The sequence below is a fragment of the Micropterus salmoides genome, unplaced genomic scaffold (genome assembly GCF_014851395.1).
Source record: "Micropterus salmoides isolate LMB-PRFRI ecotype aquatic unplaced genomic scaffold, ASM1485139v1 Ms_hic_scaffold_8, whole genome shotgun sequence".
Taxonomy (NCBI): Eukaryota; Metazoa; Chordata; class Actinopteri; order Centrarchiformes; family Centrarchidae; genus Micropterus; species Micropterus salmoides.
In genome coordinates, this window is record NW_024044570.1 from 27,929,699 (window position 1) to 28,001,787 (window position 72,089).

Genomic DNA, 72,089 nt, shown 5'->3' on the forward strand with positions numbered 1-72,089 from the left:
ACATGATCAGTCTTTTTCATGACAGACTCTCCACTCAAAAGACAGAAATTCCTTTCATTGGAGAGGTGTTCTCTGGAGGCAAAGACGCATTGTAGTTGTTAATGCAGGATGGCAACTCTGCATGTCTCAGGGGGCTTTATACCACATGCTTCTATTCTGTGATGGTCAAGATTAATTCCAGTCTGATTCATGCTGTAATAGTTGGCAGCTGTCCAGAGATGGCTCAGCGGTCAGGGCAGCTCCTCAGCCACACGTGATGGTTACACGAGCACAGTAAGTATGATTATATACAAGCCAAATGGGAACATGTGTGGTATATGTTTCATAATGAAGCCCAGTTTGTGCATCTGGACGGAATATGTGCACTTCGTGAACTAACAGAGGTATATGCAAATGTGCTGATAGTGTTTGGTGTCTGTCTGTGTACTCAAAATATTTACAAGATGTAATATGGAAATACAGAATCTATTTATTGTATCTAAGTGTATACACCTGTGATTGATTGCCTCTGTTATTCATCACATTTCTGAATTTTGTGCAGATACAGAGGGATGTTCAGAAATGTTTAGAAATCCAAAAATGCTTTATAAAAATCCTCAGCTGTAACATAAATGTAGACCCTTGCCTACCCTACATTTTAGGCACTGACATAGAAAATGTTTTGTCATAGGAGACAGTTTGTTTAGGGTGAAACAGCAGCAAACAAGAATAAGAGTCTACAGTCATGCAAGCAGCTTTGCGAGGCTGTACTCGTTGGGCTAAATGCTAATCAGCAACATGCTCATGACAATGCTAACATGTTTACCAGGTAATATTTACCATGTTCACCATATTAGTTTAGTGTGTTAGTATGTTAACATTAGATCATTAACACAAAACCAAAATGTGCAGTTGAAGCTGATGGGAATGTCATTAGTTTTGCAGGTATTTGATCATAAACCAAACTATAGGACAACGCAAAATGTTGACCTGATGATGGTGCTAGGTGAAATGGCAGGTGATCACTGGAGTTGTTATAATTCATCCTCTGGGGATTGTGACAATATGTGTACAAACTTTCATGTTAACACATCTAAAAGCCGTTGAAAACTAAAAAACAAAAATGTCAGCCTCATGGTGGCACTAGTAAAAAAATCAGGGCCTCAACAAAACCAGTGGGTTTTATCCTCTGGGGACCAAGAACGAACAAAATGTCATGGTTATTCATGCAATAGTTGTGGAAACATTCCAGTTAAGAACAAGTGGTGGACCAACCAATAGACGATCCACAGAGGCATGGTGCAGGTATGGCTAAAAATACAAAAGATAAACAGTTTGTTATGGTTTTGGTAAAACAAGCTAACAAGGTGGACATGGCATTTATCGTTTCATTGTCACTTTAATGTTTATCAGCACGCTACTCTGGTGGGCCGCTTTTGTGTCAGTGTGCTGAAGCCTGAAGCAGACACCTGTCAAAGCCATTCATTCCAAATCAGGGCTGTCAGCCTGTGTCAAAGGTCAGCCTGAGGGGTCAGGGGTCATCTCTGATTGGTTTTTATGGCTGGTAGGCTGCTGATTTGGAGAGAGGTTATTGAGATGAGGTGATTTCATCTTGCACAGTTGTGCCAAGTGAGGAAGAAGACACATCACCATAGTTCTTGTCGCACTTGGACTGAGCAAAGGATAAATCTTAATAGCACTCTGACTCAAGCAGTTTCTTCAAAAACTAAATTTCTCCTTTTGCGGTGCTGTATATTAACAGCAATGAAAGTCTACTTTGCTCTGTTTTACTTTCTCTCATTTAAAAAGTTCAGCAAAGCATTATCTGCAGACCAGCATTTGGTTTTAATGTGTGTCTGAATTTAAACCTCAAGCAGCAAGGGTAGATAAATCTCTGACTTAATGGCTGTTTTTGTCAGTGAGGAAACAGAAAACACACACACAGATAGATACACAGTATAGATGCACACAAAGAACAAGATTGTGTTGTGAATTTATTTGACAATAAAGAGAGAGTCGAGTAGTATTACTGGTGCCATCCGCTCCACTTTACTAGGCTATACAGGATACATTAACACAGAAATGGAAATGTTCATAAACTGGCAGTGAGAGGCCTTCTCTGGAGACAAAGATGCACTGTAGTAGTCAATGCATGTTGGAGTGTCCATGAGTCTCAGGGGGCTTCATATCACATAATTTATGTCATCGTCTGATTTGTGTAGCTTCTGCGTGCATTTGTGTGATGCCATTTTTTGCGTGCAAGGTACAGTAACACAATGACCTTGATGAGTTATAGTGGGACAGCTGTTTAAAGATGCTGGCTGGCAGTGGCTGATGGAAAAATAAGGGAAGATGAGGAAGACCAAGGGGGAAGAAAATAAGAAGCTTCAGTACAGAAGAAATGCAGATGGGTTGATAAACAGAGAAAGAGGGTTGTGGGGAATGATAGACAACAGACAAAGAGGGGTTGAGGTAGACCAAACATCTGCCTGACTTCTGTATAGTCTGTCTGCTTCTCACGTCTCAAATCTTTACAATCTTGTATCTTAAAATTCAGAAAATCTGAGTGAACTAATGCTTAAATTGCCAAAATCTTGCAAACTGAAATAATTTGTTGAAGGAGACGCTCAAAATAAAAACACACCAAACCAGTAGAAGAGTCATCTCTGCACATTCCTGGATAATGTTTATTGATAGTATTTTGGAGGCTAAAGCTGTGGAATAGTTTTGGCTTCTGAAAACAAATCTGATCATGAACTGGCCCTTTGTAGTTACAAAAATCATTTATCATTACCATTGTCTGTCTCTTTTCTTCTACTCAGTGAGCAGGTTAAAGCCATGCCCAATATCAACTGCATCCCCTTTATGACTAATTCATTGCTGTATCAGTATCCTTCATCCTCTAATATTTTCTAACCAGCATACAGTCGGACTGCACTCAGCTAGCTCTGTGCTTCTTTTCTGTCATTCTCCTCCTCTTTCTTCACATTCCTCAGCTCTTTTCATTTTCCCTTGCCTTGGCTTTCCTACTCTTCCTGTCCCCTCTTCAGCTCCTCCTCTCCCAACTTTCTTCCAACTGGTTTCTCCTCCTTCACATGCAGTTATCATCTTTTCTCCCTTCTCGTCCCCCATTTCTCCCTTTGCCCTACTCCTTCACTTTTAACCTCTGCTCTTTCTAATCCCGCTACCAAGTGCTTTGAACTCAGGTAGCTGTGCAGCATTCCTCAACATGACCCCCAGGAGCAAGGTCGGCTAAAAAAAAAAAGAAAGAAAAAGTTTTAAAACTATTTCAGCTGTTTCTATAGCGACAATGAGCCCAGGGGTTTCACTGTGGGGTCAAAGTGACCAGGAGGTGATTCAGTAAGTCCTGTTAGACTCCAAAGCTCTTCCAGTGATTTCTGCTTTATTGAAGTTGATGTTGAAAGGATCAAATGTAGGTTGTCCCATTTCACCGCTGCTCCTCTCTCTCCACCCACACTCACAGACTGTGTTGTGGGCCACGTGTAAACTGAACTTGTCCCACTTAGTTGCTAGAAGTTAAAGCACATGTGCTTGTCTCACCAGTTTTCTACCTTCCTGCATATTCAATTCAATTCAATTTTATTTATATAGTGCCAAATCACAACAGTTATCTCACAGCGCTTTTCGTAAAAGAGCAGCCGTACTCTATGATGCTATTTACAGAAGCCCAACAACAACATATGAACAAACATGATCAGTGTGTGTGTCACATTCAAAAAGTTAGGGAGGTAAAAGAGAAAGATTTAAAAAAAGAAAGAGCAAAATCAAAGCAGCAGGCCAAGATATCTTGACTTTTAGTCCCTATTATGGGTCAAGCTACATTTGCCATGATGGAACACAATAGCATCGTTCATCAAACCGTTTTCACACACTGCGCAAATTGCGTTGCGCTTATCATGTGAGTTTGACTGCTGGACTACTCGCACACACAATAAACACAATCCACCATTACTACAGCTGTATGAACCCAAAATAAACATTTAGCTGAGATTTAGTTGCGATAATTAAATAATTTGTTTAAAATATTAAGTCATGCTTTGTCAGGTCTGTCAGCAAGATGACGAGCAACTTTTAAAATGCATGTTTTCTGAATGGAGTTCAAATCGATCAGGGCCATGCAATGCTAACTTCTTTGATAGTGAAGTATAATGATTTATAACGAGTTATAGTTTTTCAGCTTTTTAGAACTTACCTGGTAGTTCAACTTCCTCACTAACTTTTCTACAAGCAGTATTTATAAATATGAAGTAGTCACAGAGCTCTCGCAGCTACAACAATTGAAATCTCTGCTGAGAAGTGCGAGTGAAGATAAATCAACGTTTCATTCCCAAAAATAACAAGTAAAAAGTAAATTCATTAAAAGAAATGAACTCTGAGCTCCTCCTGCCGTTAACCTGCTCCGTTTTCAGAGCAGAATCCAGTCTGACTATGGATGTTTATTTGTCCAAAGGTCCGGCAGCGCCCTCGGCTCTCTCCTCCAGAGCTCCCCGCACCTCAGCAGCTGTTTGTCAGCGAGCAGTAGCTCTGTCCCTCCGCTCTTCCATCTTCTTCACACAACACTATGAAAAGCCATCTGTGATATCTGGACAGTCTGAACGCTGATAGGCTATTGCATCATGCGAATTTCATGCTCAAGTTGAAAAATTTCAAATGACTTTGCATGAACTAGTGCTTCCAGCGCGCCCCCGACAGGATTTGCGTGGCATTGCGTGAACACCAAACCCTCCCCAAGCTCCTAAATGGCCACTTCTTTTGACCTCCATAAGTTTGTAACTCAGGCTTTCTGATAAAAAGCGTAAGTCTTGAGAACAAGACAAGATAACCCACACGGCATCACAATGACCTCATCAGGGTTCAGTTTTCAAACTTTGGAAAGCTCCCTCCAGAAACAAAGAAGACATTATACAGCTGTTTTTATAGGAACTTCATATTTAATAATTGGTTGAGTGCCCCTTTAAGATTACTTTACACATACTAGACAGAACATGCATGGTCACATCGTAGTTAGTCTTTAAGGTAATTTATTCATCTATCATCTCAATCAATAAAACTATGTTAATATATTAAAGAAAATGGTGTTTAACTCCACACTGCCTGTTTTGTTTATTGCTTGTTCAGACATGTTACTCCTTTTACAAGCAGTACAGACAGTGTGTGTAAATAAGGGTTTAGGGATTTCAAGCAGGCTGATCGGCAATTAAATGATCAAACCTCCTCGTGTATCAAGTTACAGTAGATTGTTGGTTCACTGAATTGGATATCCTCTGATAATTTTGTATCTGCAGTCGTCCTTTCCCTGATAATAGGTGGCCTCTTCTCTCTTGGCAGTCAACCATGGCATACAATGTGTGTGTGTGTCTCTGTGTGTGTGTGTTTGGTTTTCATGTAGACTTTCTATGAAACGTGGATTATGTCTTTGTTCCTGTCTGGCAGATCAAAGGCTTGTGGTATTTTGTGACCAGCTCTCTTGTTGTGGCAAGTTTTCTTTTCTGCTATCTCTTTCATTTGGTTTGTGTATGTGTGTCTATGTGTGAGTGTTTAGATTGTGTTAGAGTGTGTGTGTGTGTGTTTCAGTGTAGGCCACTGTTTGTAAACCTTGGTTTGGAGTTTGTTATTGCAGATTTATGCAGAGTGACATGTTTATTTGTACTTGTTATATTTGCATTACACCAGGTTGAAGATGTTTATCTGGTGCCTCTTGTTGGTTTGGGGTTATTAAAGCTGGTTTTCTTGATGGCTGCACATTCCAAACATTCTGCAGCAAAGGAAAGAAATGAAGAAAAGCTTTTCTTACTAAAATTCATGGAACCATTTGTTTTGTTGTTTCAGCAGTGTAATTTAACACGTCCAATTGTTTTTTTTTGTTGTTTATTTGCTTGTAGGTTAATGACAGCATGCATATTCTACTTGCAGCTGCAAAGGATACTGCATTCAGTTTGAATACTGAATCAAGAACAGATGCTACATTCTGTAATTTGGTTGTTTGGTCTGCATCTGTAAATTCCCGAATCTTCCCTCTGGTATAATGTCTGGATTTACCTGCACATTTCAGCTCAGTTCTGCAGTTGTGAAGATTGCAATTACAATATCAGTAGCTTCTCACTGGAGGGAGCCATAATCACATTTTCACTTTGCAACCCAGCATTTATCCATAAATGACACCACTGCAATAAAGGACTAAAACATAAAAAAATAGTGTGACATTAAGACATACAGCATCTGAAGTAGGAAAGTGACAGTATGTTCCTATAGTTTAGTTCAAGTAAGTTCAATATGGAAACTTTAGGGACCGTCCAAAAATGAATGGGGTAGGAAGCAGGGCTGAACCTTTGGCCCTTGACAATGGAGAAAAACAAACATCATTATCGTAAATAATAAAACAGTAAAAATCAAATCAATACATAACTAGGAGGAAAAGCGTAAAGGAGATGAAGGATCCATTTAATATCTTAATAAACATTTTGTTTCAGTGTGGGCAGCCAATACGCACATTAGAAATTAAATTAGTAATTTGCATCACATTTAGCTACTATTCCAGCCACTCTCTATTTTTGAAACAAGAGCAAACTAACTGCTATAATACCAGTAAGCTCTTGTTTCATGAACATGGGACTTTGGGACGCCTGCAGAACTGATCATATTAGTAATGTTCAACAGAAGGAAAAAACCTTGCCTCCCCCACCATTCATTTTTGTACAGTTCCTTAGGTTTGTAAAAACACTTGAGGTGTGACTTCTGCCTGTTCCGCAACATTTGCTTCCTTTAATATCTTTTAGACGTCTGACTTCCACTGTCTTATTTCTCCATTAGAAAAAAACACTTATTCAGTCTTTTTTTTTACTTTGATTTTAAGATCCAGATGTCATTGTCTTATCAGCAACAGAGACTATTTTTCCGTCGTTCATGTCATGTCCAGCTCTTTGGCTTCAGCTTTGACGCTTTGTCCAATTTTGTCTGTATGCATATCGTGGTTTAGGGTGGTTGACCTCTGACTCTGACGGTTCATCTGATGGAGGAGGAGCAGGAACAGAGCAGAGACGATGAGAGCCACTCCTGCCATGAGGAAGCCCGTTCCATAATCACTCATCTTGTCTATTAAGAATCCTAAAGGGCAAAGTGTGAGTGAGTTATTTGCAGCTTTGACACACTCATATTTTTTGTAATGTTTTAATCTAATGACAACATGAATTTCTGACTGGAATGCACCCATTCTGGCCAAAACACAACAACACCGCACTTCTGGTACCATTTTGGCTTAATTTAATGACAGATAGTTATGAACGAGGCAAAAGACTGAGGCAGAGATGAGGAAGTGATGACTGCACAAAGATTAATTTTATCCTAAAGCAGTAATGCCAGTGCCTTCCTCTCGTGAAGGAAACATAATTAGAACGCTCTGATGAATCCTTAACATCCACCAACTCTCTGGTCTTCAAAGCACTCAAAGTACTGAACGGTACAGTAAATAAGTTATAAATAGCCTTTGTGTCAGAGGGACCATGTTAAGTTATAAATAGGATAGCACCTCAGCTTTAATTAGCTCTTAACTTTATTTGAGGTCAGTTTCAGCTTTTAGCATTATCTTATATTTAACATTTACATGTGGTGGTATTGTTTTAATCCAACTTAGGAGGATTTCAGTGGGTAATTAAACACAGATGGAGATATAAAAAGTGAGGAATGAGGACTGAGCAGGAGAATTCATTGAATTTATTTTCCTCATACATCAGGTCAGTGACAGTGGTCACATAATTTATAATAAAAAACATATCCAGACAGCGAAAGAATAGCAGCCTGTGACACTTTAATAACTCAAATCACTCTTATTTTTGTTTTTGTCACATTAATAGTCTTCATGGAAATCCATAGATACCATCAAATGAGCGATCCAAACTACAATTATATGAATGTGTTTTTTTCCACTCTGTTGGAGAGGTTTCCCTAGCTGATTTACTGCTGGCTGTGCTCAGAGGCATAACACTTTCTGGCAGGGGTGGCTGTGCCTGGTTGCCAAAGTCAGACTGGGTGTTTTTAAGGCTGTATTTACTGCTATTGTTTAGAGTTCTGTGTGAAAATAGCTCACAACCTTAGTAATCAGGTTCAAATGCTCACTGGTTTGTAGGACAGTGCAGTGGTTGGTGGGGCTGCAGTATATGGAGGACAGGAAAATACTTAATTCTACTGGCTGTGAGCACCATGGGCATTTTACCTGCCATATTAGTTTAATAGCTTTATTTTAAATTTTTCACAATTGAATATTTTAATAAAGATAATTGCAAACAGATTGGCCAACTTTTGAGAAGCTTTTCAGGCATTGCCAAACCCACATGTTTACTTACATGTATTAAAAATAAACATTTTTGGAGAACCATACTAATTATTTACATATTGAAAATGTTTGAATTGTAGTCCTGAAGATATATTTACAGTGTATGTGAGAAAATGACAGTTTGACAAACCCTTATATCTACCCTACCCTTATATCCTTTTCAAACAAACATTGGTGTATATGCAGGTTTTGTGAACGCAGGTAAACCCACTAAAATAGGTGATTGACTCCTTTCACATTGCCAGGAGGCGAGTTTGCTTTTTCTATTCTTTCCTAATGGGCCTCGTTCGACATCACAACCAAGCCAGAAAACAGAGTCAGTAAACGGTAGAAAGAAACATGGAGGCCAGTGTCAATGGTTGCCATGTGTAGCCCATAGAATAAGTTGCAAACACTGTGTTTCTAGTTAATAGCTCCATGCTGGTCGGTGTATTTATAGTGTTTGACGTCAAGACGTCCCAGATGATGGACTCTTAGTCTATGTAATACTACATAAACATGTGGATGTTTATAGACATCCCAGGATAGAAACAGATGAATCAGTTGCGCTATAAAGGTTAGTGTGTAAACCCTGTGTAATGTTTCCATCACAGCCGACTGAAGCTGGAGCCGATAAATACCTGTGACTCCTGCCGGTAATTTGACCTGGGAGTGAATGCCGATTAATGCCGATTGTACCTTTTCACATTGAAGACAAGAGCCAGGTGTTAGCAGGTTTTAGTGAGTTTTTTTGTCTAGTGTAAAAGAAGCTTAATTTTTAAGTGCACAGATAAGGGGATGAGGCGCTATCCTTAATTAATTTTCCTTACTAAAGCTACGCTAATCACAAAAGAGGGAATGTACATCATGAAAAGCAAAGAAGGATTTTTATAGTGAGAGAAGAAGGATGTGATTTAGACGGCCAAGATATCTCATGAGAATTATCACTTGGCCCTGCAGTTTCCTACAGCTCTACTCTTTACTTTACAGTTTTAGTTTACCCCCACTGATCTCATCAGTGTCGTTTTCTGTTGAACTTGGTCACAAAGACAAATCCAAATGAGGGCTAATGTTGCTCTGTATCTTCTGTATCTCCTGGAGTTCACCATATCAACTTAAAATATGTCAGTTGTGTGCGTTGTTTACAGTTTGTGACCAAAGCGTCAATTATTGCTTTGGCTGCATGTTTAAGCCATAAAAAAATCCTATTTGGCTTTCACAATATGTTTTGGTTTTCTTCATTACTTTGTTATGCTATTATAGTATTACAGTAGTTCTCATGTTCTGTAGAACACAGTGTTTGGACAAATGTCAAATCAAAGGTAACAAAATGGAAAGTCAGTGGGGAAGAAACTCCATTTAAAGGGGAAAAAATTATTTTTGGAAAGCAATCAGCCATGAAATTAACACAACCATAAAGTATCATGATATTATAGTTTTTTGCACAGCTGGCTCTCTGGGCTGTTACAATGCAGAACGGTGCATAAGCACATCCATTGTGTGATGTTTAACGTATTAGAAGAATATGCCCAGGAAAATGACAGACGCTGTAACCTTGAGTTAATGATTTAGATTTTATCATAGAAATGTTAAGAAAGCGTAAATTAAATACAATTTTATTCTTTTCTTTTTTACTCTGTGCAGCATATTTATTTGTAGATAGCATGCCAGTTAGCATGGTGGGACAGATCACAGGGAATATCAAAGCATTAACTTAAAGCTGAAATCCATTTTTTATATGCACAATAGGTACACTGTACACTTGCATTTGACTATAAAAGCTTTTTCACTTACCAGCAATGGGCGGTCCAAGCAGGCCTCCGCTACTGCGTATGAGCATGAAGAACCCCAGGGCACTTCCGAGCCTGTTGACGCCCACAATCTCAGCCAACACGGTGATGTGGATGGCGACCGTGGCACCAAACACCAGGCCGTAAGCTGCGCTGAATGCAGCCAGCTCTGAGAACGAGGAGGTCAGTGGGCAGAGGATTAGCACAGTACCCAGCAGAATTACTGTAGCTGTCAGCTGCTTCACCTGATAGGAACAGAGACACAGGAGATGGATTGTGCACAAGCTGTTCCACCTTGCCTCTACAACTAGGGTGACCAGATGAGAATGGGTGAAATTCGGGACAGTGGCTACCGGTACATTCAGTGTCAATGAACATTATAACACGTGAAAATCAAAACACAACGCTAAAATGTATGTATGTAACAGTGGGGTTTTTTTGTTCATTTTATCAGTGTAGTGTCTGTCACATCTGTCTGTGCAACGCGCATGAAGATCTCTCCGCCGTGGCTGCCTGAAGCTACACTTTCCCTGTCCACTAGAAAACAAAAAGGGGAAAAGAGTGTTACTTTGAGGCTATAACAACGCTGTTGACACAATGTACAGCTATGCTGCAAGCCCTGCTGGAGCCTGAGAACAACACAATGTTCAGTATTGAATGTTTAATTAGGTTATAATCAAAACTCATGTTAAGTCTAATTTTTGGGACAAACCGGACAGGAGTCGGGAAAAATGCTTGTAATTCGGGACTATCTATCTACAACCTATACGCACTAAAAGAGGCATCATGAAGGTGTCTTTACAGAAATATACAGAAAATACGCTTTCCTCTTGAGAGTAAAATGAGAAGATCATTAACACTCTCATGTCTTTAGCTAAATATGAAGCTGCAACTTGCAGCAGATTAGTTTAGCTTGGCAGGAGGACTAAAAGCAAGAAGAAACAGAGATCCTGGCTCTCTCCAGAGGTACAAAAAAAAGGAATTCTGTCTACTTAGTATGTGCTGGACTATTTTGTGGAGTCTTTACTCAGAGCCAGGCTAGGTATTTCCCCCTACTTCCAGTCTTTATGCTAAGTTGAGATAATTAGCTGGTGATGTTAGCTTATATTTACAGACATTATAGTGGTAACAGTTTGTCTTAATCTCAAGAAAGTGAATAAGCTTATTTCACAAAATGTCAAACTTTTACTTTAATATGCTCAAATGTACTATGCTACATGGTGCAGATACCGAAGCCATGCCTTTGCTTTCAGATATATGATTTTCAAAATGTTATTGCTCTGGTTAACTGTACAACTGAACTTACTGTCACCACCAGTCTCAAATTTGCCACCCAGCCAAAGAACACCCTTCCAAACAGGTCCAACACTGCAGAGATGGACATGAGTGCAGCTGCCTGGTACTCCTCAATTCCCTTACTACGAGCATATGGAACCAGGAACAGAGCGGGAGCAAAGAAACCCAGTGCTGCAAACACCCCAAACATTGAGTAGACCATGAATCGAGCATTGGTGATAAGGGTGTAATCTACGTAGCGAAGGATTTTGGTCCTTAGTTCAGACCTCTTATTCCTTTTGTTTGAGTCTTGCAATTTCATGGTCAAATCAGGTATCGCTTCAGGGTCCACAGGACATGGCTTCATTGTCCCCTGATCAGCCCCCTTAGATATTCTCAGCTCCTCCGCTTCTAGGCAGCTTGGTTTGCTCTGCTCAAATTCTTTTTTTGGTAGCAATTCCAGGGACAAGCCTTCTTCTTCTGCTTTGATCTCACAAGTCACATCTCTGGTGGCTGTTAGGGGCCTCAGTAACATCCCGCATACACACAGGTTAAGCTGTAGACCCCCCAGGATTAGCAAAGCACCCCTCCAGGAGTAGCTGTCAATCAACAGCTGGAACAGGGGTGTGAGGACAAAGGTAAGGATGCACTCTCCAGCACTGGCCAAAGCGTTTGCCAATGGACGCCTCTGTTCAAAGTACAAGCCCAGCATGGTCACAGTGGGGGTCCATGTCAATGCATAGCCGAAACCTGCAGCAAAGGACACCAGTGAATATCATGTTTTGTAAGTATATTTTTGAGTTTATGTGTGTTTGCTTCAAACAACTCACCATTTAGGAACCCCACTGTTAAGAAGAGTTCAGTCAGGTTACGAGCAAACGTCCCAAACACAACTCCTAAGCTGCACATCAGTCCTCCGATTATCACTACTGAGCGATGGCTGTACCGAGCACTCAGAACAGATGCTACAGGAGCTGCATAGGGACACAAAGGAGATTTATACATATATAGTCCTATTCAGGACATGTACATAATCCTACTTGGGGCAACACTATTGCAGGACACTGTTTGTTTATGCATTTCACAGCAGGTAAAAGGTCCTATTTATTTTTAAGATGTATAAATGACAAAGTTTTCTGGAAGCATAATCTTGTTTGAATATTCTCAGTGAAAATTTAAAGTTAAACAGCAGAACACTGCTACAATTGCAGCAGATAAAAATTATATTTACCAACACACTCATTTTGAAAATCAAAAAGCAATCTTATTGTATTTTACTATTATTTGTGTGTGATAACGGTGTTACAAACAACAAAAGATGACATGATATAAGTATATATATAATTGTGTAGGAAAGAGCCTCCTGGTGGTCAGAACAGAAAGTCTGTTTGTGCTGAGCCATCTACAAGATCAAAAAGAGTGGAGGGACTTTGCAAGATATGAACATGAAACACTGAGGAAATTGAGGGGTGTAAAATGTGTTTGCTATTTACTTGTAATAGAAAAGATTGTGATAATTACCCACAATGTGAATGGTAGCCACCGCAATAGAGGTAATCCAAGATGTTCCTGTTGCTGTGGTTTTGAAGTACTGGTGTATCTCAACATAGAATACACCAAAGGCTTTAATTACCCCAAAAGTCAGGCCAAAGACCAGGAAGCAGGAGAACAGGATGAACCAGGCGTAGCCACCATCAGGAGCTACCCTTGCCTTCTGAGCCTTCACTGGAGAGTCCATGCTGACCTGCGCTGGTGTTTGCAATACTCAAATGACTAGGGAAAAATAGACAGATATTTTTTATCTATTGTATACAGGTGTGGAAGTAACAAATCACCTTTGCTCTTGTTACTGTAACAAAGTAAGTTTTTGTGTGTACTAAATCAGTAATTTTATTTTTATGTAAAGTATTTTTTATTTGAAGTATTATTTAGTGTTGTAAGTTGCTTCCGTTACAGAGTAAAAGCAAGTCACATGAAAAAATCAAGATAAATTTTGTGAGAGTGGAACAAGAGAAATCTTCTAAATCAGCAGCTGCAGCAGAAAAGGCTAGTCTGGAGCTGCAGGAGGGCAAAGCTCCATGTCCAGAGAGGTGACACTCAGCTGAAACTATGTAAAAGACAGTTACACGCTAAATGTGTACATTCACTGGGCAAATGACAAGAGGTGTGGGGAGATAAGTTGTAATACAAGAAAATACAACAATACAATTAAATTAGATGATGTCATGGGTTATGGTTAAGGTTAGAGTTATTGTACCATTTTGCTCCTTTAACCTGTCTCCTGGTGGTGAGGCAGTGACAGGGACGTCTCCCTCCCACTCCCTGCCAATGGCTTTTGGGTTATCTGGTAACTGAGCTTCTATTCTTATACTTCAGCCTCAGCTAAAAGCTGCCCTTCTCAGCAAGTTCTTTGAACACATGCCTGTTGCTCCCATATTGCAGAGCAACCGTGAAGCTGATGCGCTAACAGAGCCCAGGCACCCCACCTCCACAGGGTAGTTGATGATCCTCCAGCCCGACTTCTTGAATTCAGCAGCCAGCTCTGAATACTTTATTCATTCTCTTCTGCTCACTGCAGCCTCAGCTCCCTCCTTCCGACTTGCGAGGAGATGTGGTTGTTATTTCCCTGGGGGACTGCAGCTGTGCACCAATGTCAACTCTCATGCTCCACTCCTTGCCGGGGGAGAGCAGCCTTAGTGGAGCAGGTATGCCTGAGCTCTCCATTTCAGCCCTGTTCAACCAACCAACTCATTGACTGTTGTAACTGTAACCATGCTGTGTGTGTACTGTATGCGCTACTAGAGTACTACAACTGTGTGGGCTCTCTTTTTGCTTTGTGTGTGTTGTGTTTGTAGACTGTAGCTGCTGTCGAGATTGGCTCTACAACCTTGGTGATGTTTTATTTTGCTGTTAAAGTTTCAGGTTGTTTAATGTATGTAGCCTAATATTGCTTGTTGCACCCATGCCTTTATTTATTGTTGGTCATTTTTAAGAGGCGGCTTGATGTTGTTCCACTAGTATACACTCACAGGCCACTTTATAAGGTACACCTGTTCAATTGCTTGTTAACACAAATAGCTAATCAGTCAATCACATGACAGCAGCTCAGTGCATTTAGGCATGTAGACAAGGTGAAGACAACTTGCTGAAGTTCAAACCGAGCATCAGAATGGGTCCGAAATAAGAAGTGACTTTGAACTTGGCATGGTTGTTGGTGTCAGACAGTCTGGTCTCAGTATTTTAGAAACTGCAAGTCATTTTCACCCACAACCATCTCTAGGGTTTACAGAGAATGGTCTGAAAAAGAGAAAATATCCAGTGAGCGGCAGTTGTGTGGACGAAAATGCCTTGTATATGTCAGAGGTCAGAGGAGAATGGGCAAACTGGTTCGAGATGACAGAAAGTCGTTACAACCAAGGTATGCAGAATACCATCTCTGAATGCACAACACGTCGAACCTTGAAGCAGATGGGCTACAGCAACAGAAGACCACACCAGGTGCCACTCCTGTCAGCTAATAACAGGAAACTGAGGTTACAATTCACACAGACTCACCTAAAATTGGACAACAGAAGATTGGAAAAACGTTGCCTGGTCTGATGAGTCTCTATTTCAGCTGCGACATTCAGATGGTAGGGTCAGAATTTGGCGTCAACAACATGAAAGCATGGATCCATCTTGCCTTGTATCAATGGTTCAGCCTGGTTGGGTGGTGGTGTAGTGGTGTGAGGGATATTTCCTTGGCACACTTTGGGCCCCTTAGTACCAATTGACTAACCCAACAGCGTCCCTGAGTATTGTTGCTAACCATGTCAACTCTTTATAACCACAGTGTACGCTTCTTCTGATGGCTATTTCCAGCAGGATAATGCACCATGTCACAAAGCTCAAATCATCTCAAACTGGTTTCTTGAACATGACAATGAGTTCACTGTACTCCAATGGCCTCTGCAGTCACCAGATCACAATCCCACTGCGTACTTGTTGAAAGTATGCCTCAAAGAATTAAGGCAGTTCTGAAGACAAAAGTGGGTCCAACCCAGTACTAGCAAAGTGTACCTAATAAAGTGGCCAGTGAGTGTATAAATTGACATGTTAATGCATATCATGTAACATTATCATCATCATCATATACAGTCATGGCTTGTTTCTGTTGACACTGGTGATGTACACTGATCAGCCATAACATTATAATCCCTGCCTAATATTGTATAGGTCCCCCTTTTGCCACCAAAACAGTCCTGATCTGTCGAAGCATGGACTCAACTAGACTTCTTAAGGTGTGCTGTGGTATCTGGCACCAAGACGTTAGCAGCAGATCCTTTAAATCCTGTAAGTTGAGAAGTGGGGACCTCCATGGATCAGACTTGTTTGTCCAGCACATCAAGACCATACAGCAGTTCAACAGGACTGGTTCCACTCAGAACAGGCCTTGCCATGGTCGACCAAAGAGTGTACGAGCTCAGCACCATATCCAGAGGCTGTCTTTGATAAATAGATGTATGAGTGCTGACAGCATTGCTGCAGAGGTTGAAGGGGTGGGGGGTCAGCTTGTCAGTGCTCAGACACATAAGCCGCACACTGTATCAAATTGGTCTGCATGCACAAGAAAGCCCACAACTAGTTTGCTGAAGCAGACTAAGGACATGGATTACTGGAACCATGTCCTGTGGTCTGATGAGACCAAGATAAACTTATTTGGTTCAGATGGTGTCAAGCGTGTGTGGCAGCAACCAGGTGAGAAGTACAAAGACAAATGTGTCTCGCTTACAGTCAAGCATGGTGATGGGAGTGTCATGGTCTGGGGCTGCATGAGTGCTGCCGGCACTCGGGAGCTACAGCCAACATGTACTGTGACATACTAAAGCAGAGCATGATCCCCTCCCCTCGCAGACTGGGCCGCAGGGCAGTATTCCAACATGATAATGACCCCAAACACACCTCCAAGACGACCACTGCATTGCTAAAGAAGCTGAGGGTAAAGGTGATGGATTGGCCAAGCAAGTCTCCAGACCTAAACCCTATTGAGCATCTGTGGGGCATCCTCAAACGGAAGATGGAGGAGACCAAGGTCTCTAACATCCAACAGCTCCGTGATGTCATCATGGAGGAGTGGAAGAGGATTCTAGTGGCAACCTGTGAAGCTCTGGTGAACTCCATGCCCAAGAGGGTTAAGGCAGTGCTGGAAAATAATGGTGGCCACACAAAATATAGACACTTTGGGTCTAATTTGGACATTTTCACTTACGGGTGTACTCACTTTTGTTGACAGTGGTTTAGACATTAATGGCTGTGTGATATGTTATCACACAGCCATGTTTGAGGGGACAGCAAGTTTACACTGTTATAGAAGCTGTGCACTCATTACTTTACATTGTAGCAAAGTGTCATTTCTTCAGCGTAAGATATTATCAAATATTTACAAAGATTTGAGGTGTGTACTGACTTTTGTGAGATACTGTACATGGTCTGCAACAATGTCACAGCAACATCTACATGAATGACAGGAAGATTTCCCAGCAGAATATTGCCCAAAGCATCACACTGCCTCATCCAGCTTGCCTTCTTCCCATAGTGCATCCTGGTGCTATGTGTTCCCCAGGTAAGTGACGCACACGCACCCGGCTATCTACGTGATGTAAAAGAAAATACCCCACAGGCAACAACTGACACCTTCCATCAGAGGCTGCATGAACGTTTTCAGCAATTGACCTACAGTAGCTTGGAGCGGACCACACCTAGCCTAGCCTTCCCTCCCTACGTGCTTCAGTGAGCCTTGGCCGCCCACCACAGGGTTGTGGGCGGCCAGTGGTGGTTTACCACTCTTCCTTCCTTGGACCACGTTTGATAGATACTGACCACCGCAGACCAGGAACAACCCGCAAGATCTGCAGTTTTGGAGATGCTCTCACCCAGTCATCTAGAGGTGGTGTTATGCTTTTTGGCTTTTTCCCTCTCTTTTATTAGTTTAAATCTTTTTTTGCGCATGTAATAGATGTGCAAAGTAATAAAGCCCAAAGTCCACCCCAAAGGGAGTTCCCACCTCCCACAGAAAACACTACTCTGAACTGCCTGAAAACAGCTCGTTTGTAGTCCAGCCACTTCTCTTTCATCCCAGTGACGACACAGCGATGAAAGCGCAATGAGCCAAGTGGCTAGTCAGACACGCCCTCAAAAACATAGTTGGAAAAACACTGAGCTGCAGCACACACCTATCCTCTCCCTTCCAAACACTTGCTACCCTCCAGGCAGTCAATGGACACAAAGTTGTTACTGTGATGTAGAGACGGAGCTCAGTTAAAACTTTATGGATGAAAAATACTTTTGTTACAGGTTAATAACTTACCACTCTGAAGCTGTTGCTCCAGTCCATGTTGCTAAGCTGGTAAGGGGATATACAGCTTAACCATAGCCGTGTTTACCGGCTTCTTACTGACCTGCCCTGCTCTGCTTCTGATTGGCTAGTAGTCCTTAACTAGGAACTGCACATTTGCAACTCCCAACAAAGATATCATCCATCGATCCATAGTTAAAACGAAGCATTCAACACACAGGGTGAAAAGAGGAGCTGCAGCAATGTGCAGTATGACAAAAATATGGTGTTTTTTAAAAATGAAACCATGTAAACCTGTCGTGGTACAACCCCTAAATAAGATTTTGAAGATGAAAATGAGCATAATACCACCTCTAACATTTTGATCCTTGTCAAATTCACTAAAATCCTTATGCTTGCCCATTTGACACCATCTTTGAGGACAAAATGTTCACTTGCTTCCTAATATATCCAACCCACTGACAGGTGCCATTGTAACGAGATAATCAGTGTTATTTACTTCACCTGTGAGTGGTCATAATATTAAGGCTGATTGGTGTATCTTAATGCATAAGAAATACATTGAATATGAAGCATTGCCTGTGATAATTTCTTTCTCATCAAACATATTATCTCATTCTTATAAGGATTTATACTAGCTCTATGTCAAGCAGACTGCATGTGTGACACAATATCTTGAATTGTCTGAGAAATTTACACAACAGATTTTACACCTAAAGGAGAATAAAAAGTGAAAATTTGCAATTGTAAGCTGTTTGTTATCTCTTTGGACCACAGTCAGTGCAAGCAGATTAGATTTGCCAAGCATGATAGGATTTAGCTCAGTTCCTCTTTCCGTTGATGAAAAATAAATAACTGCATAAGACTGCATAAGAACCTGTTTACAAAGGATTTTCAAGCATTTTAATTATACAGATTGCCCACCTCCTGTGTGATTGGACTGAAAGAGATCTGTACTCAAATCTGGATCATGACCACAAAAGCTCACAATACAAGCCAAGGTGAAACATAACAAAATTCACAGTAGAATTTACATACACAGTGATTTTTTGAATGTAAAATCATAATTCTGCTGTACCTGTTGTGGTCATATTGAAACCATGATGTTCCTCCTGCAGGCCAGTTCTCCAGGTTTGGAGGGATTTCACAACCTGATGGCAATGGCTTGGCACTTGGCCCATGTCACATGGTGGTGTAACTCACACACATGCCTGACAGTACTCTTCAGAGAAACCACATTCCAGGGTAAGTGGTCCAAGGGTCAAACAATATGTGATCAAGAGCGCAGGTGCTTTGTTATGTGAAATCCCAAGGTGAACTTATGCATTCTAGTGTATACATAAGTTCATGCACATGTATATATGATTCAGAGTCAAGAGAAAGAGACAAAGAGCAGATTTTAACTGAAATATAATGTTATCTTGTATTTGCCAGCGTCTGTTCCCTTTCTCAGTAGATTTAGAAAAATTAAGATATTTAGTTAATATTTATTAAGATGTTTAACAATCATAAACTCCGCCAGTCTACTGATTGACAGTGCTAGCAAAATGAGAAAAAAACCCAAAACTGTCATCACTATTAGATTCAAACTGTAATTGGTTGTCTGTGACAACACCTTGTTTTTTTTACTAAACCCTGCCCACTTCAAACCAGTGACAGCAAGGACACAAACATGAATCCAGACATCTCTCATGTGATTTATGTGAATTTAACACATAATTTTGTGTTATGACCTTATCATTCAGAATAAAAACAGTTATTTTCTTCAAACAGGCAGTTGTGACTGTTATGAAGTTTATACTTAATTGTTTATATATCCAAACTGTAGTTTCATGTCAAGGGAGAGTCAAATGAGTAGTGTGTGTAGTGAAATGTATCCCTAAACAGTATTATACAATGATATATTCTGTTCACACAGTACCATTTGTTCTACATCAGAAATACAGGATTTTCCAAATAATGTCTATTGTATTGCAGCATTGCAATATTAAGGCCATGTAAATTAGTTATGAGTGTTACATCTATAATGTGCCATAAAGTGTCACATTTTTTATAAAACTTCTAAATAAAGTCAGATAGTATTATATTTATATACAGTTGCAGGAAAAAGTATGTGAATGCTTTGGAATTACCTTGATTTCTGCATAAATTGGTCATGCAATCTGATATTCATTTAAGTCGCAATAATCGCCAAACACACTGTTAAACTAATAGCACACAAACAATTATATGTCTTTTTGTTTTTATTGAACACACCGTTTAAACATTCACAGTGCAGGGTGGAAAAAGTGAACCCCTAGGCTAATGACTTCTCCAAAAGCTAATTGGAGTCAGAAGTCAGGCAAGCTGGAGTCCACTCAATGAGATGAGATTGGAGGTGTTGGTTAGAGCTGCCTGCCTTATAAAAAACATTCACCAATTTTGCTTATCTCATGAAGCATTGCCTAATGTGAACCATACCTCGAACAAAAGAACTCTCAGTAGACCTAAGGTTAAGAATTGTTGACTTGCATGAAGCTGAAATGGGTTACAAAAGTATCTCTAAAAGCCTTGATGCTCATCAGTCCATGGTAAGGCTGCTTAAAGTTGTCTATAAATGGAGAAAATGGAGACAAGTTAAAACTTCGCATTAACAAATCAAAGACTAACCACCAGGGATGATTTTAGACCATATTTAGGGGTACTGAAGCACCCCTAAATTTCATCTAAGCACCCGTAAAAAAATACAGTAATTTATTATTATTTTCTGAAAATTATTTTTTGTCCTCGTTACATTTTGGAAAAGCAGTAGAAGAGACAACCAATTAGGCCACAGTTTCATGTTAAATGGATTTAATGTCCCTAAGTACTGACATTTTTCAGTTTCTAATATTTTACTGAATGATCTGCAACCGCACTGGGGGACTGGTCAAGCAGCAGAACACTGCTTGGATGTCTGTCAGTCTGGGCCAAACTAATACTTTCACTATTGAGGGGGGTACGAGCGGCCCCTTTCAACATGGACTGATCCTCGTTTTTGCTGAATTCTGATTGGCTCAACGGTGCAGATCAGAGGAGTTTACTTTCCTTCTGGGGCAAGTTTAATCCGAAACCTTTTGCACCGTTTGCTACGTTTTGTTGCGGCTGAAGTCAGCCCAGGGTTGTGTGACAAGTGCAACAGAGATGGTAAATATGGTGAAAAGAAAGAAAAAAGAAAAATGACAGTTTGCAATGTGTTATCACTCCGAGACAACATCCTGCTATAAGCGAGGAAACTTTATGTATATTAGCTGTTAAGGTCAGTGGAGTGATGCAGAGGGACAGCGTGATGATGACCCTAGTCATGTTGATGAGGAGGGAGAGAAGAAAGAGGTGGAGCCGCAGGAGGAGGAGGAGAAGGTCAATGGAAACAGAAAAAACTGTGAAAGGTATAGGGGCAGTAGGCAGGGCTGAGTAGGCAATCATTAGTAGAGATAGAATTAGAAAATGTATTACTGTTAGTCATATTTATTACTTATGTTCTTCTCATGCATATGTAGCTGTACAATTAGCAGAGGCCAGCACAGGGGAAGCTGAGCCAGGAAGAGGCCTACTCAGAGCTGAAGATAAGCGATTTGATTTTTATGCAAACACACACACAAGCTGCTCTATTTTATGGGACTAGTTTTTGATTATATTTAACTATTTTAGCACTCTTAAGTAAATTATGCTGGGTGTATTTGAAATGTTTGCCACGTTCCCCTCCGGTAAAGCCAGTTGCAATATGTAACGTTAGAACATTAGCTGTAACAGAGACGGGAAGTCTACAACACCTGCCAATAAAACAAGCAGAACAGCAGCGCAAGGGGACCAGTTGCCAGGATGGATTAAGCAGGGCTCTACAGAGTATTTCACTCGCATATTCCAAAAAATAAATACATGGGAAGTGGTAAAATAATTTACGAGCACAGTGTGCGGCGTACCGTAATTTTTCTGCATGAATGGTTATGATTATTGACAAGTATTTACTTAGAATTAATAAATTAGAGACCAAGGTGGACTGTTTTTCTTGCTCATGGATTTTATAAATGGGAACATTCCACAAAAATCAAACTGCTGTAACACTGGGCAGTGTTGGGAAGGTTACTTTGGAAATGTAATAGGTTACCGATCACACCTCAGGGAGCCCAACCACTTCAGACCAGTAGCCCTAACCTTGCACCTGATGAAGACCATGTAGAGAATTATACTTAAAAACCTGAGACATCTGGTGAACTCGGAGCTGGACCCCCTTCAGTTTGCTTATCAGCCGGGCATTGGGGTGGATGATGCTGTCATCATCCACCCCAATGAGGGTCATGTTCTTTGACCTCTCCCGTGCTGAACACAATTCAACCGTCGCTACTCAGGCGGGAAGCTACTCAGAACTGGAGTTGACTCTCACCTAGCTGCGTGGACCATCAACTACCTCACAGACAGACAGTATGTGAGGCTCCAAGGCTGCGTGTCTGATGTGGTTGTCTGCAGCACAGGAGCACCACAGGGGACAGTTCTTGCTCCCTTCCTCTTCACCCTTTACACATCGGACTTCAGATACAACACAAGCAGCTGTCACCTGCAGAAGTTCTCTGATGATGCTGCCATTGTTGGGCGGGTATCGGAGGAGAACGATCAGGAATACCGGGACGTCCTCGCTGACTTTGTTGACTGGTGTGAGTTAAACCGCCTCCACATCAACGCCAGCAAAACAAGGGAGATGGTGGTTGACTTCCGCAGGAAGCGCCCTCAGATTACACCAGTGAACATCCAGGGTGTGGACATTGACACGGTGGAGTCATACAAACACCTGGGTGTTCACATCAACAATAAACTGTACTGGTCCATCAACACAGATGTAGATGTCCTGTATAAAAAGGGACAAAGCTGCCTCCATCTGCTGAGGAGGCTGAGTGCAGGACACTGTTAAAGATGTTCTACGACACTGTGGTGGCATCTGTGATCTTCTACGCAGTCGTCTACTGGGGAGCCAGCAGCACAGAGAGGGACAGAAAAAGACTGAATAAACTGGTTAAGAGGGCTAGCTCTATTCTGGACTGTCCTCTGACACCACAGAACAGGTGGGTGGGATGCTAGTCAAGCTGAAGTCCATCAGGGACAACAGCTCCCACCCTCTGTATGAGACAGTGGTGTCTTTAAGCAGCTCCTTCAGCAGCAGACTGCTGCACCCAAAGTGCAAGAAGGAGCACTACCGCAGGTCCTTCATTCCTACTGCAGTCAGACTTTTTAATTCGGAAGCAACATAATGTGACCTACTGTGCGCTGCTGTTTAGTATTGTATGCTTGCCTGCTATACACTCCAATGCTCATTACCATTACTGCACTTTATCTAGCACAATCTGTGCAATGTTTAACCCTGGTCCTAACTGTAGATACCTGAATCTGTAAATAGTGTACATATTCATTCCAATATTAATTCCTTTATAGTAATTTTATGTCTATTTTTTACTGTTTGCTTCTGTTTTGGTTTGTTTTTTGTACTGGAGTTGATGCAACAAGTGAATTTCCCCATTGTGGGATTAATAAAGTCTATTCAATTACAAGTTACCCTAAATTTAACAGTAGCCTAGGTTAACTATTTCAATTACTCTATCAAAGTAATTTAACTTATCACAGGGGTTTTCAAAGTGTGAGGCGGGCCTCCCCAGGGGGGCTCCAAACAGTTTCAGGGGAGGCTCAGTGAATGGAAATGAAACAATATTACATTACTTGTTGCATTAGTTATCAAAAGGAGATCACATAGACTAGCCTACATGTGTGAAAGTTCAGAGATACAATAGTTTTGGGGAACAGTTTTCCCCCCATCAGAATCAGAAACTAATAAATGGCTTAGGACCTACCTTTTTTAAAACTCTTTGGTGTAGTCAGAATTTACATGAAAAAGCCATATTAGGCTATTTTGGCTCAAATGTTGAGTGTTTATGGGATCAGATAATATAATCATGATCTCATAGACATCAAGGAATTGAGCGAAATTTACCAAGTAAATTACAGATTTCATTACTTTTGTAAATTTCTAATGAATGTTTTTTCAACTGTTAACCATTTTCAAAAGATAGTCAGGGGCAGTTTAACTGGCAGATGGTGGCACTGCAAATTCAGACATGAGAACCAATCAAAATCATCAGAACAGCATCAAACGTTACTAAACAGCTGTGGCTGGAACTGGCAAAGAAAGACTTTGTGCACATGAAAAACATGCAAAAAAAACCCCCAAAATTAATATTATTCAACATATAGCCAAGCTTTTTACAGAAAATATTCAGATGTAACCCCTCATGTTATCATGAACATTTTCATAAGTATCTGTGATTTAAATACACAATTTCCACCGTTACATATTAGTTACAGTTAATTTGTAATTAAGTTACAGAACTAAACCAACACTGGCAACTGAAATATAATATTCATAATAGGCCTAAACTTGTGGTAAACTATACAGTATATGAAAATGTATTGAATATGCTGAGATTATGAAAGTAATATAGTAACATTATACTAACAGCTTACTTGAATAACATCAGGTCCGGTGCAGCTGACCTGCCGCCCAGTTGCGCATTCACGCCGAGGATGGTGCATTCGGTAACTCAGTACTGCAGCGATACTTGGATTAGTAACTAATAATATTACTGATGTGGAAATAGTAATCCGTTACACTACTAGTTACTGGGAAAATGAGTAAATGTAAACTGAGAAAAATAATATTATTACAGTTCCTGCCCAACACTGCTAACAGTAGGCCGAGCTATGAAATTAGTATTAATTTAATGTTAGAATATTATACTAATAGAAATAATTTATACTCCACAGATTCTGTGCAACCAAAATTAAGATTATTTTATTAAAAAAATAAACTCAATCAGCAACAGAAAACTACTTCCTTAAAAGAGAAAGCAAGCATGTAACAAGATTTACCTGAAAACACAAAACTGAACACTTAAATGAGTAAACACTTTTAACACCCTCCCTGGTCTGAGGAAGTAAACACGAGCCTACAGCTCCACACTGCTGTCTGACCCTAATTGGTCCACTGACCCCATAGGGGTCATCTACACTGGGGACACTGAGGACATGTCCCCACCACATTTTGAAATGGCTGATTTTGTCCCCATCACTTTTTGAAAGCATTTGTTAAAAATGTTCTGAAAAATAGCTTGCACAAAAAAATGTTAACTAACAAATGAAAAGGTTTATTTGCACAATAAAAAAAACATGTAATGCAATATAGTTTTCCCTCATATAAAAACTGGAGCAGAAAATGTCTCCAGAATGCAGGAAATTACAAATTTAATGCTCAAAATATTGTGGGATAGGACCCCCAGAACCCCCACACATATATTTCTGCATCAAATATTTAATCTGAATAGTGCTAAAAATCTTCTTGTCTTGTTCTCATGCATTGTAACATCTCATGACCCAAATGTATCATCATGCCACTAATCTGAGCCCTTACGTCCCCACCCTTTTTCAACACCAAGTGACACCCTTGACTCACCCGCTCCGCTCTGCACCAACTCCTCTCTAGTAGGCCTACTTATACTCTCCACTGATTAGTGAACACTTTTGCAAGGCATTGTATGCATGCTACATTCTCATTAGGGGCTGAGCACCCCTAAAGGTCTGATCTTAGAATCACCCCTGCTAACCACCACGTAGACCGTTATTCTTGCACAAGGATTTAATAAATGAGAACAATGTACCATAATGAAACTGCTGTAACTGGAATTAATATCGTACTAGTATTGAGCTATATATGATACTATTATCTGAAATTGTAACAAATACAGTAATATTGGCCCCAATCAAATCTTAACAAGAAAACAGTTTTATTTGTGAATCAATTGAATTGTTGAATATCGATGAGCTGTTCAATTTTTACAAACAGGCCGATTATAAAAAATCTGTAGGCAGACATTAGCCAAATAAAGTGTAACCTATAAATATATTAGTATTATACTAACATAAATTTTTTTTTATTTAATGTCAAACATTCTGTCTGCCTACTGCCCCCACTGTCCTCTTTTTTGAAAACCAAAATATGGTCACCCTAATCCCAGAGTGCTGAAGACTTACAGAAATCTCTGGAACATGCCAACATCTCTGTTAACGACTTTATGATATGTAAAACACTAAACAAGAATGGAGTTCATGGCAGGACACCAATGATGAATCCACTCCTGTCCAAAAAAAAAAAACACTGCTGCACGTTCATTTGCAAAAGAGCACCTGGATGTTCCACAGCACTACTGGCAAAATATTCTGTGGACAGATAAACCAAAGTTGAGTTGTTTGGAAGGAACACACAACCCTATGTGTGGAGGAAAAAAGGTTTGGGGGTGCTTTGCTGCCTCAGGGTCTGGAAGGGTGGCATCTATGGAAAAATGAATTCCAGTGTTTAAGAAATTTTGCAGGCAAATGTAAGGCCTTCTGTCTGCCAATTGAAGCTCAACAAAAGATAGATGATTTAACAGGATAACGCTCCAAAGCACGGAAGTAAATCAACAACAACAACAAATGGCTTCAGCAGAAGAAAATACACCTTCTGGAGTGGCCCAGACAGAGTCCTGACCTCAACCTGATTGAGATGCTGTGGCATGACCTCAAGTAACGATTCACACAAGACATCCAAGAATATTGCTGAACTGAAACAGTTTTGTAAAGAGAAATGGTCATCCAGACCATTGTTCAGTGTTTGGTTGATGTTATTGCTGGCAAAGGAAGGTCAACCAGTTATTAATTTCAAGGGTTCATGTACTTTTCCCACCCTGCACTGTGAATGTTGTGTGTTTAATAAAAACATGAAAACATATAATTGTTTGTGTGGTCAGATCAGATCAATCGGATCCCATTTCATGACCAATATATGCAGAAATCCAGGTAATTCCATATATATATATTATTATTATTATTATTTTTATTTTTTTGGACACGTGATAAACACCCTCATGCAGAGATCAAGCTACAGACTCAGACAACCGAGACGATGTTCTGCATGTGGCAAATCAACACAGCGGGGCACCCAGCAAGTCCTTTCATATGTGATACTCTTCTATGCTTACATCTCTCCTGCTGCCTCACAGACAGCTAACATGAATCCTCTAATGATCAATGTCTCAGAATGTGTCAAAACCAATGAGGTGCTCAGAGTTTACGCTTCCTCTGAGCAAAATTTGTTTATAATGGATGAAGCCCAGACATGATGCTGTCTACCATCAAATTACTAAGAGGTCCATTAGCAATTAAAACCATTCAAAACCTTAAAAAAAAAAATACTTTCTGTCAATTATTATAATCAAGAGACAATTCTCAAGGTTGCATTCAAGAAATTGTGAGTTTTGAATTCCTATTTTGAGATAGTGAGCATCAAAGATTACAAAAACAAGTGCCCAGTATTTGGGCCAAGTTTTTGTTGGCTCCTGATTCAGCAGACAGAGGCAAAGACAGTTAGTTTTGCTTTAATGTGGCAACAAATTATTATTTATGGTCTGTTGATCACATTAGATCTTCTGGAACTATCAGCACAACACTAAACCACTTAAATGACTCTGCTGGGGTGACTCAGTGGCCTGCTTTTCCATTTTGCATTAATGGTATATTTCCAATGCAAAGATAACAGTCTCTTCCGTACTACTATGTGCACTGTCATACAATATGATCATACAACATCATGACATTGTATTTTATTTACTGCATTTATTTCTGCTAGTAAATGTTATTGTAGGACCGCTCACACTTTAGTTTGAGATATAAAAGTTTAGCTTGGCTCTGTCTGAAATCGGCTTGCAGATCGTTCACTTAAAGGAGCCGTGTCGACTCGTTCCACCCGACACATCACTAGTCCCTGCCCTTTTCAGAGAATCTCCTGTAATTTAACTTTCATGGAAAAAGCTAGTTTTTAGTGCACAGAACATTGAATTATACATCCCCAACAGGTATTCTAAAAACAATTAAAGATTTATAGACATGGGTGATAAATTATAAATCTATGGTGGGGATGACTGGAAAGGGTAGAGCAGTGGTATAGATGGAGAGGAACACCCTCTCAATAATGAATATGTGCTGGTGAGGCCTGACACAGTGGAGACAGAGGGAAGTGTTATTAGCTGTGTTTCCAGAGGAGGATGGACTCCTCTGATGTCATTTTATATGTCTGAATTGTTGCTGCAGCAGTCACTTGTTTATCTGTGCAGGCTGCCCCTAAATTTCCCAAAAGTCCTAAAGTAATACTGTTACACTTTCAGAGTGTCATACACAGCCTCAGCTCTTTATACATACGGAAGCATCCCATAGAAACTCTGCAGCATGTGAAGAAAGACAACAAGGATTCAAGGATTTACTCAATTTAATCTAAAAAAAAAAAGTGGCTATTTCTGAAAATTTCTGCATACTAATTCTGGAGAAGACATTGCTGACTAAAACTTTATTGTTGTTTATTCCATGTTTTTTTATTTTAAAAATGGCAATTCAGCTAGTTAGTAATGCAATAGCTAAAATACAGCTTAACTTCATGTCTTTGAAGGAAAACTATTTGAGTTGGTTGACAACCAGCTTCCTCTCTCCACTAAGAAACAGGGGTTTTAGTTGTTGTGTGTTAACAGTTTTTTAGCCATGCTAGTGGCGGCGGTGTGGCTCTAGGGATGGCAATGTCAGTTGGTTTATCCAATACTGAAATATCTACTGTGTTTAGTGCTAATGAGCATTAGCATGATAACACACCAAATTACAATGGTTAACACAGTAAACATTATACCTGAAAAACATCAAATTAGCATTGCCATTTTGAGCATATGACATTATATTACATTTATTTAGCTTACAATTAGTGAAATCATATATTAGTAGGCCTAGCGTGTGTGATGTTACTGTGCTGATGTTAGCATTTAGCTCAAGAACAGCCTCACAGAGCTGCTAGCATGCTCTATATCTTCTTGGTTAATAAGTGCAGATTATATGCTTCATAAGTGCTTCACCTCCTTATAAAGTTGAATGGGGCTCGAGTCCTGGTTTGGACCACTGGCCCCTAGTCATGTGCATGAGCCAGTGGGGTGTAGCCGCACAAAGCAACAGCAGTGTTACCCAAGACTTCTCTGAATGCTGATGCACCCTGAATGTGTCCAACAGCCACTTACATATGCCATAAAAGCTAACAAGCCAGTCAGGTTGTGTGTGTGTGTGATGCAATCAGACACTTGATTGTGTGATGAGCCAAGGTCACTGTGAAAGAACAATGAGGTGGTAATCATACAGGGAGGGAGTCTGCTGGCATTGACTGGCCGGCTCACAGTATACGATAAAAGACAAGTCTTATTTCAGATCCTACTGGAGGCTTGCCACACACACACACACACACACACATACACCTCATCGCGGATTTGTATCTCAGTGATTTAAGTCAGTTTGGTGCTTTTGTTTTCCCCAATGAGGTTGCAAATGTGTATAAAATGACTCTATCCAGGAACAGTAAGAAATGTGTTTCTGAAGCCATAATACATATTCAGATATGCAACTTGACAGCTTGATTGGTCTCTGATGATTTAATTAGAAGAACTGTGGGGTTATAAACTCTGCATAGCTGGCTCCATGTCTGAGGAAAGTTTAAAGATCCTTTTGTGAGCTAATTTTTAGGCTTGTCAGCTACCGTAAAACTGGCCCTCGGCACCTTCTTTCTGTCTTCCCCGACAAAAGGCTTAGTCAATGATCATTTAGGATTCAAACCTGCTTAAAAACCAAATCATGTACGCACACTCACTCACACCAACCCACACACTCCACATCTGCACACCCCTATAGCTCGCCGATATCCTTTCATCCATCTCCTCACTTTTCTCAGCCCCCGAGAATGTTCAGCAGTCAGTTGTGTTTTTTAGCTTAGTGTGAATTATTCTAGTGAATGAATAGAAGAGCAGAGCAGAGTGGTGTGGAACGGGCTTATTCCGGAGGACAGCTGACAGCCTTGTCAGAAATTCTGCAGACACACGCAAACTCAGCCAACACTTGGTGCAAGCCCAGGGGGAAATAGATTTGACCTTTTTGACGTGGATAACCATTAATCCATGGATCAACTCGTACTGTGGCCAAATTGCGAGGGAACAGGTGCGTGACTAACCCCTCCTCCAATTTTTCCCAGGCTACTATTCTAAGAATGATACAGACAAAATGCAATAATGTCTGACATCAGTATTCCCAGAAATGGGGAAAAAACATGTTTTTCCTCCTTAATCCACTTACCCAAGGGAATTAACTGTTCTATTCAAGTGTGGAGGAATTTCAAGATATTACAGGTGATCATGCATCAGGCCGATGTTATGAAAAGCAGGGTCTTTGTTTCTCTGTCACATATTTCCATCTATTTTTGATACTAAATCCATATCGATACATCTCTCTCACCCTATAAATACTTGACTGCTGATTAAAGCATTTACACTAGTGACGTTGTAGTTTTACAGTGATTTAATGATCTGTTTTAAACTATGTAAGTAAAGGTTGAAGCACTCGTCTCTCCATGCGTGACCCCTCTTTTCCAGCCCTGCATCCCGTCTCTTGCCCTCCACCTCTACTTCAGCGCTTCAGCCTTTGCTTGCCTCTCTGTGGCACACTCCCAGAAAGCACAGGTGTGTGTGGGCTTACCCAGATGGCTGTGTTGATGATGCTAAGGGGAGGCAGCCAACTAACCGACTGCACACGGGTCAGCCACCGGCCATGCACAAACCTTTTCTAACACCAGCTAAAACGAGAACTTTAATCAGTAGTGTTTCCATTAAGATGTGGGCTGGTAAACAAATTTTTACTGGTGAGAAACCAACACGTGAAAATCTGAGGTGTATCTCCAACACATTCTCATCTCAATGAGAAATCGCTTTCAGACAGCGAGAAAGAGTGACAAAGTGTAGTTATTTTAGGCTAAAGGTACCCTTCAGCGTCCATATGAAACACCCCCGTTTGCTACGTTGAGGCAACACAAGGGAGGCAAACCCAGACACTCCCGGTGCGTCTCACACTGAAATAACTACGCTTTGTGACTCTTTCTCAAATCGTCGGTATATGACACCCTGCCATGAGAACGGGCTGGTATCTCACAGATATTAATCAGCTCAGGAACAAAATAAATACCATGGAAATAGTTGTATACTGTATGTGCATTCACATATTATATGAAACCTCCCAACTTGGGCCAATCCTCATTTTTGTTGAAATCTGATTGATAAAATAAGTATGTTAGTGATGTAAGTCACGTGATGTAAGTCACGTACAGGGCTGGACTGGCCCAGACCACCCCTAAAATTGGTTGAATGCTACCCACCAGTACACCATCCTTAAAAATGCTTACTATAGCCTACTATTCCCCCAAACCACTGCAAAGCTGAGTAAGTGCTGTAGACAAGTGTATCAGTGCAAGAGTACTCACTTGGACTTCCTGGTGATCACAGGTGGCTGTGGAGTACACCCTATCCATATTAAGTAGAAGCAATTGTCACGGAGAAAAAGCTCTGCTAGAATTTAAAATGTCATTTAAAATGATTTAATACAATTTACGTTTACCCCACAGATAGTAATAACAGTAATCCACACCATAAAAATGTTTTCCTCTGTACTAGGCTTATAAATGCAGGCATATATTGTAGCACAGATAAGCTACAGCTTTTACAGCCTTTTCACACATCTTTATCAAGGGAAACCTTAGCCTAATCATTTTAATAATACTGTGATCTGATATGGACCTAGTTCACTCACTTCTTATTCAACAATAAAGTTACCCTGTCAATATTAGAATAGTCAGCCGAATTAGCATTAGAGAACTATGCTAGGATACAAAAACAATGCCAAATAGCATATGCTATGCTCTGCTGTTTTCATATTTGTAGCATGCACATAAAGATTCTTAATATTTTTTAGGCCCACAACATCTCCCCTTCTTTAATTTTTGCTAATCCATCTTGACAATTGACAAATATGCCCTCCTTCAGCCACAAATGTTTGTCTGGCATGAGAAACAAGAGGGCAGAGGGAGAGTGGTGGGGCTGGCCCAGTAAGAGATGTGATTAGGTCAGCCTAGCGTCATTATGGAAGATGCACCAATGCCCCTGCTATGTGGGCCGGTTGTTAGCAATCCATTTTTTAGATATTCAGAATTAATTTTATATCATCCCCAAGGTGCGTTGGCCCACGGGAAAGGTAGTGGAAAGTCAACGATGACTTTCGGATTTCACACGGGATACAAACCCCAGGTGAAAAGCCTGTGTTTGTTTGACCCACCTATCCACACCAGCCACCTCCCAATGTGGACTTTCTCACTCTTTAATGACTGCAGCCATTAGAGGCCACCACCTAACAATAAACGTGAATAAGGATAGTAGTAATAAGCTGCTTGCGCAAGCATGCAATGCATTTTTCTCAATAGTCTCCTGCAACTGCTGATTTTGCTGGATGTCCAATGCCCTTGTTATACACTGACAGACGCAATATTGGTTCCAGATCAATGCTTCTAAATTAAGATATATGCCTGTTTGGTCCTCCAGTAAACATAACACTAAAGTAAACAGGAGCGGCACTAGTAAAACCATTACAGCCTCTCCTTACCCAAAACCATTCACTTGCAATGAGGATTCAACACATAATTATTTGTGTTCCCTGTGCAGGAAAAAATGTGTGTAAAACATGCAGTAAACACAGCTCAAATTGAATAAGAATATATAAATGTTTTTTCTCACCAGCTGATGCGGTGCTCTGGTCTCCAGGTGAAAGGTGTGTTGACTCATGTGTTGTTTCCAGGTAATGCAAAGTTGTTTACAGGTAGATACAAGAGGGAGGAAGGTCTGGGGCTTAATGAGTGGGATCAGCTGCTGTTGGAGCATTTTTTTTTTTCTTTTTTTGAAAATAATGATTTCACAAGGGAATAGCTTCCCTGTTTGTTAGCATCCCCCTTCCTCAATTGTTGTTGACAAAGATAATGTTGGAAAAATGTGATAATATGTATTATAATGTAATCAGTGTTACTGACACAAACATAAATGCTCATGTGTCTGTCCTTACTTAATCTTACTTAATCATTTTTAAATGGGACAAACATCACAAAATAAAAAGACTAAGCCACCTAGCAGCTTTATGAGGCTAATGGCAACATGCTCACAATCACAATGTTAACATTGCCATTCTCAGTAGGATTGATTTTAGTCAACCTTCATGGTGATTCTAAAGGAAAATGTCAGGGGGTCACCAAACTGGAGATGCTTCAGAGGTTTCATGTACTTAAATAGAAGACTGGGGTGTATGTGGTTTCTAGAATAACAGAAATACCACTATAATTAGCTATAATATAACACACAATAAAAAATTCACTTAGTTACACAAGTCCTAAATATACAAATATAATTAATATCAAAACAGAATAAAGTAGACAACTATGAAATAAGAAAGTGTAGTAAAATATTTACTTGTAAGACTCCACAACAATATCACATTCTCACGCTATGAAATAAATATCATACAAGTATATGTTAATGCCAAGTTAGGAGAACATATGTTGCCATCTAGTCTAGCAAGACAATTTACACATTAATGAACCCTCACTCATCCTATACCTAAAAAGAAGGCACAAATGAAACGTACATATTAATACACACACACACACACACACACACACACACACAGCCATAAAGGCAACTGATATCCCAAACATAGTCCTTGAACTCTGTGGATTCAACTAGCAGACAGACTAAACAAGCCAATAAACCAATGAACCTCTCACCGCTCCTGACATGTTGATATACAGCTGCTATTGTGTTTGGGTCAATGAACAAATTGTGAAACAGATTGAATTTCATTTCAATGTTAAATGACCTGCCACAGCTTTAATAGTTTGGCTTTCATTTGAGGAAACCCGTGGCTTTTTTGTCACCACCTGACAGTATTAATGGAAATTGTCAAATCCGAAAATGGTGATTACAGTATATGAGCGGCACAAACGGGGGCTAGTAATCTACCAGAGAGAGAGATTATTTGGACCAATCCGTCTATCCAATCCAACAGATGATAGGAAGGATGGCTAGGACAATCTCCAATGAAGCTGCTGCATTTTATTCTGGAGTGAAACAAACGGCATCCCATAGTGACTGTGGTAAATAAGGCAACGTGGTCAAACACACAAGCATATATGACAAAACATTGATCAAAATGTAAATGTTTCAAACAAATGAGCCTCATAAACTGCTGCAACTCCAGTCCACTCTGAGTTTTCAAGTCATAAAATTTCATCACTATAATTTGCATCTCCCTTGTTTCTAACTATGTTATTTTCCCCCTGAGGCACTCTTTTGGTACTCATCATTCATAACTGGTGCAAATCTTGTGGAGTACGGCTCTGGAATAGTGAATCCTGTAGGAAGGACTTTTATTACAGGCTTCATAGCTGCTGCTTGAGCTGTCCTCTTGTTGAGCTTAAGGTCGTGTTTGCTAGTTTCTGTGTTTATGTCAGTCTCTTGTGCTGTTAACCATCTTTGTGCAAGTGTGTCTGTGTGCCCTGTGCTAATATAAGGTTTTAAAGATCCACAGGTTCAGGAGTGGATCCGCTCATTATGAAACTGAATAATGTGTTCCCGGCTTCAGATAAGAAGGCAGATAAAGGGCCTCTTGTTTCCCAAAAAGGTGTTCTGTTTTCCGCTAGTTTCCGCATTTATATCAAATCACCACACACTTCTGATTTCTCCCCCGCACTGTGCTAAACCAACGTTTCATATCAGAAAGAAATCCAGCAAAACAACTTTTCTTCCCCTTTTTATTGACATACACGTTTTATGTTATTTAATAAATTGGTTCTGTCCCTATAGTGTTGGCAGATTCAAGCACAGATTTATTTCACTTCATTCCACTAAATTAGGGGGAGAAGATACTCCAGGACTTCTTGAAGATGAGTTCAGGTGATTAAATTCTACATTTGCAGTCTGAGTCATGATCTCTCGATCTAGATAGTAGGATATGATGTCCATAGATGTTTCTATCCTGGTTTTCCTTGTCTGTGTGGATTAATTGGATCCACTTCTTATCAGAAATCTTGTGGGATGTATCCATCTTGACGCAACCACCAGGGAACAAACACAGACATACATCAGGACAAAGATGAATATGGTCTAGTTTTCACCTTCAGATAACCGTTTTTACACAGTGAAAGATTTTCTCAATTATAGTTTAAATGGTGACAGATTTTCCATGTTCTTTTTCTTTTTTTTTGTATATTTCACATAAAGAGACACTGTCGTTTGCTATCAGATAGAAGCAACAATCAATTAAATGTGTTTCTACCATGACTCCTGGGCTGTCCATAATTGCAGTAAAAGTCAAATGATTTGATGTATAAAAACGTCAGTATCACACCATAATCTTTAGAGATTGAATCACCTATTGGTTTAATTTTATGTGATAGGGTTGGTTATGTGAACCTACTGTATTGGCCTGGTGTAAAAAAAAACAGGCTGCAAAATAAAAAGACAAGAATATGGAGAAAACAATCACTCGACAACATGGTGCATTTTGAATCATTCTGCAAAACACAAGCAACTACAGTGTTCAACAGAAATTAAGCGAAACACATACCGCTGCATTTGTTTTACCTAGGAATGGTTTTATATGGTTATGCACACTCGTTAAAGGTGACCTACCCTAAGGGCGGCACATAGGCTAAAGTCCTCACACACATACACACAGTCAATTAATGGCTGAAGAACAGGGAATGTCGAGTGGTGTCTTCACTGTGAAAATTACAGCACTTCTTGGAAAATACCCCTCAGCACTTGACTGTAGCTGCTGAGCCCTCATTAGTATATATATAGGATGGAAGTAAAGCGGGCTATGCATTTTAAATAGCCTTCCTCCACTCCTTCCTTCCAGCTGCTTCTCATGTCTTACGGAGATTTGGATTGTCGGAGACTGGTGTGTCTCCACAGAGTAAAACCAGGCAAAAATCAGACCTGGTCCTACAAGGTTACCAGTTCACTAGCTGAGTTTGAACTTTCAAATCTGTGTTACTATATGCACACACAGAGTTTAAAAGGAATACTTTGACACTTGGGAAATGGTCTACTTGTTGAGAGACAGATGAGAAGATTGATACAGCTCTCATGTCTATGCAATACATGTAAAGCAAGAGCTAGCAGACCGTTAGCTCAGCTTAGCATAGCAGTATGGAGCTGGGGCAACTGGCCCCTGGGGCTTTTACTCACATCCTATTGTTGGGCATTTGATTAATATTGAAGGGATTAAAATATATGAAACATACAGACTATGTCACTCTTATAATCTGTTCCCCAAGATCATTTACTAGAATCAGAGACAAGTTGAGTGTGAGAGAGAATGATAATTTGAAAATACCATCAAACTTTCTTTTCCTTGTCTGTTTTCCCCTTTTCTCCAAACCGTTTGCCAGGATTTTCAAAATGTGCTAAGAGAGAGGCAGATGCACATGACAGTCAATCCATCTGGTGTGTCTGCTAGTGAGTCTCCATCATCACCTTGCTCCATCAAAACACCTCACTCTCTTCAGCGCCAGCCCCTCTGTACCTCCATCCTTACTTACCAGCAGCAAGAGACACACATTTTAAATATATTTGTACAGCCTTCTTGATCATAGATACAGTCTCGGAGGACTTCCCAACGCCCACATTATGGGAACAATGAATGTATGCGATGACCCCTTCAACCTTTCGACTCTCAATGAGCAAGAAAAACTCCCACTAAAACCTCAGTCTCCATTGTGAGTAGGTGTGTATGAGAGAGCATTTGTTTGTGTGTTTGGAAGACAGAGAGAGAGAGCGATAGAGAGATGCCAGACATGCCTTTACAAACTTTTAATGGATTTGTTTACATGTTTTAACTCTTTGAATGAATTATATATGACCAAATGTATTATGTGTAGAGCTGTAGTGCTTTAGTGCTGTACTGCTGTAGTGGTCTTTGACTTTCTGAATAATGGTTTGGTAGTACTGTTTCAGCTAAGGATTTCATACAAGGTTTGATTTGAGAAAGTGGAGACAAAGACAAAGAGAAGCAGAGAATAACTTCAATCTAAAAAATCTAAAATGAAAGCAAGCAAGAAAGAAAGACAGTAAGAAAGAAAAAAATGAAGAAAGAAACAGTGTGCTGACACCAAAAGAGAGAGAAGAGCAATTTGTGTTCAGCAGGGGAGTGTAGATATCTTTGGCAGCAATGTATGTGATGAGCCTGCAGACAAGAGCCTAAGAGAAGGCTGAAAGAGGGACATAACAGGAGATCCATCCCAATGAGATCCAAAGAAACAGCCTCCTCTGCTTTACCTGCTTCTCTGTGTGTGTGTGTGTGTGTGTGTGTGTGTGTGTGTGTGTGTGTGTGTATCTGAGAAGAGAGTATGCATGTATGTGTGTAGACGCTTAAAGTGCAAAACATTTACAGGGTCTTCCTGGCAGTCTTAAAGTATTAAAGTGCCAATTAACTCTAGTGATGTGGCTTAATGGCCCCATCACCGATATCATCCCCATTTGTTTAGAGAGAGCAATCAGAGACTGAACAAGTGCCTTAAAAACACTCTTCTCAGTTTATTTACAGTGGCTGTAGTTCGGAGGAGAGTCAATTAACAGAAATAATGTTAGTCATTTTTCAAGCAGTTGAGGCAGATATCCTCCCAACCTGAGCATGGTTCTGCTTGAGGTTTCTACCTGTTAAAAGGGAGTTTTTCTTTGTCACTGTCGCCTATATATAAAACTGAAATGAAACTGAATTGAAGTACAATGAGACGTTTGAAAGTTATTAAATTGTCAAAGTTATCATCCACCCTTACACTTTCATTGTAATGAGTAAATTGTTTTTTAAGTGTTGGAGTAAAGAGGTTTGTGACTGATGAAGGGGATGTATAACTTCTGAAGCAAGTGTCTTTTAAAAAAATATGCTCGTTGGATGTTGTCAACAAGCACCTCAGTTGTTTTGAAGTGACAGATAAGTACCAGGAACTTGAGTTTACATTGCACTTCACAACTGATTCACAACAGGATAGGTAATCAAATCTGAATATTTAAATCTTTTTGCTTTTCTGCTGCCCTCACAGATGTGTCACACAGAAGTTGTGGTCCACTTAGGAAAAGCAATATATAAGAACAGTTGTATTGAGTTATTCTGTAGCCTATTTGGAGAAATTGTTGCTTTGTTTTAAATGATGGTCCAGAATTTACATATCAGTGACCTTTGTTGTCAGTTCTTAATCTAACTTTTTAACGCATTGCTAGCAATGGCTTGTAACTAGCTAAGCTAAGCTAACCAGCTGCTAGCAGTAGCTTCATATCTATTTACCATACAGATTTTGAGAGTGGTTATCAATATTCTCATTTATATATCTGCAAGAATGCAAATAAGCATTTCCAAAAATGTTGCTATTCCTTTAATCACTCTTTTTGGAAAAACATGCTTATTTGCTTTTCTACAGAACGTCTGAGCCTCTACCCAGCTAACTCCTGGTAAAACCATAACTTTGCTTTTACATTTCTCTCTGTGTACAAATGAAACAAATGACATACAATGTGATTATTTGTGTGCTTTAGAGGTGCTAGTGTTGACATTCAACAGACAGACAAGCTGCGTCCCCCTGATTTCAGTCTTTATGCTAAGCTAAACTAGTTGCCTCCTGGCTCCAGCTCCATGATTAAGACATGGTATCAATATTCATATCTAATTCTTGACAAGAAAGTCAGACGCTTTTTTGCTCTATATGTTAAGTGATTGCTTTAGTTCTAACTTTTGCCATTAAAAAGTCAATGTCCTTGAAGGAGTTCTGAAAATGCCATGTAAGATGTTGTTCTTTGTGCCACTTTAGTGAATGACACGAAAATGATGCTTTGGGGTGGAGTTCAGTTCCTGTTACATCAGCAGGAGCAATGACTTGTTTTTTAAGTAGAGATTCATCATTAAACCCAGTGAGCCCCATCCAACCATCTGAACAGCTAAAAAGCATATTCATTACCTGATGATGAGGAAGCATTACCTCGATCATTTTTAGAATTATGATTCTTGTGAGTTATAATGAGGCCTTTGAAACATTATGCATACTTATAAATATGATATCAATGTTGTTGACTATAGAGATGGATAATAGCCTTAATCTGTGTAATCCATCATGTCTCATCAAGAAAAGTTGGATTGCCTCTTTCAGACTGATATCCTCTGAGCCATATGTTTCTGCTAGAGCTCCAATTACAAATTCCACTGTAGATATAAATCTCACTCGAGCTATAGCTGGTGATATTGAATGCCATATGGCCCATAGACACCACAATACCCCAAAAGGTATTGCACTGGAATTACTGGGATTCTGAGGGGGAAACGAATTTAAAGCAACTAGATGAAGTTGAGCTTTAGGCAGTAACTTGTTTGCCCATGGGGTTTTAATCTCAACTTTAATCTAGATTATATCCACATCTGGCAGATCCCTGCGTGCCTCCTCATCTCTCTTGGACCCCATGGTGTGGCTGGCCATTCTTCTCAGAAAAAGGGGCATGACCCCACCGGTTTTGGAGTCCACCCAAGGATTTGACCGAGGATGAGAGGATGGTTTATATGAAGATGTAGCACTAAGCAGAGCTTACATTACAAAGATCCCCCTTCACGAACTGCAGATTTGTAGAAAGACGTGGCACCCTTCCAGCATGGTGCAATTGCGCACATGAAAAGAAAGAGGTGATGTAAGAAGGGGTTTTCCACAGAATTGTTGTTCACAGAATACTTATCTGTGTATTTGGCTTGGACATCTGTTTCTGTTTCTTCTTCTCTCAGAAATGTTCAGCGGCAGGACTCTGATTGAGCACCCCAGCCTAGCCAAGGAGATTAGACTGTCATACCCAGAACAAACCAATAAACTACAGCCCAGAAAATGGATTTCTCTGAGATTACTAGGAGAGCTTTTATTTGGAGCGTTGCAAAGTACACGTTATGGTTGTTAACGCTCGTTCTCTCTCACTCACGCACCCTCTCTCTCCAACACAACCACTCCCTCACCCACTCCTTTCATTTCCTCATCACCTGACTGAAAAAACAATCATAACTTCTGCAATATCTTCAATAATAATAATTTTCCTGGAGTAGTAAAGAGAATGGAAGAAACCACCACCTCTTTGAGTTCAAGCATACAAACATACATGAGAGAGAGAAAGAGAGAGAGATGAATTTACATCATAATCATATATCAGCCAAACTATCAGTTTGTTTATATTTCTTCTCAGAACATGGCTTCAAGCTTCTCAAGAGGAGCACTTTTTTGAATTCATGACAGAGTATGCTCATACTGTAGGTAATACATTGAAAAGTAATATGAATAAAACTAAAACTTGCAGTTGGGCTGGTATTTTCACAGTGGAAGGAAAAGCAACTTTGGATTGAATATTGCATGTTTATAGAAGCAGCCGGTTACTAATATTGGCTTTCTGGTCAGACAAACTGGACTGTCCAATTTAAAGGGTTTTCAGTCTTTCAGTTTCTGTGTGCACACTTGTACTCCATATCAGCAGACCGAAGAGCAATGGAAATACAGTTTGTTTAAACTCCTATTATCCAGTGCAACACAGATACCTTCACCCGCTTCGCAGCAAGTGAGGCCTTTGGAGCAATAGTCATTTGCAGTACTTTCATTGTATGCAAGAGTTTAGTTTAGGACAGAGTCAGTCAGTGCGAGTACTGTTCAGAAAGCTGCTGCTGGCAGGCTGTGATTGTTGTTTCCTGCAGATTCACCACCTTTTCCCAACAGAGCGAGAGTTTCCAGTGAGTGCACGCTGTCCTTGTCTAGACGCAATCCCAGTGCAGATGGAGCCGAGTCCCCCCCACCTCCCGCCTCCTGCTGCTCCCCAGTGGCAGCAGCAGCAGCTGCAGCGGCCACGCACTCCTCTTTGAACAATCGGTCATGCTCCATCTTGAGCTCTTGGTAGGAGCGGGAGAACATGTGGAAAATGGAGGTGGCAGGGAAGGCCATGATGAGGATCCCGCTGAGGATACTGCTCAGTGCTACAACCTGTCCTGGAATGGACCTAGGCACCATGTCGCCATAGCCCACGGTCGTCATGGAGATAATGGCCCACCAGTAGGAGGCGGGGATGCTGCTGAAGTCATGGGTGCCTGTGAGCTCGCTCTCGGCCAAGTGGACCAGCGGGGAGAAGAGGGTGACAGCCACGCATAGGAAAAGCAGGAGGAGGCCAAACTCCCGGGTGCTGCGCCTGACCGTCAGCCCCAGTGTCTGCAGGCCGAGAGAGTGGCGAGCCAGCCGCATCACATAGAGAATCCTCAGCGCCCGCAGAATCCTCAGTACCAGGCCCAGCTTGTCCAAGTAGCCCTTACCTCCTCCTGGTCTTTCGTGGTCCATGGATGGGTCCTCCTCTGCCACCACCAGGGAGACGTAGTACGGCAGGATGGCCATGGCGTCGATGATGTTGAGCGGCCCACGGAGGAAGTCCAGCTTGCTGCGGGCCTGAATGAACCGCAGGATGAACTCCAGTGAGAACCAGGCCACACACACCGTCTCTATGATGAACATGTTGTAGCACTTGGATGAACACTCACCCTGAGGTAGAGAGGGGAGGGGAGGGGTTAGGGGGGAGGAAGAGAGAGTGAGAGAGAGAGAGAGAGAGATTGAGGGTGAGAGGAGCAGGAGTTTGACAGGGAGCAAGACAGATGGGGTGGGAGACATGGTGAGATGGGGAGAAGACAAAAGTCCTGAGGTCAGATAATCACCCTTGGTAATCATTAATAAATCATGAGCTGCAGTCAGTCAGTATGCTAAAGCTACTGCAGCAGCACTGACAGATAATACAGTGGCACAATCAATCAATTTTTTTATTAGTGCAGGTTTTAAGGATTGATATGACACTCTGAGCAGTTACAGAAAGCAATAAGGTTTGCATGCCCTCTAAATACAGTTCAAGGAAGAGCAGTGCAATAATAAAACAAACCCTATGTGAAAATACAGAGGAGATTTTTGAGTACAGAACCCTGCTGTAACTGACCCTCTTCTTTGTTCCACGCCATCACACAGCCATCTCATCACTTTCCGTTTTTCTAGTTAGCTTTTACTCTTCCTCCTCACATTTCCAAATCCCACTGCAGAAAATATCTAGAATCACTTGATATATTATTGAGTCTTCACTTATTTCTAATCAAGCAGCAACCACTACATACCAACACACTTTAAAATACACTTCCACTAAGAATCGTTCCTGGTTCCAAAAGGCGAGCGTGATGAATTCATTGGGAATTACCCTTCACCACAAATAAATTAATTTTCACCACAGGTTAGCTAATTTAATCCTTCTAATGTATGTGTTGTTTGTGTTCCAAATGCCTCACTGGAAGGCTGGGGGCTGAAAGACTCTGTTCAACCATCCAATGAGCACTTGGCATACTGATGCCCTAAGCCTATCACACTTAGACAAAGTATGCCATTTGAGAACAGCAACTATAAGCTCTTTATAATCTGACACTCCAATCAGCAGTATGACATCATTTGTCAGTGAGCTGTAAAACCGCTACAAATCACTGAGGTTTGTTTAGGCTTGGGCAGAAAAAAAACTTAGTTAGTTAGTATTTGGAAAATGTTGTGGTTTGGGTCAAAATTACAACCTCAGTGGGACTTTCATTAGCCGTGTTTCCATCAACATTTTTTAATGCACATTTTGAAGTATCGCATTAGAAAAGGTATGATGGAAATGGCAAAATTCAGGGAAAAAAGTTTTTATGCACGCTTGAGATGGTTTTTGCCTTTGTGGAAAAACAGTTAATGCACTAAATAGGAGATGGAAACACTTTCGCCGAATAAGTTCTGATGTGGCGAACTTGTAACTCATGTCTGATCAGCTGTTTCCGCTGTCGGCGTGTTGCCGGATATTCCCACAACGTGCGAAGACATGGCTGGTAGCCAACTTGAAACACATTCCTGTGGACCTCTCTCGGTTTTTCTTAGATCAATGGCCATCAGATCAATGCAACTGGTTTTGTTTCTGGTTTGGAACCCAAACGTCTTGTTTATTACAACCATGTGTAACGTCAACTACTGATGTAACGACGCTTGCCGTAGCCTGGTTTATTCGCTTCACACCAGCTGATGGAAACGCACATATTTTGCATTTACTTTTTATTTCTTTTTTGCGACATTTCAAAAGTCTGCTTAAAATTTGCATGACAATTGGATGGAAACATGGCTATTGTCATGGTTATAATAATAACTACTTAGCTTAGGTTAAAAAGGTTAATGACCAATTGTTAAACAAACCTAACGTGGAATGTATGAAAACAGCAATCAGGTTCTTCAAAGTCAAAGTCTGACATTTTGTTGACCTTCTTCTTTTGCTCCCGCTAAAGAAGAGTCATAATTCCTTCGGGGTCCTTGTCACTTGAAGGGAAACATATTTCATTATTGGACATTTTGCTGAAACAACTGTTGCTGTTGTTTCTCTTGGGAGGACAATCTCCTCAGACAACACCCTGTTGTCCATCTTTGGATTCTCTGACTAACTACATACATATTTTTCTACAGTATGCATATTTCTCAGTGAGATCAAGAATGTTCTAATGTCTTTTTCTCAAGTGATTTGCATTTTGTACAAGAAAAGCTGCATCAGAATTATTGACAAAAACAAAATGAAAGTGAAAATGAGACCACATGACATGATATATATTATAAAAGTGACCATTACTTCTGTGTTCTCTCAGCATCCCCTCTCATCAGCTTCTTCCCATTTTCTCATTGTTCACTCTGCATTTATCTCTCTGCTACTGTGTGTCTCATCTATTTTTCTTCCCCCTCATCCTTCTTTTCCCTCTCTGCCACCCTCTCTATTCTCTTGCTGCCCCTGTTTCCACCTTCTCATCACTCATTCTGTTTTGCTCCTCCATCAGCCTCTGCGGACTCCCTCCCTCTCATCCTTCATTCTCTGTTTGCCCCTCACACCACTCTTGTTCTTTCATGCAATCCTTCATTCATTCAGTGTTCCTCTTAACACAACTCCCTCCACTGTTTCACTATGCAGGATGCGTGCCTCCCGCTCTCATTTATCACTCGTGTCCTCTCTGGCTTTCTCACTGATTCTCATCCCAGCGTGACACTTGGCCGTTCACTTCAGTCTTGCAGAGTGACACATATCTGGGTAATTTGTAGTGTTGTATAGTATACAGTGGTGATGGCACAATGGATAAGCCTTTTGTGTGAGAGACCCGGGTTCAATTCCCCACTATGACCCATCCATCATTGTGTCCCTGAGTAAGACACTTGACTCCTAGTTGCTCCAGAGGCGTGCGACCTCTGACATGTATAACAATTTTAAGTTGTTTTGGATAAAAGCGTCAGCTAAACGAACAAATGTATATGCAGTGCTAATGTATTAGTGAGTTGGAAATTACGTTTTGACTTTAGAACATTTCCCTTCATGCATTCATTCTTAAACCACTTGTTTTTTTTCCACTGGTGTGATACTGGTGATAGTGAAAATAAAAGTCCTGGCTTGTATCTGTGTATACATTCTGCATCCATCTTTCATTAGAACTGCAGTCCATTAACAGTTTCTCCTCTTGTTCCCAATTCAAAATGTATGACTGTAAGTAGTACAAGCTGTAAACACAATTGATTATCACCGTATATAGTTAACATGCCAAACTTGCCTATTTACACAGACAGTGAGTAACCTTAGCATTTGTCGTGTTTCTGACCATCTGATAAATGCAAGCCAATATTCATCTTGCTTTTATTTCTGTTTTGCTCTCCACCAACTCCTGCAATCCCGGGGCTGATGAGAGTGGTGAGAGTAAACCAAAACAATATAGATGTGAGTTGTAAAACCAAAACAATGAAATGAAAGACGCTTAAACACTCTGTGGAGCTAAGGGGAACCACAGAGTCAGCTGATCACTATCTGTTTGTCACTATGTATATATTTGTTTTGATATGTGGATTGCACAATATCCTTTTATTCCTGCTGATTACAGTTTTTAACCATTGATGTGAATTTCTGTCGATTATTTATTATTACTCTTATGTCTTTTTCGCTTATCTTCACTGACTGTACATTGAGTGTAGTTGCACTCAAATCTCGTTGAACTACATTCAATGACATAAAAGAGTTCGGATTCTGATGTGCAAGGCCTTACATGTTTCAGTAGTCCTTTGGTCCATTGTTACCATAAAAATATTGATTAGAACAGTCGTCTTAGCATCATATCCATGCTGACTGACAGTATGAATATCAGTTCAGTTCACTTCATTTATTGTGAAGTGGGAAACTTGACTTGCAATCAGGGCACAAGATAAAAATATACAAGTATCAGATAAACAACACAACTACAAAAACAAAACAAAAAATGTGACCAGTACATACAGTACACTTAAAATAATCTAAAAACAAAACAATCTCTAAAAGAGGTTGCCTGAGAAAATTAATTATTGGACAGAGAACAAAGGAATTTGTTCTCCTATTGCACTTGACTCAGGAAACTCTAAACCTACAAGCTGAGGGGAGGGTTACAAAGTCTTTATTAACAGAGTGGTTTGTGCAGTCTGATTTAGACCTGGCCTTGCGGACAACCTGCTGGTCAAAGATAGCAGTCAGGGGAATCTGTGAGACACTAATCTTACCAGCCACCTTCACAATGCAATTCAGGTGACTTTTTGTCCCTAATGTTCAGATGACTATGCCATGTAATCGTGGAAAAAGAATACATTTAATAAAAGACGTAAAAATGAAAGACTTTTAAATATAATATATAGCATCAGCTTGTTCTGACTCACTGATCATCATACATGATGTTTACAGTGAGTGAAATAATCAAACCCAAGACTAAATTTTTTTCTATATCTGCAACAATCCATTCAGTTGAAATTACTGTGTTGTGTATAATTTTATACACATTATCCAAATATTCAGACATATTTTGGTACGCTCAGAAAACTATATAATCTCCACTAGTATTTAAGTTACAGTTTTACGAATTTGAACAATAATTGAGTTTGTAATGACTGGCACAATACCCAACGCGAAACTTCAATACCTGTATCATGACAGCAAATGTGCAACGTTTTTCGTCAGAAAAGTGATTTTTTTCCATGACTAAGCAGTAAAAAGCTGACTAGTGGTGAGAAATCAGTTCAAGTTTGTGAGTGTTGTGTTTTCCTCCTAAAGTATGCAGTAAATTAAAATTTAAAGACTTGTAAATAAACCAGATTTCTGTTAGTGCTCGATTTCAGCTTTTCCATCATCCTAATTGCACCAAATGGCTTTCTAAATTTTGAGAATTCTTGTAGGGATGCTTCTTTACATACAGGAATATAAAACTATTCATGAATGATCAACAACAGTTTCTGAACATAATTGCATTATTCTGAACGTTCCACTATGTTCACCATCAAGTCGCTGGATTTATCTATCATCTGACATTTGGTGCTGGGCAGGTAACATACAGTGGGTTTACAAGGGCTTTTTCACTAAAAACAGCTGCTGGCTGCACCTAGGAAAGAGATTGAAAACAGCAGAGTTTGCGGGCCAGAAAACCAAAAGTATGTGTTAAAAAAAAGGCTAAAAAGCTCAGGGGCACTGCTGAGACAGATAATATTTCTCTTTGGGTTCATCAGTATGAGTGACGCCTTTGACAGTACACATAGTCAACTGATCCATTTCTAGTGAAACAAAGTGCAGCTAATTTACTAAAATCAAATCAGTTTCTAAGATAATCCATTTAGTTCCACATATGAAAAAAAATGTATATCCATTTTATTGAATTCATAATTCAGTTCTTGTTTGATAAGGCATATTAAACTTGAATCATGGCATGTGGGTCCAGAGCAGCAGGGCAACAGTCGTCAGTGGATCAGCCCACACAGTAAAAAGTGGAACCATAATTGAAATAAAATGACTTCTCTGAAGTTCTGAATGACTGATTTGGAAATATTTGTTCTTTAAGCAGAGGACATTTACAAAAAGGCAAAGACACATTCAATAGTTTAAGGGGTCACTCCCTGAGAATCATTACTTCAATAAATCTTTTACTATATATTAACCTTTACACCGCTCCTCCTCATCCATAATCTGTCCTGCATTACTCATGTTTTTTCTGTCTGCTGTCCAGTCCTACTGAGATTTCTGGTTAGCTGTCTTTCCTGTATCAATCTTTCAGACACTTTCTTCCCTTGTCTCACATGTGTCTCACATGCACTCTCTACCTCTCATTTATTCTCTTCCTCACTACTGTTTCTCTCACTCGTGCTGACATTAGGCCCATCAGGGCTTTGCTTCACCTTTCTCACCCTCTGCTTGATAGGCCATTTATTAAGGAAGCTTTCTACTTCTGTCTCCCTCTCTCTCATTCAAACACACACACACACACACAATACCTCCCACAATGCCCACTATCTCCCTGACCTTATCTCCTCCATACGACTCTCTCTGGAAGTAATGTCAGCCACAGCTCATTTCAACACAGACACTGTTCACCCCAGCAGCTGTCTCACAGTTTCATCCATATTAACACATCTCAATGTCAAATTACAAAAGGCCGCAGTGAGGGTAGAATCATCCAACAAGACATACAAATACTAAAAAAGGCTGTTCAAAATACTGTAAAAGGTAACCAAGGGAGACCACAAAGGACAACTCACACGCACAAAAATGGAATGGAAAGAAGTATATAGCTTTATTAACTTTTGACAATGGTTAACTAATAGCCTTGAATAGCCTGAATAAAGCAGGATTTTTTTTCAGTGCAGTGCTTTTCATTGTGCATCTTCTTTTCTCCAAATTAAGCAGGAAAATCTTCTCCATCCATAATGAAAGTTTGTGAAAGGGAGATTTGCACTTTGTAATGAGTGAACGCAAGTAGCCCATGTAGGTGTGGCATTTTTGAATTCCTTCCCGGTAGGTTTCGGGGGACGGACAAGAACATTATTAAGTGTGTATTATTAAGTGTACAGTTGTCATCAAAATCTTGATAGCCTTGCCGTAGACCTGATGAACTATTTTTGAACAAAACCTTGCCTGGTGCGGTCGCACACTGCAATATGATTTGCCTGAAATGTCCAACATAATTAACAAATAATTTCAAAGGGAGAGCTGGTTATTAAAGTTATGCACTTCAGCGCTTAAAGCAATTTAAAAAAATTATCTAAAGGTGTATCAGGTGAAACGCTGTCTCACAATATCAGCATGATGGAGTGTGAGGGTGACATTAGCATAGAAGATGCTCCTGCCACTTTTAAATCCTTTGTATGGCAGCACTTGTGCACCTGCATTGTTTTGCATTTTGTGACTTTCAGTCGATTAAATGACTATTTTTCCAGTCATGTATTTTGTAATTTCTTAAAGTCAAAAGATTTCTTAAAAATAGTGTAACAATATCAGGTATTGTCACTTGAGCTAAATGTATTGTCACACCCCTCCTAATCCTACCTGCTGTGTTTGTGTCTACATTTAGTCTGCAACAATGGTGGAACTTTTCTACTATTTGCTGAAACAAGGCAAAACACCTTGTGTTATACATAACCACACTGAAAATTCACTATCATTCAGAGATGGGGGAAATCGTAGATTTGAAAGAGGTTGAGCAGAAAATGAGACAAGAATCCCAAAACCAAAACTCTGTTTAAACTGACATCTTATTTGACCTTGACATTTTTGTTCTTGGGAGGAGAAAAAAGATGAGAAGCTAAGTACAGTATGAATATCAATACTGTTTTTAGAGGATAATGCCTCCATATCTAATGTCTAATAATATAAACACACACCATTTTCATTTGGTACTGACTGCAGTGTAATTCAGGCATCTCTCTGATTAAGCAAGCATTTCTTTTGCATAATTATGATCATTTTCACATTGATGTCAGTGTTTGCGTTAATGGCTGGGCAGATGGTCGGGGAGACGAAATTGGTGGTATACCATACTTCTCTTTCACACACACACACACACACACACACACACACACACACCTGACTTTCACTGACGTGGCAGTTAAATATGGATAAGTCCTGTAACAGACAACACACACACACACACATACACACACACTACCTCCTTCCTTTTCAGGAAGGTGGAAAAAACAATATGTTTATGTTACTATTTTTTTATTTGGGTTGAAGGTGAGCACACAGTTTGTTTAAAAGACATTATCATTCAAGCATGCCATACTACTGTGTGCATCTTACTGTTTTGCCAGCACCAATTGAGTTTCACATGTTTGTTGACAGCCTCCCATCTACCCTTTGCCAGTAACCCATCACTGTGCAAGTGAGGCAGCTGCTGGATGCTTCAACAGCAGATTCACTCTGTATCATGGGTTTGAAGAGTAAATGTGTCTCTTTATTGTTGGACAAGAGAAAGCTTCTTTAACTCTGAATTATGAATGTGTTTTCTTTCTCTACTTGTGGATCAGATAAAGCTCCATATTTCACTGTCTTCCTTAGTAATTAGGATGACTCTTCCTACATGCAACTGTCAAAAGAGACGTGCTCATGACTATAAATTGCAGTGTGTTTAAAATTTAGTTATCGTCCTCAGGAATGCTCCCTGATGTTTTGTCCTAACTTTCAATTTCATTCTTTGCCTCTTTCACAGTATGTCGCCTAACTCTACAGCTGTCTCTTTCACATATCTCTCTTGGGGCCCCTCATGATGAGCCCACTGGATCCACAGCTTTAGCAGAAAGGGGAACAAAAGAAAAGATTCTGCCCATCAATCAGCTTCACCTTGAAGTAGACCTTGAACATACTTTGCACCTGCTTCTCTATACTGCTGTGCCAACATTGCGCATACTTTTAAAGCTCCTAGAAAGAAGAAAAAAGGAGGAGGGGAGGGACAGACGGCAGCGACAGAGACAGAACGACATGGAGAAAAAATGGAGGTTGCCACACTGCTGGCCTTTATCTGAAATACGACACTGGCACCAGGCACTGTGTTCACTAGTCATGGGTTATTAAAGGGCTTGTATTATGTGACACCTCCATCCATCACCAGGCTGTTCTCCTGTGACCTGATACCTGCACGTATGCACAAATGCACACAAGGTAATGCATGTGACCAGGTGAGTTTTTACCCATTAATTTGCAAGAGTCCTTGAAATGTATGATGATAAAAGAGCAACAAACAGCAAACCAGTCTCCGAAGACACACTGTCCGCTGACTCTACTTTATAAAGGGGACATGAGTGTGAAAGTACGGGCCAAACAGTTTCATGCCCATACAGGCTTGTTCACACACAAACACCGTAATGGAGAAAAATTAACAAGTGAAAGTGGGGGATAGATAGAACAAAGGAAGCATAGGAGAATTGACAGAGGGAGAGCAGGTGGCTAAGCGCTGTGAATGGATAGAGGAGAAAGGGATTACAAGATCAGTTGATGAGGAAAAGATGAGGTGACATCTGAAGCACAGGGTTCCCTTCACACCCCATAAGTGTCTATTCTCCGTCTGTCAGGATGCTGCACACACACACACAGAGTCAGAGTGAGACACACACATGAACAGCAAATGAGGTTTTCGCTTTGCAGTTTGTAAGGGTCTCTCTTCTAGGACCATTTCATCAAATGGAGGATGAAGATGGGTGTGCATTGTTAAAAACCTCAAAAATGGGATTGAACAATAGATTATATAAAAGAACATCCATACACAATCACACAAACTACATACATACATTTCATACTTCACGACCACACCAATGTGAGGTATGAAAAGGTAGTTTATTCGGATAATAAGGAGTATTTATGATGGAGGGATTGAGGAGAGAGGGATGAAGGGATCGAGAGGATTGTTCAGGGTTTGGCTAGGAGCCCGGGGGTCGAGACTCAGGGTGGGGGCTTGTCTCGATAAACGGCTTGCTTATCAACCCCCTGTGGTAGAAAGAGAACAATTACTTGGCAGATTTATGCATGCATGTCTTTGATGGTGGGAGGAAACCGGAGCGCCCAGGGGAAACCCACGCAAACACGGGGAGAACATTCAAACTCCACACAGAAAAACCTGGGCTAAGCGAGGTCCGAACCCAGGACCTTCTTGCTGTGAGGCCACAGTGCTGTCCACTGGGGGGGTGAGAACTGAGAAACAGGAGAGAAAGGGTTTAGACAGGCTTATATACATAGTGCAGGTGATTGGATTAGAGAGTTTAGTGCCTCATCAAATTCAAGATGTTGTGGGTTCATCAGCAATGTACTCACAAAACACAGACACACACAGCAAAGGAGACATGCACTTATCAGAATGCTGTGTAAGCAATAAACTACATTTTTTAAAATTTAATAAAGCACGTTGAAAGTGCCCCGTCAATTTGTTGCATCAATAAGCATATTAGAAATTTTGATTAGAAAGCACACACACATACACTTTGGTTATGACGGGGGTTGAGCTGCAGTGTGAAGGAGGGGTTTGATGTTCCAGGCAGAAGGCTCTGATGTGCTGCAGTGACCAGAGAGGGTAACCGTGCAGGGGTTGACACCTGCCGCTCCGCATGTAACAGTTGCTGGTGTGTTTTTTTGTGTTGCATGTGTGTGTATTGCTTTTTTCATGACCACATCTGTCATCTGCCCTTTTATTTCCCATGATGTTTCAGGTTTCTCCGCGTGTGTCATCCCTTACCTGTCCAATGGGCGCCCTTACTACGCTGATCAGCCCTGATCTCTTGCAGCCTCCACAGCTGCTCCTGAACACCAGTTAAAGTCTGAGTGTACAAAGAGAGCTTTTTTTATGCTGGTTGCCAGATAGTCTGTTGCCTTGCTGCAGTATTTCTTTCTGCTCTTCAAAAGGCCCCGGTCGTGTCAACATTTATAATGGCAACGTTTTGTAATAAAATCAGTTCATTTCTAAGGAATTGCTATGATTAGTGTATTTGCTCGCAGGGGTGGGTTCAAACTAAATTCACATAAACTTTGGTCAAGTTTGACACACAAGTTGGTGCCATGGACCAAAAGTCTTGATCCAAAAGAGGAGGCTTATTGACTGTGTTGCACAATCCACTTTTATGGAACAATCTTTTGCCAAAGTATCTACTGCTCTACAAAAGACGAATGGTCTGCAGACAGCTACGAGACAGGAGTTGATGGGACAAATACGTTTGTAGAAAGATCATATTGTCCCCTTAGTGACCGACATAGCTAGCTTTTAAACAGTCAGCCACATCAAAACCATATATGGACCTTTGCAACGTTTTTGGCATATTTCATTTTTATATAGCTGATGTCAGATGTTATTTGCCAGTCTAAAAGAAACGTTGCGATTTCAGCATCTAACTGCTTCTCTTTACTCGCCTATAGCTGTCTCCAGCAGTCTCCTAGCATGCTAATTTCAGAAGATCTCTGCGACACAACACAAGGACGTCTCTGACATGACATCATAATGGTTACTTCTATGCATTGTGTTGACAAGGTTTGTAATTTTTTTTTATGTTTTAAACTAAAATTGTGGCCAAATCTTACACATTGTACCTTTAACTGTCAAAAACAGTCTCCACTCACTGCATTGTGCTGTAGTCGTCTATGCTGTGTTATGCCGTGCAATCCTATCCTGGCACGGACAGGATAAACACCTCGTACTTTGCTGTTCTCTCCCATAATCCCACTTGGCAGCCATGCAGCACATCAGAGGGAGGGAATTCAGCTCATAATCAGATAGGCAGCAATAGGCAAGGAATCTGCTCCACACTGATACGTCAAACGGAATCCGTACATGCCCGTAGACATAAACACATAAATGCACGCTAATTATTAGAGCATGCACATACGTGTATTATCAGTGATTTAATGAAGTTTAGTAATTAGCATTTTAATAATTTACAGATCCTCATTAGGTTTAAGATTGAGAAAGACAGTCTCTCCACTACACAACCATAACTGGCAACCTGTTATGTGAAGAACTGAGCAGAATTTTAAAGTTGTTGGACACACTCACGCTGCTTTTTATATATATATTTATTTTATCACCTTGAATTATCCATTTCACATTATCGAAATTCATAATAATAAGGTCATCTGCAGCTACTGTAAGGTCCTCTCTCTTTGGCTCTATAATGTAAGAGAGTGTGTGTGCTTTAGAGACATTATAAATGCCCCAGTGTTATCAAAAAGGTTTACCACCCCTCTCCTCTTCTCTGCATCTACTTAATCTTTGTTTCTGCATGTCTTTCCTCTCCCTTATGCTCTCTCCCTCTCCTGCCACCAGCATGCCTAATGTCCTGGTTACTTTCCTTGATTTCTAGACACTCTGACTGACTGCCAGCCTCAGTCTCACCCTGCTGAGCCAACAAAGTTTACAGACTCGGACACCTATTTATGCTCCCTTCATGTTCTTTTAATGGGGGGTTGAAATTATGAGGATTGGGAGAGACAAATGTGGCACATGAAGAATGCATTCTTAATTTTGTGTCCCTGTTGTTACACATACAAACGAGGCTCATGATTGATGATGGTGTTTTGTCTTCTTGGCTCAGCTGATGTAGCAAGCTACTTTGTGGAAAGACAAAGAGAGTATATGCACACACACAAATGGAGGCATTTAAAGCCTTTACTGTTTCGTTCTTTGCATCTCCTGTTACAGTATGTGTTTCACATCTCAGGTGTGGAATTGAATTACCTTCTTTAAAATGATATGCTGGGAAGGTGCACAATTGTATTGCGCTGAAACAATTCACAACTGTTTTTTTGTTTTGTTGTTGTTGTTTTTTGCAGATCAGACTGTTGGCTGTGGTGCTTTGAGCTGCCGGCAGGGAAATTCATTCATGCTTCTAAGTCCAGGCAGCCAGAAATGTTGGATACTAAATCACAAGACCCCCTCAGAGACAATCCATTTGGAAACTGGCTTTGTTGATTCACATAATGCAATTCTGCACAGTTCAGAAGCAGGAGACATACACGCATAACCAGAGATTCTTCTGAGATTTTATCACAGCCAACACTTTGTCCTTTTACACCAATGTCCGACTTCACTGAGAATGATTCGAAAAAGATCAGATAATAAAAAAATAACAAATTCAGTTGTTAGTTTCTGGCTGTTGGGGATATGACAAGCAGATCTATTACAGCAGAAGACCTTCATGGTCATTCAATTTTCTTATTTTTTCATTTGTATTGTGCTTAATCAGAATACTGTGTATTGTATAGCCTACAGCCCCTACTGCAAGTAAGAAAACTCCCTGGGAACAGGAGATTACCATAATCATTAAACAGGTATACCGTCTCAAAAAGAGATGAGTTTTTACTGTAAGCAACCTAATACAGTGCCTCACAAGTTCAGGCTATGAGCTATTGTCATCCTTACCAGTCAAACACGCTGAAAGACTGGAGTAACTATTCTTACAGGAAGCTCAGTGATCATATTATCAAGGAATAACCTTTAGTGTTGCAAGTAAATTACACTCAGCAGAGGATTCCCGACAGGTTCTTAGTCCAGGCTGTGACGTGGATGCTGCATCACTGCAGCTCTGCTGAACATGATGAGAATGGAAGTTATTTTATCAGAATCAATACAATGACACACTATTACATAAACTGACTTTATCTTAATGACATTAGCATTTGTCATATAAAACATAGTACACCATGCTATAGGCAGTCTATCGCTAAAAATCCTCTCCAGCCTCTGCAGCAAATGTCACAAATCACTTGTGATCATGAAAAGATGTTTTTTTCCAATGCCCACACAAAGGCTACAGGCTACTTCATGGGTTAAAATAAACATTTTGATTGTACATTGCTATATTAAGTCCTATGTAATCGTTCAACAATTATTCTGTTTATTGATTGCACTCTACTAAAGTAAGCCATGGATGTGCATGTCCCTCTATGTGTGTGTGTGTTTGTGTGTCCCCTCTGTGGCCAGGTAATATTTTGCTGTCTTTCAACTTTGAACAGCTTCTCTGGGAGGAAAGATGAGGGGGGGGGGAGAAAGAAAAGAAGCTTCCCAGCTGGTTTAGTGTTTACATCCTCCCCTCTTACTCTGTTCTCTTGTTATCTTCCACTCCTTCTCCACAACCCAGACTCCTCTGTCCCCTCTAATACATAGAGAATTACATTATCTTCACTGCAGACGTCACAAGACACTCCCTGTCTTACTCTGTCTCTCTTTCTCGTTCTTTTTTGTTTCTTAATGGAATAATAAATCACACACCCACCTGGCCTCTCTATAATCACTTGCACAGACAGCTTTGTATGGTTCAATAAAATTATTGACAGGTCTCTGCTTGAGAACAAGTGGATAGTCAATCAGAAAACGTGTCAAAACTCACAGTCTGAAGCTTAACTCATGCAGTCAGCTACTCTGCTGTCTCTCTCCCTCCTGACACTTGTCATTGATACCCTGGGGTATAATTATTGAACAGCAAATCCCATTCCAATTTATGGCATTAAGGACATAAACTAGCCACTTCAATTACTCCCCAGGCTAGAATATTACTGAATTAGAAAAAGGAGAGCCAATCTGATGAGGCTGTCTGAAAATACTCCATCATCCAGCAAGAATATTAAATACATGAATCTATTCGACACTAGCTGAGAGTAAAACACTGCTTTATAGGCGGTAAATGAATGAAAATGAATGCAGAGAAAGATGTTGCTTTGAAGTCGTACTCAGAAATATGCGAAAATAAAGTCAGCGTCTTTGGTGGATGTTTGACATTTGACAACAGCAACAGATGTAAACTCGGGCAGGTTATCAATGCGTGCTGAGACCTGCTGCTTTCCAGAGAGAATTATAAACTGCATTCGCCTTGTGTTCCAATCTACACACTGCTGCTATCCCGCCAGGGATTACTGGGGTCAGTGTCAGGACAGTAGTCAGAGTCGAAATTTATCTCGTGAACTTTTGAATATGCCCACATGTGTGAAGAAAAGAAAACACAGACATGTACCCACTTCAAAATGGATTACATTGAGGAGCCCTGACCAGAAGGAGTTAGTTAGATTATTCCATGACAATGTAATAGGAAAGCAAGGTCATCACAGCAGTGGGTAGTTGCAAATATCTTCCTTTAACTATGGTCGTCTTGGTTACTGATTCCATGCAAAGATATTTTCCACAACACATTAATTTTTATTACTTTTAGGAGATAAAAAAGAACCAAAAGCTTACCTATATGTGCTTAATAAACACTTGAAAAAACCTAATTGAAAACTTAGCTGCCTAATAATAAATAATCAGACCGCACTGCCATTTAATTTCCCTTAATTCATTCAGCCTGACATTATGTTCATGTGAGTCAATCTCTTGTTGGAAGGAGATTTTTTTTGTTTTGTAACCAATAGCAGTGATGCATCCATTTCACAGACATAATTGTCAACACGGATATAGCAGTAGAGGTGGCTAATAACAGTTAACAGTTTGCACAGTGATCATAAAGTTTCTACTTCTGCATGTGGACTTACAAAAAAGTACTGCTGCGTTAATCCCACCTGTGCTTGTTGCTATTTTCCTGTTACTATTTTTCACAAATATAGCCATGTAGCTATCTAGCTATGTACGAAGATGATGTCCACATTTCAGTCCTGCAAACAAAGCTCTGATTGGTCAACTGTGTCTCAAATCGGGGTCAACACAGCATCATATTTATTGTGGACAGAGATTGAGAAGGCTGCAACAAGGCTGAAGGTTAATAAAAAATATTTTACTTCTGTAAACTTAACTTTAAGCCAACATTTGACACATGACAAACAGTGACAAAAAAATGTCAAAAACATGCTGTTTTAACTTGAAAGACTATAGGCCAACAAACTCCACGGGCAGTTTATCCGTCTTTTCAGCTTGGTCTAACAATAATTTTCACTCCCTGATATATCAATATTTCATGCATCTATTTGCATTTCTGAAACACATCAGGGGAGGATGTGCTTTCTGTCAAAATGTTGTACACTGTACACAGCCTGAATAAATAAATAGTGGGTCCAGAATTATATGGAGGGTTTTTACATAAAGAGCAGGGCACGTAAACAGTGGAAAGATAATGCCCACATCAGGGCATGGAGGAAGAATGAGGAGGTTATTATCAGCGGGCTTGAAACTGAGCTGTAAGATAAAGGCCCCTCCCAAAGAATTTAGTTCATAGTGATAAACTGTTTGATGAGGGATCAACTGAGGACAGGCAGAAACACATTATATGTGGATAGACAGAGGGGAGGAAGAGGAGAGGAAAAATTAAGCACTGTTTATCTCTTGCTGTTTTTCCACCAGAATCCCACTCTTATCCGTTCTCCCTTTTTAATTCTCACTGCAAAGCATATTCTTTCACTCCATCTCTCATTCTCCCTCCCTCTCAGGCATATCCTCTATTTGTCCTCTTAGTCCATCTTCCATTTACTTTATCTCTCCCTTTCACACGCCTAACCCTAACCGAGGCAGGCAGAGATGCAGGATCAATGATGAGTGGACGGGGGAATTTTGGCCCACTCCAGCACGAAGCAGACTAGAGACAGAGACAAACAGCAGTGCCATGTGAATTAAAGATGATAGGAGTCCTGCTGCTCCTGCCTGGGCAGGCTAGCCAGACTCTGCCTACGGAGATCAGTAGCGGAGCGCATGAGAAAAGTTTTAAACTCAGGAGTGTGCAAAGGGAAAAACATGAAAGCAGCAGATGGATTTGTTTATTTTTGGAGGGAGCTGCCATTCTCTTTCCAAGAATGAGCATTGACAGGCAAAGAGACGCTTGGATGAACACATACACCTAAAGTGTCCTTACAACCCACAATGTCATCACAAGGTAGTACAATGTCGGACAGCCTCACACACCAAAGATGACCTTACAACCCACAATGTTCTGACAAGGCATGGAGTCAACGCACAGCAGTATTAAGTTAACAAAACTCTGTGCCAGGATTCAATACAGTATGACAATAGAAAGTGTGTGTGTGTGTGTGTGTGTGTGTGTGTGTGTGTGTGTAAGGGATGTTAGCTGGCCCCTGTGGACAGCTTGATTTCTCCCATGGAGCTCCACTGTCTCCGTCACTGCTACTGTGGTTAACTGAGAGATTTACAAGCAGGAAAGCCTGATTTCCTGTTTACATTACAAATGCAATGATATCACACATCAGGAAATAGAATCTCTTTGTGTTTAGCAACACTGTGACTTTAATCCCTGAATATCAGCATGCTTACGTTTATACTTTCGTATATCTGATTCTTTTGCTGTGAACCCTGTCGCTGCACAGAAAATAAATCTACAGTAGCATCTGACTCTGCTTTCTCCAGTCATATGCTAGAAAAGGTCCATATCAAAAGCATCATCCAGTTATGCAGGTTTACAGCACTCAGTGAATCAGACCCGGGGACTCTTTCCAAGCTCTTCCATCTGTGTACCCATGACTGTCACCGGCTACTGGACTCCTCCTGGCTCCTCTCTTCAGCCTTTACGAACTGATCAAGCATTCTGCAACCGGCGCGCTCCTCCGCCTCGCTAAATGTGCCAGTGTCAAACACTGCTGCACTTGATCTTTTGGCTGCCCGTTCATTTCAAAATCAATACAGGGATGCTGCTGTTGAAGACTTCTCAACAGCTGTTCAACTGTTGAGTTTTCCTGCAGCAACACGTCTCTGCACACACATAGGATGCATGCATACATACTATTACTTATTTAAAGGCACCTCAGGCAAATTATGGGTAACCTTGTCCTGATGCAAGAATTAACAGACTGGGGAAAGTTGCCGAATATGCCAAATATGGAGAAGGATAAAATCTTCAACTGCAGGTGAAAATGTATATGGAATCAGAAAACCCATCAGAACTGAACAGTGGTTACGCCGCAATAAAATAACAGTTAGAAAGGAACAGAAGGCTCTAGAATAAACGTGTGCAAAATTCAGAGAGAGCCATATCGGTTACAGTGGATGAGTTCATTACTATTGTATGTGCATGTGACCGTGTGTGTGTGTGTGTGCATAGGCATGTGACTGCCAGTTCATGTATATGTGTGTTTTTACGTGTACAAATTTGTTCGACTGTAAGCGTGTCTACTTTTGTGTGACAAACAGTAAAAGTATTTCAATACTCCCCAGTGTTTACTGACAGATACTGGACAGGCCTCAGTGAGCAACTCTGGCTTCATTATCCCACACTGCAATGGGTAGACACAGATCACAATATATGCACGGCCAACACACACAGCAGCCGCGAGATATTTAAGAGGGCGTGACGACAGGGAGTTGTTATATTTGAGAATTTTGAAGCCCAACTTTTTTGCAGCATCACAACGTCTGTCTCTGAAATGAATAAAACAAGACTCTCACACATTTGTGTTTTCCTCACCCGTACACACTGACATGCTGTAGACACACAACCGTGATACACTTCAACATTACCTTCCAGGAAACAAAGTTAGTGTTGGAGATAATGCCTAAATGAACATCCAGTTTGTCATAAGTTCTGAGTAGCTCTGTTACTTCACGATCACGGTGTCTTTGAGCAGGAGAGAACTGTGACAAGAGACAGCTGTAATCACTCACACTCATGATAAATCTCACTGACAGACAGGGTCGCTGTTGGCATCTTATTACAAAACTTGAGAATATGTTCCCTGTTTAGATTTAAGTATTAAAATTCCTTTTTTAATGTTAGTTTGCCTTTGTTTAGGGCCCTGTGTTGCTGACAGCTACATTCACAACATGAAAAGACACTGGATCACTCACCCTGTCCTCTTCCTCTCTGAGGTCTGGCATGGTGCTGATACACAAGCTGACGACAGTCACCGCAACCATTATCACCGATGTGCAGGCAAAGATCTTCCCCGGTAAGCCAGACTGTGGATTCTCCATTGTGTCTCTCAGCCAGTTCATCATCTTACGGTACCTTGTCTCCTCCACCGTCACACGCTGCATGGCGTTTCTCTGCCTGCGCTCCTCCTCGCGCCGCTCCAACTCGTGCATCTCCTCGATGCGTGTGTACATCTTCCTCTTACAGCAGCGCTCCATGTACGTCATCTCCACGCCCCAGTAGGTCAGCTCATCGTGCAGGGAGAGGACGCACATCTCCCGCAGCAGGCGTAGTTTCCCCGCAGCCAGGAAGTTGAGGATGACCCTGAAGGCCGACGGCGACCGGTCGAAGAAGAACTCCTTGCGGGCTTCGTCATAGTCATCGCAAACACTAGCGATGTCTTCAGGTGACTGGCAACCACAGAGGCGGCCAAGTCGAGTGAGGGGGAACTGTTCCAGGGTGCTCCAGGGGAAGGTGTAGCGGTTTCCCCCAACATTGATCACTGCCAGCAGGCCGTGGTCGATGGACACAAAGGTCCTCTGGCCGACGGATGAACTGAGCTCTCTTATAGTACACACCCTGGAGAGAGAACAATGAAATGCTTCAATGCATGAGCAGCTGCACCTGAAATATGTGTGTATATGAGTTGTCTTTAACTTGATATAATAATTTTATTCCTTCATGTCTTTATTCTACTTTATCTTATTGATACCTTGATTGTCTCAGTCTCTGGGATCTCTGTGAAGACGCGGTCAAGACTGCTGTCATCACTGACGGACAGGTTGCTGAAGTCATGGTTGGCATTGCTGATGATGGGCATGGCAGCATCTGGAAAGCACGCTGCTCCGGACTGGGCAGCTCAGACCAGGTAATGAAGACAAAAAAGGTCCATGGATTGCAACAGGCTCAACTTTTCAGGCTCAGGACACAGCGGCCTTTTCTGTATCGCAGCCTCCTACAATTTATGTTAAAACGTGTACATGTGAAAAGCTTTCCTGCCAAAGCCCAGGTCTGCTGTAGACAAGCAGGGCATAAAAAGTGCTTTCAGTCTCCTTGGTTTCAAAACCCCTCATAACAAGGAGGTTTTTTTCCAGACGAGCTATGGCTTTGGCTTCCAATCAACAGAGCAAAAACCCAGAAGGAGAGGAACGAGGAGTTTCAGGGAACCTCTTGTGTGAGGGGGATGTGGGTGAGTTTTGACATTGCCATCAGAGGCCGACAATAGACTCAGTTGGCGTATCAGGATTCAGCATCAGATCAGTGGGTAATCCTGGTCTGAAGTGAGAGTCTGCAAACGGAAAGCCTGAATAGAAAGAGTGGGTTAGGATTGATCAGTGGCTGATAGCTGCAGAGGATGAGCTGGATGAGTCAAGAAGGCAAATGTGTAGCACAGAGGTGTCAGGGGACTGAGGGGGATCCTCTGTGTCGCCGCAGCAGGATTAGGGAGGGCCTAGACACATGGTGGCATCATGCAGGCACTGTAAGAGAGAGAGAGCGAGAGAGGGAGAGCGAGAAAGAGAGAGAGAGAGAGATGTCAGAATGATCCTAGGATGTACTGACATTAGACGGGTGTGACAATATAGAGCAAGAATGGGCAAAGAATAGCAAAGAGATGGTGTGATGACAGAAAAGGGTGAGGAAAGGAAGAGGTAGAGCGAGCACACTTCAATGAGACTGCAGTGCTGTAGGCCCCACCCCCCTCTTTCACTTCCTTTCAGTGAGAAACAAGACAGACAGATACATCAGCTATGCTGCTATAAATGGCCAGTCATTGTGGTCAGCAGCACAGGACTTGAACGAATAGCAAAGGAATTTACACTCACGTCAACATCCAATAAGGACCTGGCTGGTTAACTTAATACGGGTGTTACAAAATTCAAGGACTAACAGTAGAAAAGAACATTCAGGTCTGTGGTGTTACTCACACTCGAAATGAGTGTTATTGGCTGTTGTACATGGGCAGCAATCCTAGCAACAGACACTGAAACACAGGGTCCAAAATGTTTTTCTTGGCAATACAATTGCCCTGAAACTTATTGGCACTGTTAGTTGTTACAGTTGCCCAGAATGGTTCGCTGTGTATCAAAGCCTTAAATAGTTAATGTGGTTCATTTCAAACTGGGTCCTATTATCGCATAATTTGTCATTTATTTACTGCGGCTAACTTACAGTTCACCTATTTTCCTACCGCAGAGTTATTTAATTACACTCCACGCAAGACCAGCTGCCAGCAAATAGTAAAGGCGGACATCTAAACAAATTTGTCTATAGAACATTTTCACAGCCGACATTTTGACTTTAATGAAATTTTTTCAAAGCAGGAAAAGCACAGGGGCAAACGATAACCTTAATAAAAGCTGAATTCCAGTTAATGCTTTTGCTGCTACATGTGTGCCATGAAAAATATTTACTTACATCAATTTACTTATATCTTTCATTGATAATTGCACAATTCTACATATTTGAAGGTGTGTTTAGATATGTAGACTATATCCATTTAACAGTGACAGACAGGAGTACATTCAGCCAGCTCCACAACCTTCAGAGATAAAAGCTACTTTGCAAAAAACAGTGGGTGACAGTGTTATAGTATTGAATGGTATGGTGGCAAATGATGAAAGAATAAGGCCCAGGTTCAAACAGCTGGAATTATCCTTTGAGACTCATTGTTGGGCTGCTTCTTGTATCCAGCTACTAACAATCAGGCTGACTTACATTTGGGTGGCTACCCTGAACTTTCCCACTACCAGCCTTTGTTGTGAATAGGAAGCTATAAAAGATTTTCTACACATGCCACAGCAATTTAGAAAAGCCAGAATCTCTACGGGCCAGTCTAGACCTCTCTACCCATTTCTAAAACACACATGTAGGTACAAGTTTCACACATACAAACTCAGCTGTCACTGTCACTTGCCCTGACTCACTACCCTGATGGTGAATACAGTGTAGTGTCCTGTAAGACTAACACAAACCTACAGTCTTACAGGCTTTGTGTGTAGCACAACATTTATTGCTCACTACAATCTATATAAAATAAGAATATTATCATCAGTATTGAGATTATCCTGCTCATTATCTATCTACAGTGATCACAGGCTTATTGAATGTGTGACTGGACAGCCCAGACCATTTGAAGCATTGGAGCGCACTAACATGAGTAATTAATTCAGATCCAGGAGGATACGATTCTGTACTGGAGGAGGAACCAACCAATAAATCAAGTCTGTCACGATGCTGGTGTTTCATTTCCACCTCACAGGGGAGAAGAGCATGATAAACTATTTATTAATCGATTTGTAGTCCCTGTGGATGTGGCTGGTTTTTATTTTAGTGGAAAGTTAATTGAAGGAAGTGATCTTAGCAGCATGCTGGTGTTACCAGCTTTGCTGGACCTCCTTCGGTTCTCCACTGTACACAAATGGCAGACAGGGGAGGAAAGATATCTGAGGAAGTGGAAAATGAACTCAGCATGTTTTCTTTTTAGTTGGAGTTTAATTAAATATCTAGGCTGAAATATTTGCAAGATGAATTTAATTTAGCAGTGCGTGCGAATGAAAGAGAACTAAAACCAACTTATATGAAAGACATGAACCTTTGGGCATGTGCAAGAGCAAATCAATATTTTTAATCATTTATTTTTGTTTATATTCTGTTTTTTTTCTATGACTCTCTTTCTATGATGTGGTCATTCTGTATTCCGCATTCAGTCCAAGAGCTTATATTATATTCATGGTGTAGAGACCTAGGTCTCATATGGATCAAGTTGCTTTATTGCACCATAGGAAAACTATCTCTCTCTCTCTCTCTCTCTCTCTCTCTCTCTCTCTCTCTCTCTCTCTCTCAACTTACAAGCGCGCGCGCACACACACGCGCGCGCGCGCACACACACACACACACAGGGTGTAGAACTACATTGCTTCCTTATCAAGCTTAGAGTTTTAATTAAGCTTGGTTAAATTGAGCGATTAATTAAGATCGCATAACCAAACACCGTGTTAAGATGATTTCGTGGAGAGAAAACAAAATAAGAGGGTGCCTAAAGTCAAAGTCAAATGTTGTTTAGAGGACAATGCTATGCCCACTTTCCTATATTACAATTCATTTAAAAAAAGACAACAATTTTTGTCACAATTTGTGCATCCTACTAATGTATGGTGCAGTGTTCACCAGATGAAAAGAAAATTGCTGATTTTAAGTATATTGTGGCAGCATTACAACTTCAGACAAATATACAGCTACGAACACAACACATCACTTTCAAGGCATCAGTTTAACTTGTGAAGTGCAGCTTACCATCCTGTGCGCTCATCTCCAGACGGCCAAACCTGCACGGTGTCTGCCTCACAGTCCCTCCGATCATTCAACACCAAATCAGAGTGCCAACGACCAGTCTTGTTTTAAAGACAGGAATGCCTCTGCGGTGTCCGCTTCATCCAAGTCGGTGGAAGGCGCAAAGAGAGTCTGAACATAGCTACCAGTGATGGAAGCGGGTAAAGGTTTGCTGCGCTGAAAGTGTCCCGTTCCGGCTTGGTTAGTGGTGCTGCAGGAGGAGGAAGGGGAGGAGCAGGTGAGGGGGGAGTCGGAGCCGCGGTGCGCAACATAGGAGACTTCGGGTACCCAAGTTCAAGCGTAAAGGTGAAGACAGGCGCAATTTAGAACGGAAGTGTGTGAGCTCCAGATATAAGAAAGATGGCATTTTACCAGAACTGCGGGAGGAGTGTGTCTCTCAGTGTTCGCTCCACATTTCTCCCTTTCCTTTTTCACTAGATGGTATGAAATTCAAGGACACCGAGGGGATGCTCGCATTCCTGTTTCCTCCATTGGTCGCTTCACGCGCAACAGGGGGCGCGGTTACCTCCCAAAATACATTCAGCAAAGGTTGGTTCCGAATCTGCCAGGAAGCACCAACTCGGAGTCAACATTTTACATACATCTCGAGTCAGATTTTCATAATTCAGTTGAATCAATGTAAAGCAAAAATAGTCATGTCATTAAAGAAAACACCACACAGTAGAATAATATTATGTACTGTATATAAAAAGCAAATAACTTAATGTTGTATGAAAGTCTGGAAGAAGAAAGGCAGATTTGTTCAATGTGCTGTCTGAATGAAACAGTAGTCTCTAGAAAACGAGTTTAGAATTAAGAGAATTTAGAAGTTATATTGTTGTTTTTTTTTATGGGGAACTGTGCAATACTAAACATAAATTTGTGGATAATGCTCACTGACTGAGTTGGCTGTTTAGGAAATATTTAACTTAACCAGTTACTTTGGAAAAAGCCCAGGAGATAAGAAAAAAAGCCTTTTATCAGGATGAACTTGCTTGTAGCAGTTTTCACATTAATATTTCATTTGAAAGCATACAGAACTACTACATAATGTTGCAACTGATGTTCTTCTATTCTGTTTTGTTTTTTTGCATTACAGGAAGATGCAAGCTGTGTTTTGTACTCCCATGTGGGATGGGCTCCATGTTAAATAAAAGCTAACTATTGAATGCCACAGATACAAGACAAGATCTCTGTCCCACAGAAGTAGGGATGACAGTGTAGTGAAACCGAACAGCTGGCCAAACTTTTGGCTGTGTCAGAAGTAAAAAGACCTCAGTGTTCAGTACTGACTTTGAAAACCCCCACTGTTCCGAGTCAACACATGCTGTATCCTGCCTTCCTCTGCATCGCTGGAACCAAAATTGCACAAGGTGAAAGGTCTAGGGAAAAATATCGTTCTGCTTGCAGATTCGTCTGCGTCGCGGGCCCCACACACCCACTTTGTCCTTGAGAGGCAGCTCATTAGGCTGCACGCGCCTGAGGGAACTGCTAAAACAAGCAAACACTTTGTCCAGGCACTTATGGCTGCTAACAGAGCAGACAACACATTAGCGAGGGTAGAGATGGAAACTGAACAGGTGGGGGTCTGTGTGTGTGTGTGCGCGTGCAGAGACATTCAGGTTATTGAATCCCTCCATCACTATTCATTAACCTACAGTACAGCCGTATGCCCAAGGCTGGTTAGTCTATGCAACATGAGACTGATCACACAGGCGGGGCTATTAGTTGTCAGCTTTTTTTTCTTACAAAGGAGACAACGTTTCAGTCACAGCTGAATGGATTAGGTGGCCAACAATCAGCCCCACTGAGACAGTAATACAATATTCCTTTTAAATTCTGTCTGTGATTTTCTTATGCTTTATCAGCCACATACAGACAGACAGACAGAAAGAACCACTGACACACCCACAAGGAGGTTTTTCAGCCTGGATTTTGCACAGGTGGTAGATGGAGACACCTGAGTCCTACAACATTAAACCGGCTAACTAGTTTATGTGTTGCACCACCCCCAGCACACTCTTTGTCCCTGCCTCATTGTGTTTTTTTTATTAATCTCACACACGCCCCTACAGTATAGCTGCAGCTGCCCACCGTCCATCTCACACAACCCACCATGCAATACACCAAAAGCCAGCACACACATGCAGCAGAAAACATAGCTGCAGCCTCTGTCTGTACAAATAGCAAGCCTCAGTCTGGCGGATTAAGAGTTTAATCCCTCATAGGCAAGAGGGGCTGAGATGAGATCGCGGCAGCCGACGTGCTGAGGTTTGATGAGCAGGGGTGTGAGATGCTTGCAGGAGAAGAGCAATGAGTCATTCAGCTATTTAAAAACTGTATGAACACGCTCTCTGGCCACCAGAAGGTCCCACCAGATGGTCCTGTCCAACTTTTCCTCCCTTTCACCTTAAAACCTCCATTTTGTGCCTCACCTCTTGACTCCCCAGTCTGTCCTCACTCTGTGATTCTCTTACCACAATCCCCTGCTGAAATTTGTTTGATCTCAGCCCCAGCAAGTTTTGATCAGGTTAATAGCTCTCTCAATGGACTGATTAGTACTGAGCGCCAAGGATGGGGGAAAGGGGACTGAGAGAAAAAAGAGCAGAAAAGGGACAGATTCGCCATAATGGAACAGAGGAGGTGAAGAAGATGAGGGAAGGCACTGGATGGGGAAAAGGGTTTGGGGGGGGCATCTTTTAGAGAGCAGGAAAAGAGATGGCAAAGTGGGAATACAGGAGTGGAATTAAAAGGAGAGGACAGGTTGATGAAACACGAGGCTGATGCGGGAAGACAGCATCCACATCAGGTCTTATCTAATTTTTGTCTCTGAAAACAGGGTTCATATGATCCTAAGATAATATTGTTGTTTTCTTTTCATATGAATTAAACAACGTGTTTTTGTCCTGAAAGTGTCACAGTAGACCAAACATTTGACAAATCCTTCAGTTTACATGAGGCTCATCTTGTACACTGCCAGGCGAAACCACAAATGTATCAAGACTGGCAGGTCTGGGTTATAATGGGCTAGCGGCTCTGTGAGGTCATACTTGAGCTACAGTATATGCTAACATCAGCATGCCAACATGCTCACAGTGATGATGCTTAGCAGGTATAACTGGACTGTGTGTACTAAATTTTGAAGCAATTAATCCAACAGCTGTTGAGATAGTTGAGTAAAAAAAGAAGATAATTTTCAAGCTTGTGGTGGTGCTAGAAAACAAGTCAGAAGATCACCAATGTCATTATAGGATACATTGTCTAGACACCGTGCATATCTGTACCAGATTTTGTGCCAAACCATCCAGTAGATGTTGAGATATATCACAGGAAGGATGAAAACTTTGACCTTCTCAAAGGAAAAACCAGGCTCACCAAAGCCTGTAGAATTTATCCTCTTGGGAACATGAATGTCTCGTCCAGACTGAAACTTCTCAAGTACAATATATAACATTAAATTGAAAATATAAATATACCTACTGACTAAACCGGATACCTACGGACTAAAAAGCAGAGGAGATGTTTTCATTCACCGGTTTCTTTGCTGTTTAGCCTAGTATAGTGATTTGCAGAACCACTTTAGTCACTCAGCTGTGTGTATCAACACATTCCTGCACTGATTTTGTGGCCTTTATTAAAACAGTTTTTTTTCTGCACCCTGCAGTTCTTTTGCTGTATCTTAACTTGACATGGCATATCAATTAGACTGCTAAGTATATTGTTTCCCTCTTGAAATCCCTCATTAGAGGGATAGATACACATTTTTCTCATTGGAGCTGATACACGTTTTATATCCCTTTATGGTCCGAGGTGCCTGCAGAGTGACAAATCAGGGGGCAAAGATCCAAACTGTAGCCCTCATTCTCATACATCTGTTTACAAGAACTTCGTGTGAGTGTAGTGGAATAAAACTGGTCTGGGCAGACAACTCAAATCACACCACAGCACACTCTGCCTTGTGTAAAATAGTGTATATCCAGTTCCCACCTTCACTCCCCACAGAGGTGGAGAAAATAATGAACAGATAACTTTTATTTAAAACCAGCTCCTCCCCCAGAAAAATGCACCAGTCGCAAGGTTAATAAAAATGCACACCAGCACCTCACTCAACTATTAGTTCACTCCTACCTCATATATAATGTTCATGGTTCCCCTATTTTCATTTATAATATTATATTTTTAATATTATGTGTTTTTATTGTTATTGAAATATTCCAAAAGTGAATGTTTTATCAAATAATTATTATTTCTACCAGCGACTTATTTAATTTGGATGTTTTGTTATGAAGTCACAAGGCATGCTGTGAATTCTGTTGGTCCTGTCGTGTGCGATAACGTGCTTGAAAATACTCACATCATCTTTGTTGCAACAGTTTGACTTTGTTAAGAAAAGGCAAGTAGAGTGAACTTCTGATGGGTGAGTTACAAGTTACTTTCTGTTTGTCTGAGTAGGATCAGGGATGGAAGTTACATTTCTTACCTCTTGTATGTTGGAAATGCACTTACTGTGACCTGTCTGTGTAATGTCTCTGGACACTTTGCCGCTGTGTTGATAAATAATGAAAAGGCCTATTTGCGATTGTTTGATCATACCTGTAAACTTATGAGTTGCTGTTCTTTTCTTGATGGCCAGTATATAGCCAGTGTCTCTCTGTGTTTTCATTTGTTAGTGTAAGCTGGCTAAAAATATTTTGTCTGGTTTGTCATCTCCCAAGGAAAATATTTGTACCGGTGCGCGGCAAAACTACGTTAAGCTGCTGATCGAAGCACTTTGCGCACTAGAACGCTAAGCGTTCACTCTCTTTTCTGCTTTAGCACAAGAATACAGTAAAGATAATTACAAGTCAATTTATATGTATAGTGCATAGTGATAAATAACAGTGGATTTGCCAGCCAGCTCTTCATTAGCAGGAAAGTAATCTTTTAGCTAGCATGTGTTTACAACAAACGTTTAACTAAAGCAGTTAGCTAGCTATACCATTGGTTTGGGCAAGCAAACTGGAAAAATAAATAAATTACTATATGGCCAAATGTTGTTTCAAAATAGCTAGAATATAACATCCAGTTGTGCTTTCTGGTTGCCAAGAGCACCCCACGCTGTAGTGATGGAATAAGAAATTAAAGAACTTTGCTGTTGGACGAAATCCTGAGTTTGCAGAATTATCCAATATTGATGTTTTAAGTTGGAGAGTGTGTTGGCCATTGCTGTGTTTGAGATGGATAAAAATGGAGTGGGCGCTGGAACTACAACGGCAGCATTCTGATAAATACTTATATTACCTCAGTCTTTATAATGATGAGCGATGGATGATTTACAGAATCCAAACAGACTGTTAATGTAAAAAGATTCAGGACTGCACACCCTTCAGTGAACTAAATCAGTCCAAATGATACAGTGTCAAATACATTGCTTAGGCTGAAATAATTCATATTCAAATCAGGTTCAAAGCTTATCAACAGGGCTCCCTACTGACTTCAAAATCTGTTTCAGTATAAAAGGAATCCTATAGAGCAGCTACCAGGTGGGCAGCACCGACTGTCTTCTCAGTCTTCTCAGTTTGTCCATTTCTGTCATTAATTTGAATTTCTTATTTTCATCCTAGTTTGATTCTATTCATTTCAAGATTGAAGTTTTGCATACTTGTATTCTTCTGGATACATCACATAACATGCACAAAAATGATTAAAAGGTAGAATGGAAAACTGTATTTACCATGGCATAGTTGAATAAAAAGAGTTCAGCACATGTAACTGACATACCGTGAGCCTCAATCACCATTGTTTCCTCTTTCATATGTAAATCTCACTCATGCTAAAGATACTGGAAAAACAGGCGAATGCCAACAAATGCTAGATGTGATGCCACCAAAATGTACACATACCAGCTCATGTTCCAGATAAGTGGTCATACAAGCTCATAGGGCTAGAGCTGGAGGTTGTTCAGTATGTCTCATAGAAAGGGCTTTCACGGTTATGAAGGAAAGGTAAATATTTTGTGGTTTTCCATCTGATGTCCTCCAGCTGCTTTGCTTCAACTCTGTAATTTATGAAGTTTCCTGATGGACAGATAACGTTAGTTGTTGCTCACGCTACAGTAACCACTAGTTGCTGCTAACTGTATTTGCTGCTAACGGTAGGTAGCTCCAAAGCTTCTGTACTAATATTAGACAACACCAACACACCCCAGGAGCACAACGCCAGTCCAGGCTGAATCAGCACTAGGACGGCTAGCTGCATAGCTAACTGAGTAGCTGGCAGCAGCTGCTGTTAGCAGCAGTTAGCGGATAAAGTAGCTGGTAACATACATACTCCATAAATCACAAAAAGTAGAGGCAGAGCAGCTGGTTCTAGCCGGCTAAAGTTGTGTTTTTGTACAGTACTCGTGCAGCCTAGATTCGCATAGCAGGCCTTGCGCAGTACAGCTAATCCCCGCCCCTCTGCTGTTCTCGGAGAAGTTGGCCAATCAGAAGCCAGTAGGCTTTCACGGAGGGGGGGGTTAAAGAGACAAGTGTGAGAAAGAGTGATTCAGAAAGAGGGTGAAAAAAGGTGCTAAAGCTATGGACAGTATGAGAAAAATAATAAAAATAATGTGTTTTTTGAATATTAAGGCTTGTAAACATTTTCTAGTAAAAACCCTAAATACAAGTATGAACCTGAAAATGAGTATTCTGTGGCACCTTTAAATGTGCTCTGTGAAAAGATTCAGATACAAACTTCTGTTGAAATGAACTGCAGAGTGGTGCTGACTGGCCTATTTCAATCTACTTAAAGAATAAATGGAAACAAAATAAGCAACCCATTACAAACCTCCACTCCTCTCTTTCCATCTCAGAGACCGGGTAATGTTAGGAAGACTGTTCGAAAACTATCAAGCAGCCACTGGAAAAACACTCAACACTCAATTTGTGTCTCAGCTTTTGGCTGAAAGCTTTGCTGCCGCATTTTCTACGATCCTAAAGATGTGAGGCGCTCTTTACTGAGGCAGGAATGAAAGGAGCCCATAGGAGGAGATATAATGTAAAAACGTAAAGAAGTTTTCGCCAAGTGAGATAAATGATCTAATTCTGGAGGGATTTCTCAGCAAAAGAAGGCAAAGCTAAGAAAATATTCTTGACCTGTTTTTCAAATCTTGGATCAGTTTTGCATACAGTATTACTGCTAAATTTCAGCTTGCTTAGATCGTAACTAATCACACAAGAGAGATTGGGAAGGCCATTTCTTTTATTCACGAAGGTGGTGTAAATATGATTTCTTTACGGCAGCACCACAAACTTTAAATCTCCACACAGTGTGGAGTACAGTAGAAACCACATCCAAGATGTCTGAAACAAGTTAAGTTTCTGTGAGATTTTAGTCCAGGCATCTTTGGGTCGGACTGTCTATTGAAGCCCCCAGGAGTGTTTTTCTTCCCCACTGCCCTGATTTGATCCTGGAAGTTTCTTGTCTATAAGGAGACAAAGGAAACAGTAGCCGGACAGTTGGAAACACAATCCTTGCTGACGCTCATTACAGTCTCAAGTTCTCACTCAGTTATGCTTTTCCCCTTCTCTATTTCATTACAGGTAACAGAATCCAGAGTACCCTGGGATCAAAATAGAGCTCTTCATAGAGTGATAACATCGCTGGCAAGAAGACGAAGAACCTAATCTGTCCTGGTGATCAGCAATGGCCACCAATTCATCAGTATTAAGTTAATTGGATAAGTATTGATTCTCTTGAGGGAGCGGGCTGCATTTAAATTGTGCCACAACTCTGCAGGGCGGCACTTTCTGGTTCTTACTTAACATTCCCATGCATGTGTTTGTCTCTTTTTATGAGAGTGTGTGTTCAGCTATATGAGTTTAATGTGTTTATTAGTGTGCACATAAAGGCTGATCTTTACACCCCTAGTAACAGATTTGTTTTTGTTTTTTTCAACCTACAGTGTGAAGTGCCCATTCATAAACATTCATGCATAAACATTCCTCTGTCTGCACATGTTGGCCAGTGACTGTGGTGCGTGCCACTGTGTCTAGTCAGTGATATGTTTGCACTTTTCCCTGTTTAATCTGGAGTGGTGTGTGAGTCAGCTGCTATCATTGTTAATCGGAACGTCCCCTCTAAACATCTGAGCATGCTATAGTACATATAGAGTGGTCATTTTTTAGCCTAACTGCCCCTGTGTTTCTGTGTGGTGTGGGAATTTAGCAATGCTTTCGCTGCCACAGGTATATGCACGGAATCGGTCTCTATGACAGAGGGAAGAAGAAGAAGAAGAAGAAGAAGGAGGAGTGAGGACACAGACAGATTCACCTTATTGAATCCCTCCATCACTACATAGTAGCCTACAGGGGAGCATATGCCCATGGGTGTTTA

The 72,089-nt window shown here is 40.8% G+C and overlaps 2 protein-coding genes across 4 annotated transcripts; both read right to left on the reverse strand.

Moving 5' to 3' along the window:
• Positions 1-6,476: 6,476 nt before the first annotated feature.
• Positions 6,477-18,932, reverse strand: si:dkey-246g23.4 (uncharacterized protein LOC559426 homolog). 3 transcript variants are annotated; one of them, XM_038706732.1, is made up of 7 exons: positions 18,786-18,932; positions 12,895-13,146; positions 12,204-12,347; positions 11,405-12,123; positions 10,103-10,343; positions 6,897-7,104; positions 6,477-6,857 (listed from the first exon to the last, which is right to left on the reverse strand). In XM_038706732.1, the coding sequence occupies exons 2-6, from the start codon at positions 13,109-13,111 to the stop codon at positions 6,902-6,904; spliced, it is 1,524 nt and encodes a 507-aa protein (XP_038562660.1). In that variant the 5' UTR covers positions 13,112-13,146; positions 18,786-18,932; the 3' UTR covers positions 6,477-6,857; positions 6,897-6,901. The 3 variants fall into 3 exon arrangements, with proteins under 3 accessions (XP_038562660.1, XP_038562659.1, XP_038562661.1); XM_038706731.1 differs by having other exon boundaries at positions 6,477-7,104; XM_038706733.1 differs by lacking the exon at positions 6,477-6,857 and having other exon boundaries at positions 6,963-7,104; positions 10,103-10,267.
• A 20,671-nt stretch (positions 18,933-39,603) lies between these two features.
• On the reverse strand, positions 39,604-64,165 carry kcng4a (potassium voltage-gated channel, subfamily G, member 4a). The gene is given in 5 exon segments (XM_038706576.1): positions 39,604-41,279; positions 59,342-59,939; positions 59,941-59,984; positions 60,118-60,883; positions 63,699-64,165. Coding segments are annotated over 4 exon segments (1,623 nt in total). The 5' UTR covers positions 60,226-60,883; positions 63,699-64,165; the 3' UTR covers positions 39,604-40,406.
• Between the last annotated feature and the right edge of the window lie 7,924 nt (positions 64,166-72,089).

Bases quoted from the DNA above. Each gene is read 5' to 3' on its own strand.
- si:dkey-246g23.4 (XM_038706732.1), bottom strand. From the start codon at position 13,111: ATGGACTCTCCAGTGAAGGCTCAGAAGGCAAGGGTAGCTCCTGATGGT. The intron at 12,124-12,203 runs GTGAGTTGTTTG...CCTTTGCTGCAG, and splicing joins AACAGTGGGGTTCCTAAATG to GTTTCGGCTATGCATTGACA. The intron at 10,344-11,404 runs GTAAGTTCAGTT...TGTTCCTATCAG, and splicing joins ATTTGAGACTGGTGGTGACA to GTGAAGCAGCTGACAGCTAC.